Raw genomic sequence first — 72,089 nt, 5'->3', positions numbered from 1 at the left:
CAGTATAGATGCAACCTAGGACTGAGATAATGTAGCTCACCCAAGATCACCCAGTAGGTTTATTTATTTATTATTCGAACTTATATGCCGCCACTCCCCTGGGGCTCGGAGTGGCTTACAAGAACGGCTAAAATCTAACACAATTTTAAAACAATTTAAAAACAGCAATATCAAAAATCAAAGGCCTGTCGAAACAGGTATGTCTTACAAGCCCTGCGGAAAGCTGATGTCCCGCAAGGCACGGACTTCGGGTGGCAAAGTATTCCAGAGTGATGGTGCCACTGCTGTAAAGGCTTTGCATCTGGTTGCTGTTAGATGCAAGGTTTTGACACTGGGAATTTCCAATAGATCTTGGTCCTCAGAACGGAGGGATCTCTGGGGTTGGTAGGGGGTGAGGCGGTCCCTCAGGTACTTCGGCCCCAGACCATGCAAGGCCTTAAAGGTGAGTACCATCACTTTGAAAGTGATCCTGTGCTCAATTGGTAACCAATGCAGCTGTAGTAAGACTAGTGTTATGTGACATCTCATCGGAATTCCCGCAAGAAGCCGAGCAGCTGCATTTTGTTCCCACTTGAGCTTCTGGATCACCGACAGAGGAAGGCCAATGTAGAGGGCCTTACAGTAGTCCAGTCTTGAGACCGTAGCTAGGTCGTCCCTGGACAGGTAGGGGGCCAGCTGTCTAGCCTGCTGCAGATGAAAAAAAGCGGTTCTGCTAACGGCAGAGACCTGGGCCTCCATCGTCAGCAGAGGGTCCAAAAGGAATCCCAGACTCTTTACCAATGATGACGGGCGTAGTGCCTCGCCATCCAGGGTAGGCAGCTGGATATCCCCACTGCCCAGTTGACCCAGCCATAGGATCTCCGTCTTTGCTGGATTTACCCTCAACCTGCTGGCACGCAGTCATCCAGTAACGGTCTCGAGGCACTGATGGAAATAATCGGGTACAGAGTCCGGTCGGCCTTCCATCTTCAGCACCAGCTGAGTGTCATCAGCTTACTGGTAACACTCAAACCCAAAACCTCGAACCAGCTGAGCAAGTGGTCGCATATAGATGTTAAACAACAGAGGGGAGAGAATGGCCCCCTGAGGAACCCCACAAGATAGAGGGGACCTCTCAGAGACCAGGCCTCCCCTCTCCACTCGCTGTCCACAGTTGTGAAGAAAGGAGGACAGCCAATTTAAAGCTGTCCCCCTAACTCCAACAGCAGCAAGGCGGTGGGTCAAAAAATTGTGGTCGACTGTGTCAAATGCTGCTGTGAGATCCAATAACACAACACAGTCTCTGTCCCGTGCCCCGCACGGAAGCTGGACTGGAAGGGATCTAGTCCGGCTGTGTTGTCTAGGAATTGCTGCAACTGCTCCGCTGCTGCCCTCTCAATCACCTTGCCCAGGAACGAGAGATTCAAAACTGGGCGGTAACTGGAGGGAACCGAACAATCTAAGTCTGGTTTCTTCAGCAGGGGAGAGACCACTGCCTCTTTTAAACCCTCTGGAAAAACTCCTTGCTCAAGGGAGCTGTTTATAATTTTCAACAGAGGGTCACGTAATCCCTCCAAGCAGGATTTCACCAACCAAGAGGGACACGGATCGAGGGAGCAAGTGGTTGATCTAGCTGCAGCTATGAGCCTATCGATAGCCCCTGCGTCCAGCGGGATGAACCGGTTGAGGATGGGCCCAGCAAGTGGCCACGGAGTCTCAAGTTCTCTCACTGTATCAATTGTGGTGGGGAGGTCCCAGCGAAGTAGCGAGATCTTGTCTGCAAAATACCTCTGAAAAACCTCGCCTGAAGGGGCCTGATCACCACTTTTTGGGACGGTAGGAACCGTCATTAGAGATCGAATTATTTTGTACAATTTTGCCGGGCGTGAGCTAGCAGACGCTATCAAAGAAGCATAATATACTCGCTTTGCCTCGGTGATAGCATGCTCATAGGACTCCCTAAATGCCTCATAAGCTGATCTCGATGCTCCGTCACGGAGTTCTCACCACACGCCCTCTAGCCGTCTCTTTTCTTGCTTCATCAGTTGAAGTTCCTCAGTGAACCAAGGAGACCGATTTCGGTGGGGTCGGAGAGGGCGTCTAGGGGTGATTTCGTCGAGTGCATTGGATAGTCTGATGTTCCATGTGTCCACCTGCACATCGATCGAGTCGCTGGCAGGCTCCAGATCCCTCAGAGCATTCCGGAACCTACTGGGTTCCATAAGTCTCCTTGGGCGAGCCCAAATTGGCTTGGTGCCCTTGCAGGGTGGGTAGGCATGCTCCAACCGGACTCTCAGGGCGCAGTGATCTGACCATGGAACCTCTATCATGGAGGCTTGGGTCACTTGAATTCCTGTGCTGAAAATCAAATCTAGCATGTGTCCCGCCCAATGCATGGGCCCAGTACTACAAAGCGAGAGTCCTAGTGTCTCCATGGTAGACACTAGGTCCATAGCTGCTAATGAACAAGAGTCTGCATCAGCGTGGACGTTGAAATCCCCCAAGACGATAAGTCTGGGGGACCTCAAGGACCACTCCGACACAGTCTCAAACAGCTGGGATAGGCTGTCTGCTGGTGCGCTAGGTTGCCATAGCCAAGCAAGGATTTGAAACAGTTTTTGTACAATACTCAAGTTAATGCATCACACTGGCTCTTGATAAGGATGGATGAATCTGTCACATTTGCTTTCACTTACATTTGATTCTTTTAATCTCATATTCCTTCCATCCCATTTACAGGGGAATTTGCCCATTTTACTGGATTTGTTTAAACAAGCATATACACTGTAATGCAATTTGGCACTCAATATTGCCAAAACTGTAAGCCGCTCTGAGTCCTCTTTGGGGTGAGATAGAGCGGAGTAGAAATATAGAAAATAAATAAATACACTGAAATAAAATGGATACAGCTATTTCCAACATGGAGAGGATATGTTGTACCTGACAGATACAGTCATTTTGGTGCCATTCCCACTGAAGGTGTCACTTGGAGCAGTCCGCATCCACGGTACCCCCCATCCCAGTGATGCAACTGGTATTTACCGAATATATCTCAAGTGAGGGAAACCATTAACTTGGATACCATGCAGGTATGACTTATTTCTCTAATCATTCTAGTCTAGAGCTTGACATTTGAAACTAGAAACCATCTCTTGAAGCCTTTCAAATAAGGTTGTGTGTATAGCTAACATAAAATAGTAAGAAGAGTTTCATATTTACAAGGCCACAAATCTTGGAGCATGTTTCTTATGCTGACACCTGCTGTATGCATAGCTGGCACTGTTATTATCAGTAACAGTGCATGAAACTAGTCTTCATTTTTCCACAATGCAGCATAAGAAGGGGACAGCAAATATAGGTTTTATTCCATCAGTGTAAGGACTCCTTTGGACTGTTGCATGGTAGCCAGACTGTTGAAGCCCAGCCACCTACTTGACCCCTTTTCACCCAAACACCACACAGATGATCAAGAACAGTAAGTTTATTAAGTAAGTGTTTCCTGGCAGACTACACAACCACCATGTCAGACTACACAGAAAAGCCACTGAAATCCACAAGTACATGGACAATTTCAACAGAAAGGAAGAAACTATGGAAATGAACTAAATCTGGCTACCATTTTTTTTAAAAAAAATCTAAATTCAGGACAGTAAATAAAAAAAACACTTGGAAAACAGGAATTTCATACAGGAAACAATCAGGGCCAGCTAACACCACCCAACAAAGGATTCCTCCAGGCAGGAAGCAGCCAAGCTTTGAAGCTGCAAGGCTATTCAGTGCTACTCAAAGTGACCAATTGTAACATTCACACTTGCCTCCAAAAGACAAGAGCTCTTTCTCCCACCCTGGACATTCCACAGATATATAAACCTCACTTGCCTAGTTTCTGACAGACTTCACAGCCTCTGAGAATGCCTGCCATAGATGTGGGCAAAATGTCAGGAGAGAATGCTTCTGGAACATGGCCATACAACTTGGAAAATTCACAGCACCCCGGTGTTTCTGGCCATGAAAGCCTTCAACAACACACAGGTATCCACATAATTTGACAACATTCAGCGAATATAACAAACATAACAAAACTTTGAACTCTAGGAAATACTCTTAGCTGCTTTTCAGAGGTTCTGAGTTCTCAAAACAAAAAGAAGTTTTGATGTTATTTTAAAACTGTTGCTGAGACATGTAGTGCCAAACACAGTTTCTTGGTTTATTCTTAAATATGCCACTTCCCGTTGCCCTGGGTTCACACATTTGCTGAAGATGTTGTGATATCTAGACAAAAAATAATGTGTAAACAGCTGAACTTGATGACATTAAAGATGAAGTCATTTCTTCGTGCTGTATGTGTTTGTCTAATGGAAAATTTTCAAAATAAATGAGGATCAGGCTGAGGGTGTCATTTAAAGGACCAAATGCCCTATTGGAAATCAGGCTAAAACCTATTACTTGAAGAAGACAATTTTGTTAGAAGCAATTTGTTATTTTAAAGTCTTAGCAAAACAATCACTTTAAAAATGGTTCATTTTAAGACATGGTCATAATTTAAGTAAGGAAGGCTTGCTGTTACTTTATTTTGTTTTGTTTTATAGAAAAAAAACCCCCAGATTTGGCAGTCATGAAAAAATCTATAAAAAAGTCATTTGTCAGGCTCAGGGAGCATCCGTGTGATGTCCTTGAGACCAAACCGCATCACTTCTCATGAACCATTCCCAATGAGGCAGGCAAGTCGCTGCTTTAAAATACAGTGTTTGCGAGGGAAGTAAAAAGCAAACAACAAACCACTGGCCAAAGTTCTTAGCAGCTAGTATATGTATAGGAAATCTTTGAGAATATCTGAAAGAAACATCCTGAATTTAAGGTGGCATATATTGCTTACATTTTAAAATTCTATGCTATTTCATTTACTCAGTTGTTGTAGTTTTCTTTTTAATTGTTTGCAGCTTTTCTGAAAAGAACATTGTGTATTGTAGAATAGATGGTCAATAGATGGCAGCAAGTCATTTATTCTAGTTGTCCTGCTTCTGGGATATAAAGCTATCTTGAACTTCCACTTCTAATTTTAAAACCTGTATCAGACATATAATCCCAGACGCTATAATAATTCATGCCCCTCCCCCCAATATATCAGAGATGGCCATTCCCAAGTATATCAGCCTGGAACAGTGAGCTGACTAATTTCATACAGTATGATTTACAAACCAATTAAGAAAGTCTGCTAGTACGGAGGGCAACTACTCGTTTAATGGGAGTGAATCAATATGAATGACAAACCTCTCAAATTCTCTTAGTCGTCCTGAAACAAATGATGTGTGATGTGGCTTAAAAAGAGTAGTAGCTCATTTAAGTAATTTTTAGATTGTGGCATTCAATAACTTTGTTAGTATCTTCCCAAATGCAAATATTTTGAACCTATGTATGGTATGTGGCAGTGATGACCTTATCACATGGATGACTTGCGCCAAGTCATTTTGCTAGCCTCCATGGCAAAATGGCAGGGATGTGAGGTGAATTGCTGAGAAGCATTGCTGAAGTGGCACAGAACCACGCTGGGGAAGTATTGCTAAAGCAGCACGGATCTGTGCTGGGTCCATGGAAAGGCTCCTGTGTTACGAGGGAAGCGTCATACAATGTTTCCACTCAATTTGTGGGCAGGGCTTCTACTGGAAGTCCAGTGATGTCATGTGAGGGGCAGTATGCCCATCCCAGTGTGCCAGTGTGGTGAGGTCATGAGAATTAGAATCATAGAATCATAGAATCAAAGAGTTGGAAGAGACCTCATGGGTCATCCAGTCCAACCCCCTGCCAAGAAGCAGGAATATTGCATTCAAATCACCCCTGACAGCTGGCCATCCAGCCTCTATTTAAAAGCTTCCAAAGAAGGAGCCTCCACCACACTCCGGGGCAGAGTTTCATTGCTGAACGCCTCTCACAGTCAGGAAGTTCTTCCTCATGTTCAGATGGAATCTCCTTTCTTTTAGTTTAAAGCCATTGTTTTGTGCCCTAGTCTCCAGGGAAGCAGAAAACAAGCTTGCTCCCTCCTCCTTGTGGCTTCCTTTCACATATTTATACATGCCTATCATATCTCCTCTCAGCCTTCTCTTCTTCAGGCTAAACATGCCCAGCTCCTCATAGGGCTTGTTCTCCAGACCCTTGATCATTTTAGTCGCCCTCCTCTGGACACATTCCAGCTTGTCAATATCTCTCTTGAATTGTGGTGTCCAGAATTTGACACAATTTTCCAGGTGTGGTCTAACCAAAGCAGAATAGAGGGGTAGCATTACTTCCCTGGACCTAGACACTATGCTCCTATTGATGCAGGCCAAAATCCCACTGGCTTTTTTAACCGCCACATCACATTGTTGGCTCATGTTTAACTTGTCCATGAGGACTCCAAGATCGTACTGCTCTTGAGCCAGACATTGTCCTCCCATTCTGTATCTTTGCATTTCGTTTTTCCTGCCAAAGTGGAGTATCTTGCATTTGTCACTGTTGAACTTCATTTTGATAGTTTTGGCCCATTTCTCCAATCTGTCAAGATCGTTTTGAATTCTGCTCCTGTCCTTTTTTCTGCCATAATACTGGCTCTTGGAAAGCTATGGCTTCTATTAAATGAAAAAGTGGAGTCATGGCGTTCCATATCACCTTTATGTGCCATTAGAGAATTTACACTAATCTGCTCTACATCAAGTCAAAAATTAATTCAGCTAGTCCAAAGATAGCTAGTCAGTTGCTCTCCAAACATTGCTGGGACTCAGTTCTCACCTGGGCCACTGATAGCAGCAGTACAATATCTGGAGCAGAGATGGGAAGTGTAATAAGTTTGAAAGTCAGTTTTCTGCCCTGGATCTTTTAAAGCAGGCATCCTCAAACTGCAGCCCTCCAGCTGTTTGGACCTCCAACTCCCAGAAGCCCTAACGAGCTTGTCCAATTGTCAGGAATTCTACGAGTTGAAGGCCCAATCAGCTGGACAGCCGTAGTTTGAGGATACCTGCTTTAAAGAATGCAATGGATTTCAAAAACCAGGATGTGGTCAGAAGTCCCACTGTGTTTTTGAAAAATGTTTAATTTTGGGATGTTAAATAGTGTGGGGATTTAACTGCTGGCTTCAAGGAAATTCATTTCACATTACTTTTTCAAACTAGAAAAAGATATTCTATGAAATTTGGATAGTTGAAAGCAAGAGGGGCTATTGCCCCAGGTGTGACCGGCCCTGTTTTGGAGATTGACATGTAGCTGATCTCTGATCTAGTTGAATAATTGTTTATTTTGAGTGGAGTGGCACTCCATGATCTCAGATGAAGGTCACCAACAATCTTGCCTTTTTAACTGGCATTAAACCAGTTAAAAAGAAAGTACTCTACTAATGAGCTATGCTCTTTCTGATTGGTAACAATGTTGAAGATATGGTGGTCAGCAAAACATGGCAATCTTGCAGGCATAACCCAATGTTGTAACAGAAGAATGCAAAGGAATGATGAGGTAACCTAGAGTTTGGAAAAATTCCTTATTCCTACCCAGCTTGATTATTGGCAGTGCTGATGTGGGACTTTTGGTAGCTGCAATTAGAAGATTTCTAAGTTCTGAAACAACCACGCTGATGCTGATATTCCTCCTCTATTCTGATTTCTCCATACTGAAACATGGAGTGATATGATCATATTAGTATATGTCTGCTTCATGAGTTTTATCTACAATATGAAAACAGAGAAGTATTTCAGAAAATATACAAATACTGTTATTATTATTATTATAGATAGATTTGTTTATTGATTAGTCCTCTGACCATATCAACAGTAAAAGACAAAAGACAAGTATACAAAGACACAATAAACACAAAGCTCTCTCCTAACACACTTGTAATAGTTAGCTAAAATACATTTAGGAACTTAAAACCTGATTAAGTTATTAATTTAGTAAAACCAGATTAAATTAAATAACAAAATAATTTTAAATAAGTTCATTGCCATGACAAGGGATCCCATTTTGTAAGAGGAAGACATCTCTCAGGTGAGCAGCTTTTATAATAAATTTGGCTATTTAACTGACTGAGTGTAAATTCTCCCCAGAAAGAAAAAAGGACAGTTTAACAATTGGATCCCAGCTGGATGTTCTAATCAATTATTAAATACTTATTAGGTGAATAGATTTGTTAGTCAAGCTCAAAGGTCACACAATAAAGTGTCTGGAACTCTTAATGATGCAAGATGGTGAATGAACTACCTCCAAAAGAAAACAAAAACAAAAACAAAGAGAGAAGAAAACAAAATTGTGGTTGCTTGTCAAGTCATGCAGTTTGCATCTGGAGATAGCCTTAAGAAAGAAGTTGGGAAGAGCTGCTCTGAAGACATCTCACTTAGCTTGTCAGGTCCTGTGATGGTTTCAGATTGTACTGTTGGCTTTCACAGGCTTACTTGCAATAAGAAATAGAATAAAATAAAATAAAATGCAATGGTAGTTTTCTCACATTTTTGAAAAATAATCCAGCTATTACTGAGAACTGTCTCTATCCTTAACCGAAGCATATAGGTTCCTTCGTAGGCAGAAAACATAAATGTTGAATTACTCAACCATGTTTATATTAAGATAGCTGGAGATAAATTTAGATAGTATATTAGGTAAAAAATAATGGAAGCCATATTGTTACTATGCCATTATGTAATAGCTATGGGGAAAGGTCATATAGATTTTAAAGAAAATGTATGCAGTGTCTTCTCACTCTTTGGTCTTATCTATAACAGTCACTAAATACCAGGCTAATCCAGAGTTACCATGATGGAAACCACACACACTGAGCTAAATCTTCTGTGGTGCTGTGTTGGTATCCAGCCATTCAGCAGGGTCAAGAGTGCTTCAGCCCTGCCTGGCCATCCCCTCATCATCTGTGTCATTGCTGCTATTCATTGCTAGTCACAGAGCTCGCTGCCAGTAATTAGCCACTGTGGTAACATCTGTTGATATCATAATGGGGTGCCCATGTGATCAGCAGCAGGGGGTAGAGTGATCACATGGGCACTTCATTTTGACCTCAGCGCACATGTTCATGTGCTCACATGGAGTTCCCTGGGTGGTGAGGAGTGGTGGCAGCAACATGCAAATGATTCATTCCCTTACCTGTGCTGATCAATACAGGGAAAGGATAAGGGCGACTATGTGCATGTGAACAATTGATCAGGCTGAAATTGATTGGTTGACCCTCTCCTTCTTGCTGGTTATGTGGACATCCCATTCTGACATCAGCAGATGCCAGTCACTTGCCTGGAGTTCTGTAGCCAATAGGTAGTAGCAGCAGCAAAACAGAAATGAATCACCTGCTTTCCCATGGTTGGTCAGGTAATGGTGATAGTGTTGGATTGGACAAGGGACTGGTGGGCAAAAGATCCAATCCAGATCTGGAGTTCCCAGCAAAATTGGACAAATCCAGACAAAACCAGAAAACCAGAAGTCACCAGAACTCGCTGTCCATCGTGGGAGACAGAAAAATTGTGAGTTTGGTTTTTTTTTTTTGCCACTGTAGACTAGTTCGTAGTCTACAAAGCTTATGCAACTGACCACCTAACCACAACAGGGCAAATTGATCCTTTGAAGCATTTTGGGGACAGGGCCTGCTGAGTGCCATTACATAATGCTTGGCATGCTCTGCCCCATTTACCCTTCAAGTGCTGAGGAAGCATTGCAAGATGCTTCCTTGGCAATGACAGAGAGGTAAGTGGGTCTTGGGTAGGTCCAACTGAGCTATACACATTTCTGGGCCCTTTCCCCCATGTGTGTTGCTGCCCTTTCTCCCATCTGTTGAGGACAGGGTGCCAATGTTCCTTGTCCTGTTGTCCCCATTTGATGGGGGAAGGAGGAGGGTGTGTGGGGCACTACCAGATGCCCATGTGCCTACCATTTTGCAGATGACTGTCAGTGAAATGGAACAGGGGCCAGGGACATATGAAGGGGTCCTAAGTGTATTCACTCCACTTCTGTGGAAGGTGGTACAAGATCCCTTTGCTTACTGATATTCCAGACTAACTATGTCTTTGAATTCTATTAAAATGAAGACAGTTATAATTCTATGTTGGAAGCATACTTTTCATTGCACTGAAAGTCTACACAGAATGCAGAATTGCTGTTCTCACTTGCTTAACCTTTATTCATGTCCTATTTGCTAAAAATCTATTTTGCTACTCTGATTTTAATCCTTGAAGAATTAGCTAGCAAAGTCACATGTATTCATTCTGGTACAACCTATGTCCCAGCTCTCCTAGTTATTGGGTATTCCCCTCCCCCTTAGCTAGAACCAATATGTTTTTTTAAAGAGTCCGCATTTCTCCTTTTTACTTTCCCCTGCAGAAAGGTTATGTTTTTGTAGAACTCTTCCTTTAGTTCAAAGGACAAGATAACTGAAGATTTTAAAAGCTTTTAAGTTGCTCTGTTAATGTATTAAAGGAGAAACTACAACAATGATGTATCTGTTACTGGCAGAGGAAAGGTTTCTGTGAGGTTGTGAATACAGTTGCAAAAAGCACGGGGAAGGGGAAAATGGTCAAAATGCTTCATGGTTGCTAACTTTAGCTTTTGCTTTTGTGGGAAGACACCCAATGAAAGGAGTCATTTTCTGCATGTTAAGGAGCTTCCATACTTGACAAAAGTGCACACCAATGTGGGTTTAAAAAACCCACTTTGGCACGCATTTCTGTCCCCATCCCCCCCCCCAACCTGGGCTTTCCTGGGGTTGCGTGTGTGGGTCTAGATGCCTTCTCAGTAACTACTGGGAGGGCACTCAGAAACTCCCCCGAAAGCCTTAAAAGTAAAAAAAACTTACTAGGTTGCCATTACGCTGCTTCAGCAGGCCTCCTGGTGTGTATAAATGGCATGCCAGGAAGCGTTGCGGGGGGGGGGGGGGGGAGGGGGAGCACAATTGCTCCTGCCCCCTGCCTCCTGATGCATCATTTTTACATACCAGAAGGCCCACCAGAGCAGTGTCATGATGGCCTGGTAAGTTTTTAATACTTTTAAGGCTTTGGGGGGGATTTTTGGGGAGGGGTGGGTGCCTCTCATGGAGCCCGAAAAACCAAGAGGGCTGTGGGGACTTACTCAGGAACTAGTCACCACAGGGCAAATACCCCATTAGACCTGGACCTTTCAGGAAGGCTCTGGTCTAATGTATTTATTTAATTTGGAACAAAGCAAAGTTTACTTGCTTTGCTCCAAATTAATTCTCTTTTACTAGAGGTGTTGTCTATAACGATTCGGATAAATCAGATCTCACTCGCTGTCACCAATTATAAAGAATCTAGCAAATCGATCTCAATCGCTGGAGACCAAATTATAAAGATCTATTCAGATCACTAATCAATGCTGCCACCAATAGTTTCTTCGAAAATTGCTTTTGTAATCTTCAAACTTTGAGGCACACTTGAGTCAGGTTTTGATGAACAATAATCAACAAAGTTTATTATTTAGAACGGGTAGAAATGCATCAATATCTTGGCTGTTACAGAAAGTTGTGTCTTAAAAGCATGATGGTTACAAGAATGGTTCTATCTTTGTTACTAAAGAGTTTCTTCTCTCCCTCCAAAACAAAACAAGAATCCCAACAGGACTGTGTCTCTGCCAGAGATTCTTCAGTAGCCCAGATAAACTTATCCTAGTTCTATCCTGCTACTACCCAGCTATTCTCCTAATAGCTGTCAGTTTGCTTTAGCTACCCTGCTGGCAAACTTCTGGCTAAGCCTTTGCCTTTTCTTCTAACCCTTAACACCACTCCACTCCTAAACAACCTTTCTCTTCAAACCCCAAACTCCAACTCTCTATAACTTAAAACACTCCTTTTTCCCCTCTCAGCTTCTCCTAAACTCCGCCCCCTTTTTCTCCACCAATCCCGGCCATTCCCTGCTCTGAACTACACAAAAATGGCCGCCGAGGCTTCGCCATGTTTTAAGCTTCCAGGCTTCTCTAGGCCCTGCATCCTGGCAGCTAAAAGGTAAGGGTTCTTTACATTGTCCTCCTTCAATTTGGTCACATATGTTGCTTCTCTTTTTTTTCTTTAATTTGTTTGATAATCATCTTCTAGGTTTGTTTGCGTTCTTGAAGTAATCTTGTTTTATAAATTTCAATTGTCTTGCCCTGTCTTCTAATTCTAAATAGTCTCTTTGTTTATGTGACATTTCTAATTTTTTGAAATTTATTTATTTTGGGGGTCTCTCTTCAGTTTTGTTTCCTCTTTTTTAATTTCTTCCATTAATTTCTTCCATTTTTATAATTTCATCTTATTTCTTAATGCCTTTGGTGTAGGAAGTTCCCCCTCATAACTACTTTACTTGCTTCCCATACTGTGAATAGATGTGTTTCTTGATTGTCATTTATTTCAAAATATTCCTTAAGTAATTTCCTGTTTTTCTCTATATCTGCTTCCTTTTTCAATAAATCATCATCCAATCTCCATCTTTTACTTATCTCAGTATATTATATTTTTAATTCTAGGGGGCAGTGGTCTGAGTCTAATCTTGGTAATATGTTAATTTCTTTCACGTTTATGGCTAGCAATTTCGATACCCATGCCATATTGATTTTCGTCCAGGATCTATGTCTGGCTGAGAAATAAGTAAAGTCTTTTTTCTCCTTGTTTCTTGTTCTCCAAATATCTTGCAAGCCCAATGCTTTCATCAAATTTGTTATTACTCTTGGTAAAATTCCACCTCCTTTTCTCTTTTACTAGAGGTGTTGTTTGGATGTCTCTGGCAAAAGCCTGGCAGGTCCCACATTTTGGGGCCTGTCTGAAAGGGCCCTTAGTCTAGTCTTGCTGAATAAAACATAGTGTTGATTTTCAGGTAGTTACATTCAGGTAGTATCTGTTGGTAAATTGAGATAAATTACCTTCCTTATCTCAATCTCCTTCAACCTTTCAAGCTTCTGCTTGAAGGCACAAAGTGGTAGAAACACCAGACTCCTTTAATTCAGCTTTCATCCGAAAGTGGCACTTATCTTTATTGGTTTTTACACAATATATACATAAGAGAACCTTCTTATCATGTCCGTTCACATCTCAACATACTGCAAGAAGCACATTCCATTCTGATCAGTCCTTCATTTCCATCCTGCACAGGAACCTCCGAAATTACACTCTAGCTATACTTCACAACTCTATGTATTAACTCATACATTACTGAAACCACACAGTTTAAACTATAAGCAATTTTCATATAATATAAAAACACATACTGACAGTATCTGCTGGAATTTGTCTCCAAAACACCCCACCCAGTGGATAGCGAAACCTTTGGATACTCGTCACATTATATACAGTGGCATAGTAACATGATGTTCCTGATCTAAAATGGCAAAATCAAGGTTTTTTTTAGTATTTTCAAATTGGATGGTTCAATCCATGGATTTAGAATCCATGGGTACAGAGGGCCGACTGCCGCTAGAACTGGAGAGTCCTTACTATCATGGACTTGCCTTGGCTCTGTGACAAATAAATGGACACAGTGCAGTTAAGGCGAGAAGCAATTAACTGTATGGCTACCCGAAAAGCAGCTGAAAATGCTTTTGTTAAGTATTGTCATTTCTTTTTAATACAGAACAGATGTATGAGTGTTGTGCATTACTGTTTCCATCTCTTCCCTCTCTACTCCTCCTTGTCCTTCCCCCAGTACTACTGGATAGATGTTCAGAAACTGCATATAAAGGCATAGATTTGACAAAAAAAAAAAGGAAAAATAAATAAATATTGAGACTGAAGAATCTGGGAATCAACCAAAACCTGCTATAAATTACTGTTGAATGTTCATCAGGATTACAGTATTTCCCTTTATTCATGGATTTTTTTTTCTTACCTACACTAAAATAACTAGTAGGCAGTGATTGGTTGTTAGGGTGATGACAGGTTTTGGACAGAGATATACTTTGAAGTGTTTATTGCAGGTATGGGAATGAATTAATTTGAGACCCATAAGATGAACCCCATACTACTAAAAGTCACTCTGAGAGGATGAATGGTTTTTAAAAAGCAGTAGAGCCTAGTGCTTAAACTCAGAAATCTGTGAAGGAGTTATTATAGCTTTGAGTTTTTGCACTAAGATCAAGAAACTACTTGGCTAATGTTCTATATCACTGCTAACATGCCACAGCTAGTGTGGACACATGAGAACTCTGCCAAAGTCTTCTCCATTGGATGCTTTTATTGTTTAAGATTACATCTATCTTCCCATTTAAATATTCTTCTCTTTAATATCCATTTATTTATTTATTTATTTATTTATTTATTTACAGTTCTTATATTCCGCCCTTCTCACCCCGCAGGGGACTCAGGGCAGATTACAGTCAACACATATATGGCAAACATTCAATGCCAGTTTGACAAACCACGTTTAACACACAAATACACCAAGGCTATTTAACTTTTTTCTGGCCGCTAGGGGAGCTGCTGCTTTCCATCGTCCATCAACGACACCGATGAAGTTCTTCCGCATTCCACATTCCCCGGAGTCTTTTTTCTCTATGGCCTCATAAATTAGTTAAATTTAGCCTCCCACACAAGGTGGTACCTTATTTTCCTACTTGACAGATGCAACTGTCTTTCGGGTTGCAAAGGTCGACAATGGGCTACACAATGGCTGGACACCCACTCCAGCCCGGGCTGGCTTCGAACTCATGATCTTTTGGTCAGAGTGATCTTAATGCAGCTGACACTCAGCCAGCTGCGCCACAATCCCGGTGTTTCATTGTTTTTAACACCTTTATCTAATTGTTTTAATTTGAATTTAGGAATGTTTCAGGCAGTTCTTAGTGCTGCCTGTCAAAAGCCAATATTCAACATTTCCATCTTTTCCTCCTTAACAGTTGTTTTGTAGAAATGAAAAATGATGGAAGAAGCAATGATAAAAGATAGATATAAATGGAAGATGGCTTTGTAGACTTTCCATTATATTCAGTGGATGAGATAGGGCCATTGACACCGTCGACTACGATCTAATGATTCACTGTCTTGCCATGTCCGGAGTTCGTGGTCAGGCCCTCAATTGGTTCAACTCATTTCTCTGGAACCCGAATCAACGCGTGGAGTACATGGATCAAGTCTCCGATAGATCCTCCCTCCTATGTGGGGTCCCCCAAGGTGCAATTCTCTCTCCTCTTCTCTTCAACATCTATGTTAGACCCCTTGCTAGTTTGGCTCGGAGTTTCGGCCTGGACTGCTACCAATATGCAGACGATACCCAACTCCTTCTGCATCTGGAGCCCGGAGCAACGTCAATTCCAGACAATTTCACCCTATGTCTGGAAGCTCTGTCAAACTGGCTACGTGCTAGCAGACTGAAGGTGAACCCGGTGAAGACTGAGATTCTCTGGCATGGCCGCCTGGCAGGTCTGACTCCTCCATTACCCACCTTCGATGGTGCCGCCCTATCTCCATCAACCACTGTTAAGAGCTTAGGTGTCATCCTGGATTCACAGCTGACAATGGAAGCTCAGATCGCTGCTGCCAGCAAACAGGCCTTTTTCCATCTACGACAAGCAAGGCAACTGGCACCCTACCTATCTGACGAGGCTCTGGCAACTGTCATCCATGCCATGGTCACGTCTAGGCTGGACTATTGCAACGCCCTGTACGTGGGCCTTCCAATGTCTACGACCCGAAAGCTTCGTATTGTTCAGAATGCAGCAGCCAGGTTACTCACAAGAATGCCCATGAAATGCCATATAACACCAGTGCTGCAACATTTACATTGGCTTCCAACTGAGTACCATGACCTGTATAAGATGCTAGTTCAAACTGCCCAATTTTTATTTGGCTTTACAGAACACATATATCGTAAACATTCAATGCTGATTACACTATGAGCAATGACAGACAACACTTACAAACAGTTTTTCCATCTTGTTTCTGGCATTTTTGGAGATTGTGCTCGACTTTGGCTATTGGGGGGGGGGGGGGGGGTCCTGTTGCTCTAACTTCCATGCTGTCCATTGAGCTTCCATCAAGCTTCTTCAATAAGGCGCCTTTATAACCTCCCCGCTTTTAAAAAGTGGTACTTATTTTATTTACTTGCATTTCTGCTTTTGACCCTGCTAGTTGGGCAGGTGAGCTGTGGCTAACAGCGGGTGTTCATCCACAACCTGGGCTCAAACTGTTGACTTTTTGATCAGCAGGCTCTTTCTGCAGCACTGTGGTTTAGCCAGCTGTGCTAAACCCAGCTCTGCTATGCTATGTTACATTAAGTGATTGCTCCATTTGCCACCATTTAAGATCTGAAGGTCTGGTTTTCACACTCCATCAATACATTATATTTAAAGAAAGTATGAAATATTTACATATGCCCTTTGCTCCTATAGGTGTTTCTCATTTGTATGCCCTTTCTCTGCTATATTAGACCATAGTTGCAGATGGGAGAAAACAATGCCAAGGAAATCGGACTTGTGGATGAACCCTGCCAGTGGAGATTACCCAATGCATGAGATACTCCAGGTATACCCATTTCCTTCCACTAACCATTCCCAAAACCCCATTCCCTGGATATAAGAGTAATCTCTGATCAGTGGATGTGCTTTTCATGTCCAAGAAGCAGTTGCTGGGTTTCACTTTAGACTGGCTGTGTAGTATGATGGAACAGTAATTTTACTCAAGAGCCCTGTAATTTTACTCAAGAGTTGCTGTTAATTTGCATGGGTACAAATAGCCACTATTTTAGTTCATGGCTAAGTGCTATTTGAAGTTTGGTAGGGGAGATTTACACCTGAATTAACTCTTAGTGTGATTCTTCGGTTCAAATTCTCGCATTGTTGCTTATACTCTATATTGTGTACATGTTTACTATCATTACTGCAGATAATTCCTGCTGATGCAGATTGCAAGTAAGCCATACCACAGTTGTGATCAGAGTTGCTGTGCTTAGCCTTTTGTTGATGAGCCAATTTGGTCTTTGGATGGCATTTTTGAAACCTTAGAGCTTGGTAGAACTATGTAAGTCCTCTAGAAGATATAAAGGGCCCTTCCTCACAGCTATATAACCCAGAATATCAAGGCAAAAAATCCTACAATATCTGCCTTGAACTGGGTTATCTAAGTCCACACAGCTATATATTCCAATTCAAAGGAGATAATGTGGGATTTTATTCCACTGTGTGGAAGGGACTAAAGCAGAATAAACTAGACAAACCATACCTTCAGAATACTGAGTAGCCCATGACAATATTTTTCTTTGTTTTGATTGTGTTCTATGTTTTTCCCCTATCACTTGCTTTTACTGATTGCTTCTCCTATCTGTGGCAAAAATGGCAATTGCTTAAACAAATGAGATTTGCTCACAGCATGGAAAAGTTAATTTTTGTGATTCTTAGTTTCTTCCAAGCAGTATGCCTCCTGGTCTAGCTGGCTAATGGATTTTGGGAGTTCTAGTCTCAACAGTAATATTTCTAAGTATTGGTTTTGCTTACCCCCAAAGCAAACAACATTCTAATTCATATCTTGACTTCAATGCCAGAAAGAAACTTATGCTGTTAGAACCAGTGGATTTTAAAAGATATTGAAACTTTTTTGGACTATACACACTGTCTTGTAAGTTGAACCCCATGTTGCTGAGGTCATTTTTGAATTAATATAATACTTGGTTTGTATTCCACCCTATCTCCCCTAGGGGACTCACTAATTACTCAATAGTGATATGCTTTTGACAAGACTTATTACAATATAAACCAAACCAGATCTTTTCAGAGTTCAGGTTGTCTTCCTTTTTCTGATTAACAGGAGTATTGTATAGGTGTAGGATTTACAGTTACTTCAGCATATGCCCTGCAAACACAGATATCAATGGGGGATAGTGGTTGAAGGAGAAAACAACTTAGCACTGAGAAGTTCAATTACTCTTCTAAAATATCAATAATATAGCTGGTAGAAGGAGGAAACAACAGGCTACTTCCCTATATTGGCTGCATTCTCCAAAAGTCTGTAGAGGCCAGTTTCCAGCAGTAAAAAAGTAATAACTATAAATGGAGCTCAGTGGAAAGACATAGCAATACAGCTCTCTGTTTGAAATTTTACCAAAGCTCTTGTCACCAGACTTCAAAACTAAATTCCACAGTGTTTGCAGTCTATTTTCTTTTAGACTGTTGTTTTTATCATTGGTGGGTACCAGGAGGAGGCTGATGATCTAAGGGTCTGTCTCATGGTAAGGATGTCAGAGTCTTGCATCACTTTTTGACAGAAAGCGGTTGTTACCAGGCCTTCAGCTCTGTTAAAGTTCATCCAAAGTATGTGGCATGTTCCGAAGTCCCAAATGACTCTCCCAAAGGAATCTAGCTGCCGGAGGAAACAAAGTAATTGTATCCTATAAATAAATTGTGAGAACACATTTGCATTATTTTTAACATATCATTTGTTTTGTTTTCTTTAATTTAAACACTTCATCTGAAGTTACTGGAGTGTATCCCCATCATTCATTCAGCTCAGACACAAGCCATTTGCAGTGGCTGATGGTTGCATAGTGTTGAAGGAATAGTTTTAGATTGGACAGACAGAGGGAAAAGATTTTAGGAGCTAAAAGGTCAGAACTGCAAGATCCTTCATCTGGGGGAAGTGTTATAGATATCTGAGAAAGTGCAATACATAACTATCCTTTGGACTGTCTCTATTGGGTGATTTCAGTCTGGATTTATAAATTGTATACTGTTAAGTGTAGAAACTAATTTAGTTTGGCTTGTTTACAAGGACCACTGAGCCAAAGAAAAAGAAACTGCGTGTTAAATTTACATTCATGTCATATAATCCCTTAAGCCAGGTGTATTTATCAATCCATGAACTCAATTATAATATGCAGATGTGTATATACAAGAATTATAAATTTGGATTTGCTGCATGATGTCATGGTGGTGGCTAGACTTACCTGTCCTTTAGTACCTGTCCTTTAGTTGTGTTGAGTCTCATTTAAGAAAGGATAATAAATAATAATAGATTTCTATTATTATTTTTATATTATAAATATAACAATAGATTTCTGAAGAGACTGATGAGCCCTGTGGCCGTTAGGCTGAGAACTGAAAGGTTCAAACGTGCCTCTATACTCTTTTCATTTCTAATTAAGTCATAGAGAGAAGTCAAATGGAGATACACCACATCTTTCTCTTATCGATGTATAATGGAGCCCGTCAGATGATGCAGGATCCAAATTCTTGCTTTTATATGGAAACCCATTGGATGACATTTGGGGAAGTTGTACTCTCGCAGCCTTGGAGGAAGGCAAAGGCAGTTCCCCCTTTGAACAAATCATGCTGTGAAAATCCTGTAATAGGGTTGCCTTAGGGGGACTTGAAGGCACACAACAACAAATCTTATGGAAGTTGTGTTGTCAGTGAAATGTCATAGAAAATTCCTTGAGTGTTCTTCTGAAGGTGTCACTGAGGCAGGAGTTGGTTTCATTAAAAGAAACATTGTTTTCTGTTTGTTGAAGCCAGTTCTATTTCTTTCTAAGGTTATCACACAATTTATGGTGCTCCATCACTTAAGAAAATAAATATACCATGTCAACACAGAGCATCAAATGAAAGTTACTGCTTTTTATGCTACTGCTATATGAAATAATGAATTAATCAGACTGCTATGTTGTATTATTTAGCTCAAGATTAGGAGCTAATTTTGGAAACAGGACAAAATTGTACAAAGATAGAGAGACAGAAAGGGAGGGAAGGGTGGAAGGGTACAGGCAACATGCAGAGATATTTCTCACTTTTGAACTTTGCACAAAATAACCAAAATAAACTTCATATCTGGATGTGGTATACTATCTTGTTCTTTAATTCTATTAACCCAAAAGTAATGGGCTATCAGTTCACTACAAGAGGCAGCACTGGTGGGCCATGAAATTTTGTTGCCTTAGATAGGAGACAAATGATGTGTCTGCCACAACCTCTTCAAGTTCAAGGTTGGTTGAATCCAAAGCCAGACAAATATTTTTGGAATTTTGGAAAATGAGGCAACCCCCCCCCCCCCAAATGACCTTCTATCTATCCTAATACACATAGCTGATTAAGAGCAACATAATTATTCTCTCTCATTTCATGAGTAGGCAATATTTTGAAAATCTATAGCTTGGATAGGACCAGCTTGGATAGGCAGCAGTAGATCTTTAAGGGACTTTTGTGAAGATTTTTTTGTGTGCAATAAACTTTTAAGGTAACTTATTCATTTACTTATTTACAGTATTTATATTCTGTCCTTCTTACCCCAAAGGGGACTCAGGGCAGATCACAATGCACACATACACAGTAAACATTCAATGCTGTTTTTCTAGACATACATACATACAGACAGACAGACAGATAGAGGCATTTTTGGCATTTCCACTTTGGTGCCTGGAGGTTATTGCTCAATTTTGGCCACAAGGGGAGCTGTTGCTTCATTCACTATGATGCCGAGTCATTTGATTGTATTTCCTCCTTGCTTTTTGACCACTGGCATTTTTATAGTATCATAAAATACCTCCCAGCTAAGTGGTTCCTAATTTCTCTACTCACAGCTCAGCTGTTTTCTAATTGCTTAGGTGGACAGTAAGCTAGGCTTAACAGTCGGGTGCTTCGAACCTGTCAACTTCTGGTCGGCAGTGATCTATTGCAGCTGGAGATTAACCAGCCATGCTACAGCCTGAGAAGCTGTTATAAATATATTGAGATATCTGTCAAATTGGTTACTGGAAAGATAATGCTAAACCAAAGCATCCCTTGACCTGTTCTGGCAAAGGTAGCCTTTACTAAGTGTTCCTGGGTAATGGGGTGATGGGAAAAGACTGATGAAGATATGGTATATGAACTTTGACTGTAGATGTGCTGGTAGGATTGTAGATCTCCTGCCACATTCCTTGTGTGGCTGGAAAAATACAGTGTGCTCATTGTATGTTTCTTATTTGAAACTAGTGGTCTCTTCTAACTTTCACATAAGTGGGATGGTGGTGAATTAAGGCTAGACTGAATTTTCCAGGGCACTGAACTCTATCCTCTTGATAGGTTCAGCACCTTGAATCTCTCTCTCTCTCTCAATGTTCAGACAAAAACTAATAGCTGATTGATTGCCCCACAGCAATAAGAAGCTATAGGTTGTTACTGTTTGGAACTCATGTCATCTAGAATAGGGCCGGTACAGACTGAGCATTCCTTAGCTAGAATACACCAAAGTGGTCCATACAAGACATAGATATCTTTCCTTTCTGATGGTTCAATGTACATATATTTTGTTTCATGCACAACAGTATTTAAAATGTTGCATAAAATTATCCTTAGGCTGCATATATAAGGTATATATGAAACATAAAAAAAATTGTGTTTAGATTTGGGTCCCATTTCTAAGATATGTTATTATGTATGCATGTATTTCAAAATCTGAAAAAGTCCAAAATCCAAAACAATTCTGGTCTTAAGCATTTCAGGTAAGGCTTACTCATCTGCAATACCATTAAACAGAGTAAGACTGTGACCTACGGCGACTGATTTTCCTTATCATGAAAGGATAACAATATATAATTAAATTGTATTTTAGTTGCTGTGGCAACGTTGCTTCATTTCTGCCAAGATTTTGGTTTTTAGTTGTATCTACCATAAACAAATTGTACACATGTGCAAAGTACAAGAAACAGGCCAGGAAAGTAAAAAAATCCAGCTTCAGCATAAGGCAGTGATAGCCATTTACTTGTCACTTTTTGAGGGGGAGCGGTGAGAGTGAATGATCCATGGCATTACTGAAGATGAATAGAAGTGGCCACTGCTGAGTTCTCCTGATTTCAGTTCTGAACGGCATGTCCTTGTACACTCCCAGTGCTCCTTCCATTCCAATGAAAAGAGCAGCATGACTTATGATTTAAGCTGGGTGGCCATATTAGTGATGCTTTGATGACTCGGCTTCATACAGTCAGGAGCGCAATGGAGGTTAAGTTGCTTTAGGCTGTGCTTGGCCCAGCTCAACTCTGAATTGCGACTTTGTGCTGCTGACTTGCTTTTATTCCCTTTCCAGCTTGAGAGATGTGCAAAGATAAAAGGATTGCCGATTACATACAGAAAATGAACAGTTTCTCTAGGTGATTTGTGAAAAACATCTGAGTAAAGGAACTCATATAAATCTCATGCAGTTCCCTTTAGGACGCCAGGGGAAATGTTCCAGTTTGCTTCAAAATGACCTACTTTGTGACATACCTGGGCACAACTTCTGCTGATGACAATGCAGCAACTTAACAAAAATAATTCACAGCAGAACTCTTGAGTGAGTAGGAATTTGATACCATGAGACTGACTTCAGAGCAGTTTTTGTTACCCAGTCAGTTGAATGCACAGAGCAAAAAAAAAAAAAAAAAAAAAAAAGAAGATTGCTCAGTGCAGTGGCCTTCAACATTTTCATGTCAAGAACATAACATGCAACACAGTATCTACTTGTTTTGTTTTTTCACTCTGTTTTCATCCTTCTTATTCTGAACATTGAAAAAAGTAATGTTGATACTGGTGGTTAGTTTGCTTTATAAAGCTGTTGTTCTTCCAACTCTTGTTGTATCACTGTGAAACATGGAACATCTACAAACGGCCCTCTAAACATCTGGAATGATTCTATCTGCATTTCCTTTGGAAAATCCTGCAAATCTCATAGGAAGAAGCAAAGACCACCAGCATTGAAGTGATGATACTTTGCCATCAAAGTGGTTCTACTGGCCATGTCAGAATGTCCAATCACCATCTCCCAAAGCAGTTAACTTATTATCAGCTCAAGAATGGAAAATGGAATGTTGGTGGACAGCAAAAGGGATTTAAAGCTGGGCTTAAAACTCACCTAAAAATGTGGAATAAACACCAAGAACTGAGAAGCCCTGGCCCTCAAGCATTCTAACTGGAGGTCAGCTGTTACCAACAGTGCTGTGGATTTTGAAGAGGCATGGATAGAGGACAAAGGGGAGAAACAGGTTGAGGGAAGGTATGTCAAACAAACCCTTGTCATGATTGCCTTCCACCTGGAAATGTATGTCCTTATTGCGAAAGACCATGCAGATCCAGAATAGGTCTCCACAATAACTTACATTCCCACCGTGAATACCCTATCCTTGGAAGATAATCATACCTGCCCACCAGAGATCACCTATGATGATGGTTATCATTACAGATGCACAAATACAGCTTCTCTAGACTGCCTCCAGAACAAATCCACATTATCCCATTACTCAGCAAAATGCTTGTAATCATTATGACACTCACAATACCTTGCAGATTCATTGTATAAATATGAATAACCTCTGTATTACAATCCAATTAAAATTAAGACTCAACACAACTATAGCTGAACAAAATACAATGACTGTAGCGCAGCCATATGGGCAAGACTGGTTATACCCATTTCTGTAATTATCAGAGTCGGTGTAAAACAATCCCTATTGTGAACAGATGCCATTTTCTCAGAACTGGGCCCAGTTTGATGCAGCAAATATGCATGCACCTGCTGACTTATGGAAATGAGTGACTTATGGAACAGGGGGTGGGGGAGCTTTAAAATCAAATTTTCACATATACTCTACTGCTACCATCTACAAATCTAGCCACAACACTGTGCAAACAGAACGTTTTAGTTGGTTTTAATACATGCACATAGGCACAAGAGAAAATCTACAATCTTATATACTCTTACTAGATAGTATGTCCAAATGAAATTAGCAGGTAATGACTTCAAGATAGTTGGTCATGCTACACAGCTTTTCCTAAAATGGGGATTTAATTAAGTATTCCATTCTGGAGCTGAGAGTAACTGCTTTGGGAGACGGTGATCGAGTATTCGGACAACATGGCTGAGAATGTTTGTAGATGGTACAACAACAACAATTTTTATTGATTAGCCAATTGGCCTTATCAAAAACAGACAGTGCCAACATAACATACAACATATGGGGCGAAGCTACCATCTGTGGGATTATGACTGAACGCCTCTAAGTCAGAATCCCCCCTAAAGGGAACGATACGGTTAGTTTTACCCTACTGATGAGGCATCGTTGCGCTAGTAATCCTGCTCAGTATGAGAGGAACTGCAGGTTCAGACATTTGGTGTAGATGGTACATGTTTCACAGGTGTACAACAGAGTTGGAAGGACAATAGCTTTATAAACAAGCGTCTTGGTAGTCCTATGAATGTCCCAACCCTCAAACATTCTCTGCTTCATTTAAGAAAATGCTGCACTTGCAGAGCTCAGACGGTGTTGTATTTCGGCATCGATGTTGGCTTTTGTGGAGAGGTGGCTACCTAGGTAGTTTATTATTTCATATCAAAAGCATTGCATAAATTAATATAAAACTGATAAAAATAGACGGCACGCAGGCAGCTAAATATCTTTTGACCAAAAACAGGCAACAGCAACGGCATTGTGTGTAGCCTCCAACAATTCCTCTTCTGTACATGAGGCAGGGCACAGTGGACAAGCATACAGATGCGGAGTTGTCTCTTCTGCTCCACAATCACATAAGGTTTGGGATTCTTTTAGGTTGTCTTTTGATCTGCCCACTCTGCTTCTGAGTCTATTCAGGGACTTCCAAGTTGCCCATTCTTGGTTTGCCCCTGGAAGAAGACCCTCGTGGGGGGCCATCCAGTTCGGATTTCTTGGTTTAGCTGCCCAGAGGGATACCCTTGCTGTTGCTGGGGGAACGCCAAGAGGGGTGGTATTTCTCATAAAGCTTTTCCTTGATTTGAGTCTGCTGGGAGAAGGCTGGTAGCTATGAAATGGATGGCTTTCACAGTGTTCAACCTTATTTCCCTCACATTTAGCAGCAACTTCCCGTCACACATGGGGGGGGGGGGGGATGCCAGCTACCTTGTAGAGTTTATCAACAGGTGTAGGTTTAAGACATCCTGTGATTATTCTGCATGTTTCTTCAATGTTACATTCACCTGTTTTGCATGGGCAGACTTGTGCTAAATAGGACAGGCATACTCAGCAGTTGAATAAGACAAAGTCAGGGCTGATGTTCTTATTAATTTTGAATCTGCACTCATGTGCTGCCAGTAAGTTTTTGCAGGATATTATATAATCCAGTTCAAAGCAGATAATGTGGATGCTTTGCTTTGATAATCTGGATTAGATGGCAGTGTAGAAGGGGTCCTGATGACTTGTTCCCGACTACAACTTGTCTGTATTACAACTGCAGGGTTGCTCTCCATGGTTCTGAACCAAATGAGGCATCTCTGCCACAAGAGACCTTTATCCCCAATATCCTGTATTAATCTATTCCCTTCTTTGCCTCATGGTGCACCTGCTTGTTTGAACTGTGGCTTGAAGCTGATATTGAAATCAGTGATGAAGGAGAATGAACTGGGGATTGCTAACCTAAATATAATATGTCAGTGTTTTGTCATCGGCACTACCAACTGAAAGTGTTAGTTTTATTTTTAAAAACATTGCTTATTGCAGAAAAATGGTGAAAGCCAGAAGGAGAAGAGTCAGTTTTTATCATAGTTCTCATCCCACATTTTCCCCTCCTGCCCAAAGCTCATGACAAATTGCATCAAGGAATGAAATTTACATGAATAAATTAGCTCTGGGGCCCTATGAATAGTTTCTGTAATATCAGAAAAATTACCACCATAGTAGTTTCTGGAGACAGACTGCTTTCTCTTGTACTTTGCACACTACACCAGCAAATGTAACTTCCCTGTCTTAGGCACCAATGTTATCTTGACTTCTTAAAAAGCCTGACATCAATTATAGTTATAATCTAGTGTTGACTGAAGATTTGTCTTAATTATAAGCTTGCTAAATGAACATGTACAATTTGCAAGTATATAAATCATGCCATCAGTGGCCTCAATCCAGAAAATCAACAAAATTCAACTTTGCATAGGTGAGTAGTTCCACTTACAGAGTTAAGATGACTTGTCAGATGAAAAATAAATTTTCTAATGAGTATGCAAGAAAGACATTATGGTTTTAATTAGTTGTTCTTCTAGAAGAAAATAATTAAAATGTGATTATTACTGTTTGTGTTCAAAAGAACAAAAAGGATTAGATTACAAAAATGCTCATTAATTTTTATCTGCTAGTTAGCTAAAATATGGTGTGGGAAAGGACAAAACATTTTGGAAAAAGACCTAGAACCAGAGTCATTTGTGCATGAGAACAAAAGCATTCATATTGCAGGAAAGGTATAGCTAAGTTTGTTGTTTATTCCCTTGCTTCTAACTCTTCATGACCTCATGGACCAGTTCATGCCAGAGCTTCCTGTAGGCCCACGGCATGCCCTTCCCTTTTAAGGTCAAGCCAGTCACTTCAAGGATACTATCCATCCATCTTGACCTTGGTCGGCCCCTCTTCCTTTTTCCTTCCATTTTCGTCAGCATCATTATCTTCTCCAAGCTTTCCTGTCTTCTCATGATGTGGCCAAAGTACTTCATCTTTGCCTCTTATATCCTTCCCTCCAGTGAGCAGTTGAGTTTATTTCCTGAAGTATGGACTGGTTTGATCTTTTCTCAGTCCAAGGCACTCTCAGAATTTTCCACCAATGCTACAGTTTGAAAGCATCTATCTTTCTTCGCTCAGCCTTCCTTATGGTTCAGCTCTCACATTCATAGGTTACTACGGGGAATGCACTTGCTTTAACTATGTGTACCTTCATTCCAGTGTGGTGTCTTTACTCTTAACTATTTTATTCAGATTGGTCATGGCTCTCCTCACAAGAAGTAAATGTCTTCTGATTTCCTGGCTGCAGTCTGCATCTGCACTAATCTTTGTGCCTAGAAACAAAGTCTGTCACTGCCTCCATGTTTTCTCCCTCTGTTTGCCAGTTTTCAGTCAGTCTGGTTGTCATACTCTTGCTTTTTGGATGTTTAACTGCAACCCAGCTTTTGCACTTTCTTCTTTCACCTTGGTTAGAAGGCTCCTCAGCTCCTCCTCACTTTTAGTCATCAAAGTGGTATCATCTGCATATCTAAGGTTGTTAATGTTTCTTCCAGCAATTTAAACTCCAGCCTTGCATTTGTCAAGTCCCGCATGTCGCATGATGTTTTCTGTTGTTGTTCTTGATGTGTTACTTCAAGTCATTTCCAACATACGGTGACCCTAAGGTGAACCTATCATGGAATTTCTTGGCAAGATTTATTCAGAGGGAATTTGCCTTTGCTTTCATGTGAGGTTGAGAGGATGTGACTTGTCCAAGGACACCCAGCCAAGGACATACAAGTTGGATAAATCAGGTGAGACTATGCAGCCCTGCTGTACTCCTTTCCCAATCTTGATCCATTCTGTTGTTCCATGGTCTGTTCTTACTGTTGCTACTTGGAGGGTGTTGACTGGGTATCCTTGGACAAGTCACATCCTCTCAACCTCACATGAAAGCAAAGGCAAATTCCCTCTGAATAAATCTTGCCAAGAAATTCCATGATAGGTTCACCTTAGGGTCACCGTATGTTGGAAATGACTTGAAGGAACACATCAAGAACAACAACAATCAATAATTGGATTGGGGTTTGGCACAAGGCAAGAAGTTGTTTAATTTCCTTTCCTTTACTGGTTTTGCTCTGATTGAAATTGCCCCTCAATGTTGGTATTAGCTCTGCTGGGGAAAAAGACACCTAGAATACAGGTATGTTTCAGAGTTGCTAATAGGAAGTTCACTGGGGAGAAGGAGTTGATCAGAAAAGTAGTAAGCCACTCTGCACCCCCTCATTATTGTATGGGATGCAAGAATGTTATTAAGAGGAGCAATCAGTCTTCTAGGTAATTACGCTAATGGAGCCTTGAAGTCAAAAGTGAATGACAGTCACTATTTCACCACTGGCCCAAAGCTATAATATATAATGCCTAGAATTACGCTGCAGAAAGCTTAATCACACAGATCCTTGGCCAAAGTACTTCCAATTTTTTAAAAAGGGCACAGTTAATGAAAGATAATGTGATGCATGTTGGCAGCTGGTTTTTACAGATTTTGTCCATGCCATAGAATTAGCTTGTGGAATTCATTGCAACTGGGTGGCCATGCTTTCTCATGAAAATAGCAGAGCCTGTAACACTGTGAACTACAATACTCAGAATATTCCAGCTAACATAGCCACTGGCAAAGCAGTCAGGGGGATTGTGCAAACTGTAATTCAAAAAGCAACTTTCCTCACGTCTAGTAAACAAATAAGGTAAAGGTAAAGGTAAAGGTAAAGGTTTTCACCTAACATTAAGTCCAGTTGTGTCTGACTCTGGGGGTTGGTGCTCATCTCCATTTCTAAGCTGAAGAGCCAGCGTTGTCCGTAGACACCTCCAAGGTCATGTGGCTGGCATGACTGCATGGAATGCAGTTACCTTTTGATCTACTCAAATTGCATGTTTTTGAACTGCTAGGTTGACAGAAACTGTGACTGACAGCGGAAGCTCACGCCTACTCCCTGGATTCGAACCTGCTACCTTTCAGTCAACAAGTTTAGCAGCTCAGTGGTTTAATCCATTGCACCACCAGGGGCTCCTGGTAAACAAATACTATTCCTTATTTGGGGACACAGCGTCAGTCCAGACTTTCTGAAAGATCATATCTCTCTCTAAGGAAGGGCTTTCTCTCAGGCTGTATCTGCATTGTAGAACTAATTCAGTTTGACGCCTCTTTCTATGCCATGACTCAATGTTATAGAATGCTGGAAGTTGTAGTTTGTTTAGCTACTTACACTCTTTAGTAGAGAAGGCTCAAAAACTACAATTTCCACAATTCCATAGCATAAACCCATGGCTATAAAGTGTTAGATGCATCGTCATTCCCACCACCATCACAGCCCATCTGTTGAGGACACAGGGAAGAGACTCTTCAATGGCTGCTCCTAGTTTGTACAATTGGATGCATGGAAGTTGTGCTGGCTTCCTTTCTGCTCTTCTTTTGCTGGTAAACAAATATCTTTTTATTCAAGCAGGCTTTTCATGATTCATTGATGGCAGGCAGCCTTTTTGTGGGGTATATATGGTGTATTTTTAACTTTACTATTATGTATTAAAATGATTTTAAACCTCTCACTCAGGGTATTTATGTACTGGTATCCCTAATTCAGAAGGATCAAGTAACAAGTGATGGGAAGAAAACTGATGACCTGGTCAGAGTAAACAAATCCGGTTTAAAATTAGTCTGGTCTGTGGTAAGACAACTTCCTGTGTCTTAACACTTGAAGATTTACAGTTGCAAAATGTCCTTTCTCTGAACACTAGCTGAGCATTTTTGACACTTTTCAAGCTTACTTACTTCCATATTTCTTTCCTGGGAGTGTGTGTCATGTCACTACATCATTGAAAAATGGCCTGTGCCTATGCCAGGGTGCTTCATGATTTACTATCCTGGTTAATGTGAGATTTTTTTTCTTGAATCTAGGTGATGATATCATGTATCATGCCAATTTGACACTTCTAAAAGGAAAAAGAAGTCTTTTTAGCTTGCGCGTAAATATAGCTGCTTATTCTACCACTTTTTTTTAAAAAAAGCAAAAAGCATTGTTTCATTTACTGCCAAGATCCCTATGTACACTTATAAAATACTATGGCCCCATGTATTCTAGGTGGCTTATTCCTGAATAAACACGTATAGGATTGACCTATAGTTAACAATAATACCCACTGTTCTTGATTCATAAACAAAGTGGCAGTCAATATCATATTAAACTTGAAAACGTGTCACCTTTTACATAAACACTAGGGGATATGTTTTAACTGAGCAGATGTGCTCTGTAGGTACTAATATTAACAGCACTAATTAGATTGGCCTCATTGCTTTTGCAAAGTTAAAATATACAGCTGAGATAAAATCAGTATAAATCAAACAGGACTGAAGCAATTAGAGAGTAAAATATAGTACATGGCAATAAGAAAGTACCTCTTCTAGACTGTGCGTTTAAAATGTTTTTTTGTTTTCGGGATTTGTTTGCTTTTTCATGTGTTCCCACACCATCTGCTCTCATAAGTTTTGTTGCAGCTGGTTGACAGTATCAAATGTCTAAAAATCACAAGTCAAGACTGAGTGAATAAGTATGTCTCATAGTCCCAGAGAAAGTTTTCAAGTTGGATATTATTAGTATAAATGCTATACTGCCTTTGCTGACCCACAATGGGGACAAAGAGACCCAATAGAATGGGGTTGATGAAGGAGCACTTTATTCAACTACGGTATTAAACTATAGTACATCCTCTTTATCCATGGATTTGATAGCCATGGTTTCATGTAACCACATTCCAAAAAAAAAAAAAAAATCCTCTGGAAGTGTTTCTAAGGCTATCAAGATCTCCCAAGGAAATTCTAGGTTATTCATCCAGCCCAAATATATTCAAAATATAAGGTTCACTATTACTCATTTTTTCAGCTATTTACAGTGGGCTCTTACAACATATTCAAATGGGTACAAGGATTATTATTATTATTAATAATAATAATAATAATAATAATAATAATAATTTATTTATATTCTGCTCTATCTCCCCAAAGGGACTCCGGGTTGTACTGATTTTAAATAATTTAAACTCTGTGAGAAGCAATAGGGAACTGAGACATCAACTCACCCAAACCCTTGCCCCAACTTCCCCTGGGCAAACCCTGGAACCCCAAGGAGAACCCAATGCTCCCATATTGTAACAACAAAAGTGAATTCAGAAATTACCTAGCTTCCCTTCTCAAATCCACACTGCTATTAAAAAAGAAGAAAAAATTCCAAAAAGATGTCAGTTCAAAGCCAGGCCTCATATTAATCCTAGGACATTCTTAACATTCAACTCTTCCTTCCCAAAGTAAACACCATTAGAAACCTTGAAGACACTCCTGCCATATTCACAAATCTTCTTTAATCCCCTATGTGATCCTGATCCAATAGCATGACTGCTATGTCCCACAGGCAGCATCACAAATACCAGTGGAAAGGGCCACCATGGCTTTGCCCCATAGATTAAAAATACCATTAACCAAGTAGACCATGTTTTATTGACTTTCTTTTTATAGAAATTTCTCTCCTGGTCATCTAGTTCATCCTGATCTTTTCCATTTCCCTATAGAGAAAGAAAAATAAACTAAACAATCCTCACTAAAATCTTATATTTAGCAGAATGAAGCAAGTGATCACCCAAAGGGAGTGTTTACTCCTTAGATAGTGAATTAAGGCACAGTACCATAAGAACTATTAGTTTTAGGCCCAATGCCACCCAAGTAATACATCTGAATAGAGGGTGGGTCTGCCCCTGGGCAAAATTAAACTAGAGATACCCTTGATAGCAGGACTGACAGACCATGTAAGCTGTGTAGCTGGCCCACAACTACGACTCTGTTGTGCCTGTGTTCCCAAATTGCCCCACCTCCCCAAATTGGGCTAATCACAGATATAGGCAAATCTTCATTCTGACACTCCACTCCCCGCGTCCCCTGGCAAGGTGCTCCATCCCCTTGGATATCTTCAATGGCCTTCTCTGAAAGTGATGTTACTTGTGCAGTTATTTCTTGTTATTTTCAAAAGTAACTTTAAATATTTATTTTCTTAGGGATTTTAATATTCTATGCCATTTTCTTATCAGTCCTAAGTTTTTCCTGGTTGGCACACCCCCACATACTAGAAAATAATGGAAGAGGAACAAGTAGTACAACAAAAACACAGTGAGGGCCCTTCTACACAGCCCTATATCCCAGAATATCAAGGCAGAAAATCCCACATTATCTGAGCGTGGACTCAGATAACTCAATTCAAAGCAGATATTGTAGGATTTTCTGCCTTGATATTCTGGGATACAGGGTTGTGTGGAAGGGCCCTGAGTTACTTTTTTCATCATTGCAATGAGCCACAGAAATGCTTTACTCTTCTAATGCTGAGAAGTAATAGAATGATTTACTTTAAAAAACTAATTACTGGACAAAACAGGATTTTTCATGGCCAGAAATAGTCTCTTTGTTGGTCCTGAATGGCTGCTGCTAAACAAAAGGATGTCATGTGTTACCATTTCTAGTGTTGCTGTCCTCTGAAGCAGTCCCAAGGCAGGGGACAGGATGAGTGGAAATGGAGAGATAATGGTCTCTATTAGAGTCCGACGTAGTTGATTTGCTGTAGTTGTCTGTGGGTAACTGCAACATTTGGAGGTGCTTTTCATTCTTGTGGAATGGAGGACCCCTAGATTCTTTCTATTGTGAATCACTTCTGTTTTCAAGACATAATGAAAAAAGGTCAACAGAATTTAGTAATAGTGTAGTTATTATGATGGTTTACTCGAAGAAAAAGCTGAACAATGGAAGCAAAATAGAAGGCTGGAAAGCTTATTATATGCCTGTGATTGGCCCTGTTTAGATGAGCATATGCACAGTGTATTTGTAGTAATTTTCCTCCATTTTGGCTGAAGCAGGTTTCTTTCTACAAGAAGAACACACTCTTTTATTCTTGGTTTCATTCAGGTAATAGTCAACCCAACTTGTCCTTGGTATTTTGTGATAACCTGCTGAGGAAATGGCTCCAAATAATGACAAATGGGATTTGGTGAAATACTGTTCATGTTAATACGGCCACACAGGCCCTAACAAAAGCTCTGAAATAGGAGCAGCATTCTGCTGATCCCCTGATTTTCCTCAATATGGTTCCTGCAGAGGCACAATAATGAAAAGAAAAATAATAAAGAAGCCATTTAAAGATCTGCGATAGTGCTTGGTATGAATGTTTCTTTAAATGAGTCTGGCCATGAGAATATAATGTATGTCCACACAGCACTTGCATTTCACACGTACAAATGAAAATAGTTCATCAAGATAGTATTTCCAATCTGTTAAAAACATTCTTTCTTCTCAATCCAGCAGTTCAAGTGAAAAACGACAACAGAAATTAAGGATGTAGTTGGAAAAGAGAACCAAGTTGCTTTCACCTCTGGAAAAGAGCTTTCTGATTTGTCATCTTTCTTGCACAGTGTGAAAACGAGTACTTTGCTACTACTTATGTTGAACCCGATTTCCAGATTAATAATTCATTTCACTTATTCTACATACTGGCACATTTTAATATTCTCAAGGGCTAGATTTATTCCGCCTAAAAGTATCTGAACATAATCACAGCATCTTCTTCTCTTGCTAAATGTCATAGTTCTAATAGGAAAGGAGTTTATAGTTGATACCAAGAAAATAAAATAGCACAATGCTCTAGCAAAAATATATTTCATTTCATAAGCACATGTGTGAAATGTGAATGTTATATGTGTACATCATTTTTGAAATGAATTTTTCATTGCTTTGTACTGACAGCCAAACTTACATTTTTGCCATTTTGTATTATAACACCTCTTGATCACATTTCCTTGAATGGAGAGATGGCACAAGGGAGCCTCGTGTTACGACAGCTTCACAAGCTACAAGTTTGTTTCTGTGCACAACCCAGATTACAGTGTTTGGCCTAGAATGCCCTTCATGATTTGGGCCATGTTATTTGGAAGATTGTATTCCTTCAAAAGACCATATCACATTGTAAAATCTTCAGAATAGATTGTGAAGGGAGGTTATCATGAATGTCTTAGGAGATGTTGGTATAAGGTGATCATTAAGCAGGACCAAACTGGTTTTGGCCCAGCTGGATGGTCATGATTCTGCTGCAGGATGAAGGCAGGTGGCATATAGATTTTCAGCTATGTGTATATGTGCCCTATGTGTTCTCTTTCCAAGCTTTCCATTCACATTTGATCTTCCTGCCACTATCAGTCGGCTTTCTGTGACACAGTTCCTCTGCCTCTTATATATAACCTTATCCGTAAATAGTTTCAGATCATTAGAAATTATGCATTCACATTAAACTCAATTGTTAGAGAAATTTCATTTACATATGTCTCTTGTTGCAGCACAATCCAATTACTGGGAAACCACATGCAGTGAGATTTAGCTGCTGTTCCACAAGAGTAACACAATTCTGCCTTCTTCTTCTTATCATGAGAACATCCTGCTTTTAGTGGAAGTAGTTGATCTTTTATAAAAAAGATTATACTCTGAAAGTTAAATGGAGAGGATATCACTTCCTCTTAAGTTCAGTTTAGCATTTTGATAGTGATAAAATGTATTCAAATGACAAAAAATTCTAAATTGTATGCCTTGCCAAGACAGAATAGAAAAGCTGGTACAGAGCCTAAGGATGGTTGATGAGTCACTTTCTATTTTTCTGCAGTGCTATACAAATTGCAGCCAAGTGGCGAGTTTTGCCAAGTGTGAAATTAATCTTTCTTCTTGGTAACATTTTGTTTCAGCAGAGGGCATAAGGAAAAAGGCAATAAAAAGTTCAGATTCATAACAAGTCAGACAGCTTGTCAGAATATTTCTGCTTTATCATTGCAAACAATGCTAACTTCAGACATAAGGTGGAAGTAGGTAATTCAAATTATCTTCTCATTTATTCAGTCACTCAAAGAGATGTGAGATGTCTTTCTTTAAAACATTTTAAAGTAGGGAATCATGTTCATTGGCTTTACTCGCCAAATTTACTTCAGTGGAAAAAAGCTTACAAGGAATGCATTTATTTATAATAAAATTCCATAAAAAGCTCAGCATGTTTCTGCTCTTCTCAACTAGCATAGAGTTGAATATAAGAAGGTACAGCCTATTATAGGCACTTCCATACAGAACCAACAGAAGGAGCCAAGGAAGTTATGCTGTCTTTCTTCCTCTAGTTTTTTATGTATTGCACTTCTCATGAGAAAATAAGAAATGTTTTGATAGACAAAAAAACAAAAACAAAACAAAACAAAACAAAAAACACACACAAAAAAACATACACAAAAAACAAAACCCAAATGAAGGTTGCTAGTTCAGGATAATTCAAGGTCTGTAAGTTTTCAGCACAAAAGCTGGGACCAGGAATGACCTCTGATGATGTCATTAAGTGTAATGCATAAAATATCAATTGAGTGGGGTACATCACTGAACCCCATTCAATTGAACAACTTTTGGCCAGTTTCCAATTTCCCTTTTTTGGACAAAGGCTTGGACTTGCCACTCCAAGTATTCTTGGAGGAAAGTGATTATCTGTATCTGGTGCAGTCTGACTGTAGGCTAGGTCATGGAACTGAAACAGACTTTGTTGCCTTAGTGGATGATCTGTGTAGAGAACGTGACATGATGAGTGTGTCCTTCTTGGACACCTCGCAGGAATGGGTCTTGGAGGTACTGTTTTACAGTGGCTCCAGTCCTTCCTGGAGGGTCATTCTCAGAAGGTGTTGTTGGGGAACACCTGCTTGGCCCCGCAGACTTTTTCCTGTGGGGTCCTGCAGGGCTCAGTATTGTCCCCCATGTTGTTTAATATCTACAAGAAGTCACTGGGAGAGATCATCCAGAGTTTGGGTTTCAATGTCATCTGTATTCAGGTGATGTCCAACATTTTAACTCTTTTTCACCTGCTTCTAAGGAAGCTGTTCAGGTCCTGAACTGGTGCTTGGCAAGTGTGACAGCTTGATGAGGGCGAACAAATTGAAACTGAATTTAGACAAGACAGAGGTACTTCTGGTCAGTCGTAAGGCCAAACAGGGCATAGGGTTACAGCCCGTGATGGAGGGGTTACACTCCCCCTGAAGACACAGGTTTGCGGCTTGGGAGTGATTTTGGACTCATCGCTGAGCCTGGAACCCCAGGTCTCGGTGGCAGCCAGGGGAGCTTTAGCATAATTAAAACTTGTGTAACAGTTGCGCCTGTACATTGGGAAGTCAGATATGTTTGGCATTAATTTTGCCATGAGTATGTTGGAAACCACTTTGAATCCCCCCAAGGGGTGAGAAAAGCAGCATATACATACAGTAAATAAATAAATAAATAAACAAACAAACAAACAAATAAATAAAATCCCAATCCGTTACTCAAAGCTTGTTATTTAGTTGCCCCACTTCCCCCTCCCCCCAAATATTGTCCTGCTTGGAGGTTAGGACAGAAATCTGTGCTAAAGGAGGATTATTCCTAGATAAAAGTGTAATGAAGCTATTATTTCTGTGGGAAATAGGTAAATGTACATTTAATCTCTCCTATTTTCTTTTAGCCAAAAGGTGGATGCAGACCACAGAGGACTATGAAACCTGGTGCTACAATGACATACCACCTTATCACACTGGGTCAAACTGCCCCTTTGCAGCACTTTGGGGACAGGTTCTGCTGAGTGCCATCACATGATGATCTGCAGGTCCCACCCCATTAATGCTCAAAGTACCGAGAAAGCATCGCAAGATGCTTCCTTGGTCACCACACTTGGGTAAGTAGTTTTTGGGTAACTGCAATGGAACTGCCTTCATTTTTAACCTATTTTCCCCTTCTGATGGAGCAAAGAACAATGCACATTGCTGCCCTTTTCCATGTCTGATGTGAACAGGATACCAATGCATCTTGTTTCATTTCCCCAAAGGAGAGAAGGAGGGAGGGTGCGTGGGCACTATGAGGTAGAAGTGGAGGAGAGTGACAAGGGCAGGAACTGAAACTCACTAAGCGCCTCACTGCTGCTCAAAGTCTTGCAAGGCTGCCATGGCCACAGGAGGCTGCTGTCCCACTCTGCTAAGGTTTTGAGCAGCAGCAAGGCACTTGGTGGGTCCCAGTTCCTATCCTTGCCCCCCCCCCCTCCAAACATCCTCCTCCAGTAGGGCCACCTTCTATCTGTCCAGAGGCCAGAAGCAAGAAAAGCAGGAGGGCAGGCAGTGCACGGGGCCTTGTCTCTGGCATCTCTCTGCCTTCTGCAGGGAGACAGAGAGGGGAGTACTGCCTGCTGCTCCTCTCTCCAGTAGAATCATAAATACAGATTTATGAATCACACTTACGATTCATAAATGATTTTTATTGCACAGCACTATTATTTACTAGAGGTGTGTGAAAGAGCTGAAATATGATTAGCAATTCATGTCAGAGATTTCGATTTGTAATCCGAATCTCCGAAGCTTCGTAATTGCTTCATAGGAGTTGTTCCATTAGTGGCACTGGGGAAAAATAGAAAGGCTTGTTTCACTATCATTTTTATGGCTATCAGGATGAAACTTGGCTCACTTGTAGGCAATATTTACAACTTTAAGCCTGCCAAGTTTTGGAATATTTTGGCCATCCACTAGTTTTTAGGAAACTTTTAAAGTTTTTACAAATAATTTTTAAATTTTTTAGTCCAATAGGCCTTTATTGGCATATATAACAAGACAGTATAACATACAGTAAAAATTATAAAAAAAGAAACATCACATTTGCTGCATGTTCAGTTTACAGACTTCATTCAGGAACCTTGCCACTGAAAGGCAATGGTTAAAATCTTGGCAGTTTAAAAGCATAATTACTTTGTCTGGGTCAGTATGGTTTTTCAAAGAATCTAGCTAGATCTTAGTTCCTGGTAAAGTGGGCAGTGCAGAAGAATATGTGGGATGGAATCCAGTTGTCCTTTGCTACAGGGACAAAACCTCTTATCGCTTGGTTGACCATTGAGTCTTTCTCTATGGAACTCCCTCCTCCTCCCCAAGGAGATTAGGCTGGCACCCTCACTAGCCGCATTCCGTAAGGAATTAAAGACGTGGATGTTTCGCCGTGCTTTCGATTGACGACTCCTATGACAAATGGCCTCTATTATGACTTGAATTGTCATTCAATTTGATGTCCTAGATTATATTAACTGATCCTGTTAATTTGCTGTTTCCATTATTTTTTCCTATGCCGTTATACATTGTCATCTACCTTACTAAACCCCATGTAAGCCGCCCCGAGTCCCTTCGGGGAGATGGAGGAGGGGTAGAAAAATAAAGTTCTTCTTCTTCATCATCATCATCATCATCATCATCATCATCATCATCATCATCTTCTTCTTCTTCTTCTATGGAGTGGAGATGGCATAATATTAAATCTCACCAGCATGTTGGCTCTCCTGTATGAGGGGTTAGTGAGCATTGCAATATAAAAGACTGGGTTTCCCTGTATGAATGGGATTGCCATGTTCATAGGTGAACAGAATTTATTGGCCAAGCTCACTAGTTGTTTATAATCCCTTTCTAGCAATCTCTACTTTTTTAAAAATAAAAAGAGGTATCCCTTTGAATTTCTACACAGTGAGACAAGTAAGCAGGGCATCAATCCTGCAAAGTTTCAGAATTGATTTTAAATATTTTTTTCAATCTAAGCACCTCCCCAGCCTTTATATACCTGCCTGTCTCTCAGATCCTTCTGTTATCAACTTAGTGTATTGTTGTTGTGTGATTGCCTATTCCTCCCCCCCCCCCAATATGAAAAACAATACAAAAAGCTCTATCTTAGCTCTGTGACTGTCTGTTGGTTGTGATCTATTTGGCTTTTGAACTTTTGTTTCTGATAAAAAATGTGTAAAGCTTGTCACTTCATGAAATTGCTTATATTTGTTGTGTGGTAAGAAAAGTAACATACATTCTGTTATGTTCGTGCAAAACCTCTCACCCATATTTAGCATGTGATACACTATCCTATCATGATCTTCTTATATTTCTCTTTACCATCTTTTTGTCAATCTCTTTCATACTTGCAGAGAAGGTAGAATCAAACTTTTGGAAACTTTGAGATATTTGGGTTTATGAGGGTACTCTCTAGTGCCATCCATTGGTATTCACCATCTCTTTAAAATGCCTATCATTATCTTTTCATCAAAAACTATAAGGTGAGAATTAGGCAACTAAGAAAAATGTAAACTCTGCATAGTGAACCATGAAAACTGATGCTCAATGTTGCTGGCTCTGTGATGAGCCTATATTGATCATATTGAAAGTATGTCTATTAACCAGTAGGTGCCAGACATCATGCTGTTAAGTCATCGAGGAAAACCCAGTGGTATGTAGGGATCAATGCATTCTTCTCATCCATCCCAAACAGTAATCTATTAAGCGACAAAATCCTATTTCCATGCAAGTCTTCTATCTTGTCTTTGCATTACCGGAATGCCATCAAACCTTTATCTTGTGTGATCTTTGTTTCATGCAATACTAGATCCCTTTCTTTGGATTATAAACAATTGCCATCTGAAATATGTGAGCTGATATTAACTGCTGATTAATTTGAGCAGTTAACAAAATGATAATGAGAGATTAAATCCTTGTAATATGGCATGAAAATGCTGATGCCCTGGACAGTTGCTGTGGTAAAGGTGAATTCCACATAATGGATGATTAAGAAAAGGACAAAGATAATGAAACAATGTGTAATATACACAATGTCTATTATACCAGTTGCAGTGTAACAGCATTTGGAATACTATGCCCAGTTTCTTTTAGCCAAATTGTTGAAATTTATGGTATTACTTTTCATAAGAAGAGTTTTCATCTATGCAGATAATAGGTATTTTTGAGAGCTCTTCCAGATGTAACTAAAACACGAGCAGAAGCAGAACCCAAAACCCAGGCTTTACTTGTGGGGGTGGTTACATACTATCCTGATTGAAATCCTCATGCATCATTTCCTCCATCAGGAGGATGTGAGGAGCGGCTCCATGGATGCCAGGGACCCTTTTCAGTAAGTTGTAGGGGAAAAATTTGGGGCTTGGGAGAGGGATGGGCACCCTTTCACACCTTTGGGCTCCAGGAGCCCAAAGTGTAAGATGACAGTGAGGATTGACCCCCTGGAAACGTGTGATACATCCCAAGAGTAAATCCACACAGGCCCAATACCTCATTAGACCCGGGGCTAGATCTGGATCTAATGAGGATCCAATGAGGTTTTTAATTAATGCAGAGTAAACTAAGAAACCCAGTTTATTCAGCATTGATTCATTTTTACCGGAGGTGTCGTTTGGATGCCTCCGGTAAAAGCAAGACATGTCTTGAATTAAAGGCTTGTCTGGAAGGGCTCTTAGTTCATATATTGTATGGTTATTGTGTGGCTGTTGTTTCTTCTTTTAATAAAATCTATTGTACTGATACCAATGCAGGGACTTGAGACAACTTCTGTAAGGTTCCAAGGTAGTTTTTTCAGCAACAACCTTACTTGCTCAAACTTCAACAGAATGGCTTGCTTGGTAGCTTTTCAAGAATTACATCTCATTTTTCCATTTTCTAATACTAGAAATCCTGGAACATAAGCTACAGTCCTGGAAAAGCTACTTGTACAACAAATAAGTACCTGAAATATATTTGTCTCACATGTTCCAACTTTGGGTAGTTCTACACAGGAACATAGTGCGGGTGGAACTGGCATGAAAAATGCTGGTTTCGAACTGCATTATGGTTAGACAGGGCCCTCCCAGTCCAGCTGTGCCAAAGCTGGTTTGGCACAGCTGAGAATGGGCCTGGTTTTCACCCTCTCTGTCACCAACCAATTTCCCCTCTTAGGAAAAAAAAAAGGAATATATCAGATCTCTACTTTCTGATCCTTTGCCATGTGACCAGCAAGTGGACTTGGGAGGAATGAGTTGCCCTTCCCAAGCAAGGCAGTTGGTCACATAGACCAAGTAGTAGAGAGGCAGGGAATCAAGTACATATGCCCCCCCCCTTTTTGGAGAGGAAATGGGAGGGGGGCAAAGAGCAGAATTGACAGCCACCTCACCTCCCCAGGCTTCCTGAGCCCAGGGAGCATGGGGTGGCTGTTGGGACATCCATCCCCTATTCTGCATGGGAATTGGGGGTGGGTGTTGCAGGATTAGGAATTTCCCTGTGTTTTTAAAATCCAGGATACAATTGCATTAGGTGGCTTACTCCAGGTTAACTCAGCTGCACACCACCTTAAATGACTCTGTAGAATTTTCCTGTGTCTCCTAGTTTTTCAATCCCTCATGATAAAACAATACTGACCATACTCTAATGTTGCTTGGGCACACTGAGCCCTAGTTTACATCTGTGACATGTTGCAATGTATGTTACTTTACTACATATACAGGTGTTCTATGTATAGTCTCGGCTAATGGTTACAAATCCTAGCTATTCACCAAAAACTATATGCTGTATATGCAATGAGATAAATATATCCCAGATATTTATTTATTTATTGTTCCCAGTTGCCATTGGTAGAGGAAATTAAATGAAGTGGGAAGAACCTTGGCTAGCTAATCTGTTTTAATTTCAGGAAATACACATTTTCAGAATGAAAGAATCAAGGAAGCAGGAACTGGAAAAAACTTCTGTCTTCTTTGCCCATCAAGGTTCAGGCATGGGAAGTAAAGCTAATTGCCTGCTTCAAGCGCTGAGTCCCAAGTGCTGGGAACTGCTGGCATCCAGCCCTGAATTCTACTTTAGCAGCTTGTCATTTCCAACTTTGCTACCTGAAAGTAGTTGAAAGGCTGTCTTCCAGCATCCTCACACAAACCTGAATATTTATGGTAACTGAACCCTTAATGATGGGATAATGGTGCTTTATCGGCAGTGAAATGACAAGGTCACTTTTAATTAAGCAAAGATCAACCTCACTCTGTGTTGCAAACTCTGATTAGGTTATTTCAGATTAATATACATTTTCGGAGACTTGACTGAAGTTAGTAGTGTTAAACACCAGCTGTGCTGGCAGATAAGCGTGGGATATAAGAAGTAGATAGTATTCACATTGAAATTAGCACTTGGCACAATATAATTCTCTGATTGCAAACTATGTGAAGTTGCCTGTGCTAATTGGTTGATTTTATTTGAAGCAGATGTTGTTAGCTTTCCCACTAATGATCTGGAGAGAAATTCTTTTGAAAGACATGCCATGTTAGGTTCTCTGCAGTATAATAAGCTAATTACAACTTTAAGTACTTGCAGTAATTAGCACAATGTGTATAAAGTGTTCCCGATCTTTTCACCCTGCTGCATTATTGTTAGGGCATCTTAAAAAACAACAACAACAAAATGCTGGCTGGATTTCATTTCCTCAGGATAGTTGCCTGTTTTCTGTCTGTACTAAAAAGATTCTAAAATGAACCTTTATTCTTCTTTTAAATCATGCCCAAGAAACATCTTAACTTTCCTGACACATTCATCTCCTGATTAACATAATTAATTTTATTTTCCTTCTCTTATATCCTTTAAAGTATACTTTTGTTATTTTTTTAAAACAACAACACAATTTTCCCTCTAATTAGCATGTGCAGGCAACATATCATTCGTGTTTCATTGATTTAGGCTTCAATCCTATGTTCTGTCACTTGGGAAAAAGTTTCATGAAGCTCAATTGGAAACAATGCATTTGTTTCACAGTAAATGCAAGAAGAATTGTTTCCAAAAGTCTGTTTTGACTTTATCCATCTTCAAGATATCCTCCCAACAGTTCTTCTTGTCTGTTTTCAAGATATATTTTGGTAAATAATCAAAACTGGAAATCTAGAACATTATGGTAGTGAGAAGATTTTATACTGCATAATGTCTACAACCTCATCACACTGGAGGATGGATCCAGTTTAAATCCCGTTTCTGCCTTCTGTAGAATTTGGGGTTTGTAGTTCAGTGAGGTCCAGGACCCATCTGGCTGAGCAGTTTAAAGGTCCTCTCTAAACTACAAGTCATAGAATTCAGCAGGAGGTAGAAACTGGATTTAAAGTGAACACATGCTCTAGTGTAGTGGTTCTCAATCTGTGAGTCGCAGCCCTTTGGGGGTTGAACAACCCTTTCAAAGGGGTTGCCTAAGACCACTGGAAAACAAATATTTTCAATGGTCTTAGGAACCAAAACACTGCTCCTCTATCTTTCTCCAGGTCTCTTACAAGTCGGTATGGAGCAAAGGGGCATGGAGCAAGACCCTCTGGGGATCCCTCTGGATTGCAAGCTTGATACCCCACCTGATCCCGGGAGAGATGGTAAGGCATGAGATGAAGTGTGGTTATCTGCCAGGAGCTAGGGGAGTGTGGGGGGAAGGGGCCCCAGAGGCATAAGAGCTGGGCCAAAAATGTTTATGCAATTTTATATAAGAAATAGATATAGTCTATAGACAAAGGATACAAGTTACACAGAAAATCATGAAAATAGGTACAATTTATTGAAGGGTTAAATATGATAGAATCTTTGGGGGGGGGGGGTTGAAGCTGGCACTGGTCCGGTCCCAATGCCTCAAAGTTGTGAAAGTCCAAAAAAGGGGTTTCTTTTTTTAAAAAAGAAGCAAAAATCATATATTTATTTTTGGTCCCTTGGTGAACTATAAATCTTCGGGGCGGGGGGGGGGGGGTTGTCACAGCTTGATAATACTAGTACATTTGACTTTGGGCTGCCTTTGAAAACTGTTTGGATACAGTAACTAGTTTACGATGTGGTAATAAGTTTATAGAAAGATGCTGTACAAAAATGCCTTTTTCTTGCAGTTTGGGGGAGAATACCCAAGTCAGCAGCTCTAACGGGAAGATGGCGGTCACATGGACACGAGGTGGCTGGCCCAGTTTGGGTGAACAATGGTTTTTTAATAGCCTCTTTGGGTTCTGGGGCCTGGGACTGGAAAGAAGCCTGTCTCTGGGGCTGCCATGAGGTTTTGCTCTCCCTTTTTGGGTTCTGGGGCTTTTTGGATGGGAGGGTGCACCCTAGGTTTGTGTTCCAAAATATGACTTTCTGGGGTGATTATATTGCCTTTGGGGTCAGATCTTTTTGCCCAAGGGGAAACAGTAGAGGTGTCTCACAAATAGACACCGGCTCCCAGCTAAGACCCCAACCAGGTTGATCCCCCTTTCTAGCATATTTTCCAGGTTTAATTCTAAATACCTAACAGGTCAAATAAAGTGGCTTTTACTTCATCCAGCTTCATATGTCTGATCTTATTATTTCAGGGCTGGTCATCAAATGCCTTGAGGCCAAGTAACAACACAATATGGTTGAGATAGCAGAAGTTACTACTGAGGAATCACAGGCAAACTAGGTGAAACTGCTGAGTTAATTGAGTGTAAACTTCTTTCCCATTCTGAACTCATTTGCAGCACTTAAAGTATGCTGAGGATGAAGGAGAAAAGTGGGTGGAAGAGAGAGAAACTAGGACTTGTAAAAAGTAGCTGAACTTTTGGGACTGTTCCTGCCAAACTGGGACAGTTGGGGGGTATTTATTATTTTTAAAATGCATTAATAACCTTTTTGTTATAACCAACATAAAAATACAAATGCCAATCCAGATTTAGAGTTTAAAAATATCTGGTGCCAGGGTGATCTGCGATAAGTGCAAAAAGAAAACTTAAAAGGAAATTTTCACAATGATTGATGAAGCCCCTAAATTTTTGTTTGCCACCTGTTGCTGGAGCTCCTTCATTTTGTCTTTCTGTAGATGGAACAAAAAATAATGTGTTATAGCACTCGAATATTCCAGGAGTAAGGCAATTATACTAATGGATATATTAGACCAGAGCTTCTTAAACATTTTTCACACATGACCTCTTTTGGCCTGGGAAATTTTGATGCAACCCCACATATATAAGTGTATAACATAGATATAAAGATCAAAATTTACTGCTAAAAAGTGAGCAGTTGGAAGGCTTGCTAAACAGGCTAATTTTCCTTTTTATGAAGTACAGCTGAAAATTTTTCTACAGCCTACTCTAAACACTGCACATCAGATTTGAGTAAATGTTTAAAACAACTACTAGGTAATCTTCAGCAAACTTTTACTGTTGCCATTTTTTTGGGATACCAAAATTGAGCTAAGGGGACAGGAACCACAACTGAAGAAGAAATGTGCTAGCTCAAACTATTTCTTATCCAAATGCAAAAAAGGAGAAAACTCATTAGTGGATAATCCTTAAACTTCAAAAGTTTCCAGTTTACTCAGGACTAACCAAGGAGGTTGCGGAAGGTAATCAGTACCTATTCCTGGGCATGGGAGTCATTGCCCTCCTTTGAAGTCAGACTGTGATTTGCCCAAGATCACCAAGGGGTTTCAGGGACTAAACTGGGGTTCAAAACCCAGTCTCTTAGATCTAAACCGAATTAAGAGAAATGTTGAATTTCTTACTGTTGACTATTGTGGAATAAATTTGGTTTACACAAGCAAACAAGAAAATTTGTGGGATACATTTGGTTTACATGAGAAAACAAGAAAACAAGCCATTTATACATGAATGTGTTTAACACCAAACATTTCAGAGGAAATGCACCGGAAGCCTGACAGTGGATGACTGGTCTTATCTAATGAGTCTGTTTCTAGAGTGTTAATCCCTGCAGTACAGCTTCTAGATTGAGAGAAACCCTGTTCCCACAATCCTCCTTTGCAGGGGGACAATACTCTGCCCTGAGAAAGCTCACTATGGAAGCATTACCTCATCCAAGTGCCCTCAGTGGCGGAACATACTCCAAGGTCAGGACACGGTTTCCTAGCAACTAATGAGAACTGATTAATCCTTTTGTGGGTGTGACACATACCACACTGATTTGTGTGATTCTGGGCTAGGTTCTACTATTTGTGTGGTGGCAGGCAAAGCAAGTAACAATTACTCGCTGAAAGACGCGCCATACATATGCATAGCGATGGCCTTGTTAGTTGTATAAATAATCATGGGGGGGGGGGGGGGAGTGTGACTTTCCATTTATAACGTTAACCTGAGGCTGTGCATTTATAAGCGATGCTTCTTCACTTTATGGTGAATGCTCATTAGATGATTTCTGAGTTAAAAATCATTGAACCTGGTAGCTATGAGTAAATTACCCGAAAAGTAATGCTTTGCTTTCTATGGCAGATAGCATGATGGCTTCACATTTTGCATATAGGACATAAAGTCAGCAGGGTGGTTAATGGCTCTGAAGATAGGTATACTAAAAATGGTGGATAGGGCTTTCATATTTTTTTGTTTTTTATTTTCTGTATTAGGAACAGTGACAGACATAGGTGAGGGAACATTGTAAGTAATAATCCTTCAATTGTATTCTTGGACTAGGAGATGATATATCAATACTATCAATGCAAACATACTCGTACACACATAAATACTCAAATCCCACCCATACTAATGGGGACAATTGAGATTGCCTCTTGAAGAAACCGTATGGGCACAAGCATATTTTGTGAGTAATCTGCCTAAAGAAGGGAAAAAGTTTGGACAGCAGGATTATGCCTTAGTTTCAAAAAGTTCTCTAGAGGGTAAAATATATCTATAATGGAAGAGATTGCTGTCATCTCTACAGGTTTCAGAGCTGCAGCATCGCCTTCTGTCAATGTCTAATGAACTGTGTAGTTCCATATGATTTACTATTCCTGATGCTCCACTAGGAATGATCAATAATACATTCTATATCATTTCTTTTACTTCCAAATGTGCACAGCAGGGTAGAGTAGGCTTTATTAGATTGCAGATTGGGAGAGGAGAAGAGAATAAAATCATCTTCTCTCTCCTCTAAAGCTGAACTGTTAGGATCATTGCAGCATTTGGTGGTTATTTAAGAAATGCTTCGCTTTTTTCTTCCCATCTTTCTTTTTAAATATTCAGTTTGTTATGTAGTAGCTTTCATACAGGAAACAGCCCCTCCCCCAAATACTACTCAGAATATGCATAAATGGAAAAGAACGGCAGGGTAAATATTAAAATTGAGATCGTTTTACAGGTTGATTTAGTGAATAGAAAGTCCCCCAAACAAACTCCCCGAGGCTTTGGAAATGGCAAGGAACAGAGAAGTTTGGCCGAGGCCCAGACTTAGCACAATGTTGCCCTGCTTTGCCTCTCCCTATTCTTCTGAGACTCGGCATGAAGCATTCTGTTGTTAGGCTTTAATTTTACATTTCCCCTTGCAATTCAGGAAGATGAATGAAATACAGAGCAGTTCCCTCCAGAAGAAATGAGCACATGTTGCGCTGGGGACAAGAATTGGAGGGGAGAGGTATTAATATTGCGATATAAAATATCTTTTAAAAGACACCCCCCCCCCCAACAAACAATCACACGTGCAGTGCCTCTCTCTGGTGTGATCAGATGCTTTTTGTAGCTTTTAAAAAAGTTGGCTTAATGCAATTTGATAAAATTGGGCATGTGAAGTATTGCTTTTATTAGCGATTGTACAGAGATTTATTTTCTTGTTTTGCCATTCCCTCATCTCTTCTTAGCATCCTTCTGAGGTACAATACAACAACTGCATGTCATTTTCTGAATGGTGGCTCATGAATTAATTCCAAATGGCTAAAAATTCTTCACTGGACAGATGAAATGATTACCCTGTGGAAGCCTTGCCTTTGTCTACATCATCATATAATGCAATTTGAAACTGCATTATATGGTTAGTGTAGACCAGTGTTTCTCAACCTTCCTGATGCCACAACCCCTTAATACAGTTCCTCATGTTGTGATGGCCCCCAACTATAACATTATTTTTGTTGCTACTTCATAACTGTAATTTTGCTACTGTTATGAATCATAATGTAAATATCTGATATGCAGGATGTATTTTCATTCACTAGACGAAATTTGGCACAAATACCAGATATGTCCACATTTGAATACTGCTGGGGTTGGTGGGGGGGGGGGGGGGTTATTGATTTTGTCATTTGGAGTTGTAGTTGCTGGTCTGTATAGTTAATCTGCAATCAAAGAGCATTCTGAATCCCACCATTGATGAAACTGAACCAAAGATGGTATACAGATCTCCCATGACCAACAGAAAATACTGTGTTTTCTGATGGTCTTTGGTGACTCCACTGACACCCCTCTTGCAATCCAGCCAACCAGGTTGAGAAACTTTGGTGTAGACTCATGTAATGCTGTATTATATAAGTCAACTATATTATATAAGTCTACACTGAACATGTAATGTAGTTTTAAAATGCATTATATGGAAGTGTAGATGGGGCCTTTTAAAATCCATTGCTTAAAAGTTATTATTGGCAGCCTGAAAATATCTGTTACTAAGGATCTTATCACATTGGAACATATTCCAATGTGAAATAGATTACAATGGATTACTGATGGAATGGGGCAAATGTCATATGATAGGACCCATTTGGAATCATATTCAATTAGTCACAGAAACATATTCTGTTTCTGTGACTAATTGAATATGATTCCAAATGGGTCCTATCATATGACATTTGCCCCATTCCATCAGTAATCCATTGTAATCCATCTGCAAAACACCATGACCCAAAGTTATGGAATCCTGGAATGTGTAGTTTGGCAAGGCACCAGCACTCTTCGATAGAGAAAGTCAAATACCTTATAAAACCCTTAACTTCCATGATTTCATAGCATTGAGCAATGTCAGTTAAAGTGGTGTCAGACTACATTAATTCTACAGTGTAGATGAATCCTGAGAGACTTCTCAGATCCTATGTGCTCGAAGTAGCAATACCTTAATATGGATATTTCAACTATGTAAACAATTCAGTTTTACAATTTTTTCTTTTCTTTCTTGTTTTTCTAAAGAGAGATGAATAATTTTGCTTTTCAGGACCAATTTCTGATCAAAGATATATAGGAAATGATGAGTAAATACTACTTTGAAAGAATTATTTATTCTGATCATATAGACTTCCGGTTAAGATGGCGGCACGCTAACAGCAACCTTCCACCCTGGGTAGGACGAAAACCCTCAATCCGGGCTAAATCGTAGCCATCCACCCTCATCCTGTTTTCCCTTTACCGGGTCTCCGACCAGCGACACCCCGGGACCCCGAAGGGGGCCTTGGGGGGCTGACTGGAGAGAGATATCCAGGGAAATAGAAGGAAGAGGGGAGAAGAGGAGGTAGAGCGGAGGCCATTATTACTACCATCTCGGCCTGAGCTCGGCTGAGCTCGCTCCCTCCCAATCTGCTTGCTCGGTTTTTTCGGGACTTACCCAAGTTGTCACCGAACCGTGGCCACTGAGAGAGACCGAGACGAGCCGTGTGGTGAGCAGCGGGCTTCTCTTTGGGCCTGATTTGAAATGTGGGCCTATTCCACCCCGAAATAGGCCGCAGAGTTGGCGAGCCGGAAAACGGAGCCGCCGCAGATCCAGCCAGTCACCGACCGCGTGGTTGCGACTGCTGTCTTGCAGCCTCTCTGCCCGGTGGCTGTAGCAGGCGAGCCGCTGGGTTCTTCCATCTGCTGCCCGGCGGCCGGGCGAAGTTCCCTGCTTGGCGATTCCTCCGTGAAGACGATCCTCCGTGATTCTCGTGCTTCCAGTGGACGTCGCCTCTGCACCTTCTGCTGGGAGCGGCCTGGTTCCTCCGCGTCTTGGTGCCAACTGATGCCGCCTCCGCGTTTCCATCCTGGCGGAGGCCGTGAGCAGCCAGGCTCTCCCCCCCCCCCCCGCGTATCCACCGCTGCTTGAGCGAACCTAACCGGGTTCCCACGTGCCTACTACCGTCGGAGTGATCCTGGCTTGGGAGAGTCGATCCCCTGAAAGGGCCTGACCATCTGGAGCCCAGCGGTCCCCCTCAAGACTCCTTATCTGGCTGTTTCCATCCTAGGACTACTAGGCCATTGCTGGGTGGCAGGAATCCTTACATAACTGCTGCTACGAGATTTACCATCGGCTGCCATTATTGCATTGTATTGTCATCGTTCATGCTATTGCCTCTAATTCCGGAAAGAAATACCAACTAAGTCATTATCAGACTCTGTATCCATTGTAACAATCCTACTAACATTCTTTAAAAATCCCATAGCCCTTGCAATCTGTGGGCTCCCATAAGATCTATACCCTTGTGAATCAAGACAGAACTGCTGACTGAACGAACAATTGCGCTGTTTTTGCACTATTACTACATCTGTTAGCCAACGCTGCTAAGTCTCATAATTACCAGCACTTTAACCATTGTTTACCACCTGCACCTTAACTCCTTGCACTTTAAACTCCATGCACTTTAATCCCTTAACCCTCTATTACAGCAGTTAGCTTATCAATTACGTGATAATTTCTAGTGCACTTTAACGGCTTTAGCACCTAGCACTTTAATATCTGCTGGCACTTTACGTTAGGGACTAGAATCAACGTAGTACCAACGCTCTCACTCATGTCGTCTCCCACCCTTTGGTACTTACTGATAGTGTTGCTGGTGGAGTGGGAGGGAGACAGGGAGTGGAGCGGGTGGGAAGACCTCAAAAACAACATTGCAGGAGTGGAAAAGGAGTGGGGGGGGGAGTGGGGGGGAGGAGGGGAAAGCAAGAGAACAAACAACCTGGAATGAATCATGGAAAGAACCTATGAGGGAGAAGTGCAATATGGTAGAAGGAGGGTGTTCCGATGGCCGAGGGGTCCCCATAGAAATTATAACGGGGAGGGGGAGATGCAGGAAAGGGAGACCACCAATTCAGCCTAGTGATAGAAGAAATCTGACAAATCGAATTCGGCCTAGAGTTAGAAGAAGAAATTTAACAACTTGTAATCAGTCTCCTGACAAGGTAGGTTGTTGTACCCAGGATGGCGGTCCCTCCGGGTTGAAAATGGTGCTGTTGAACGCCAGATCTGTCAACGTTAAAACATCTTTCATCCAAGATATAATTTTGGATAAATGGGCAGATCTGGCGTGCATCACAGAGACCTGGTTGGACGAAGCTGGAGGGGTAAATTTGACCCAGCTTTGTCCACCAGGTTTCTCTGTGCAGCACCAGTCGAAACCCGGAGGGCGGGGAGGCGGAGTTGCAGTGGTCTATAAAAATACAATCCCTCTGACCAGAGGCCCCATCCCACAGTCAACTAATTTTGAATGTGTCCACCTGAGGGTGGGTGACCGGGACAGAATAGGGATTCTGTTAGTGTACTGCCCACCTCGCTGCACTACGGTCTCCCTACCTGAGGTAGCAGGGGTGGTCTCGAGCTTGGCATTGGAGAACCAACGGCTTCTTGTGCTGGGGGACTTCAATGTACACGCCGAGACTACCCTAGTAGGAGCAGCTCAGGACTTCATGTCTTCCATGGCAACCATGGGGCTGTCCCAACGGGTATCTGGCCCCACCCACTGTGCTGGACACACATTGGATTTGGTTTTCTGTCAGGGATGGGAGCTAGGTGGCGGTGTTGAGGAGCTGTCCATCTCTCCGTTGCCATGGACCGACCACCATCTGGTCAGATTTAGACTTACTGTACCTCCTAACCTCTGCAGAGGTGGGGGACCCATTAAGTTGGTCCGCCCCAAGAGGCTTATGGATCCGAATGGATTCCTGACGGCTCTTGGGGAATTTCCCGCCGCCTCGGTTGGTGATTCTGTTGATGCCCTGGTCTCTCTCTGGAACAGGGAGATGACTAGGGCAATAGACACGATCGCTCCGGAACGTCCCCTCTCAAGTAACCGAGCTAAACCAGCTCCTTGGTTTAATGAGGAGTTGGCAGTGATGAAGCGAAAGAAGAGGGAACTAGAGAGCGTGTGGCGTTCAGATCCGAGCGAGCCAAACTGAACCCGGTTGTGTCCTTTTTAAGGGCATATGCCGCGGCAATAAAGGCCGCGAAGAAATCTTTCTTCGCGGCCACTATTGCGTCTGCAAAGAACCGATCGGCTGAGTTGTTTCGAGTTGTCAGAGGCCTTTTAAATCCCATCCCCCAAGACGGGAGCCCTGACAACCCGGCAGCCCACTGTGATGCTTTTGCTCGGTTCTTTGCAGACAAAGTCGCTTTGATCCGTTCTGGTCTGGACACCATATTAACGGCAGTAGATGAGGATGTAGCTGGAGCATCTGCTTGTCCAGTTTTATTGGATTCATTTCAATTGGTGAAGCCCGAGGATGTGGACAAGATACTTGGAGGAATGAGGCCTACCACATGCATCCTGGACCCCTGTCCATCCTGGCTCGTAAAGGAAGCCAGAGGGGGATTGGCCGAGTGGGTGAAGGTGGTGGTTAATGCCTCCCTTCGGGAAGGCATTATTCCAGCGAGCTTAAAACAAGCTATAATAAAACCGCTGTTGAAAAAACCATCACTGGACCCCACTCAATTTGACAACTATCGGCCAGTTTCCAATCTCCCCTTTTTGGGCAAAGTCTTGGAACGTGTGGTGGCCTCACAACTCCAGGTATTCTTGGTAGACACGGATTATCTAGATCCGGCACAGTCTGGCTTTAGGCCGGGACATGGTACCGAGACAGCCTTGGTCGCCTTAGTGGATGATCTGCGTCGGGAGCTCGACAGGGGGAGTGTGTCCCTGTTGGTGCTGCTGGACCTCTCAGCGGCCTTCAATACCGTCGACCACAGTATCCTTCTGGGATGCCTCGCGGGGATGGGTCTCGGAGGTACTGTTCTGCAGTGGCTCCGGTCATTCCTAGAGGGCCGATCTCAGAAGGTGTTACTGGGGGACACCTGTTCAACCCCACAACCGTTGTCTTGTGGGGTTCCTCAGGGCTCAATACTGTCCCCCATGTTGTTCAACATCTACATGAAGCCGCTGGGTGAGATCATCCGGAGTGTCGGAGTACGGTGTCATATGTACGCAGATGATGTCCAACTCTGTCACTCCTTTCCACCTGCTACTAAGGAGGCTGTCGAGGTCCTGAACTGGTGCTTGGCCGCTGTGACGGTCTGGATGAGGGCGAACAAATTGAAATTGAATCCAGACAAGACAGAGGTACTCCTGGTCAGTCGCAAGGCCGAACAGGGTATAGGGTTACAGCCTGTGTTGGATGGGGTCGCACTCCCCTTGAAGACACAGGTTTGCAGCTTGGGTGTGACCCTGGACTCATCGCTGAGCCTGGAACCCCAGGTTTCGGCGGTGACCAGGGGAGCATTCGCACAGTTAAAACTCGTGCGCCAGCTGTGACCGTACCTTGGGAAGTCTGACTTGGCCACGGTAGTCCACGCTCTGGTTACATCCCGCTTAGACTACTGCAACGCTCTCTACGTGGGGTTGCCCTTGAAGACTGCTCGGAAGCTTAAAATGGTCCAACGTTTGGCAGCCAGGTGGCTAACAGGAGCGGCACTCAGGGAGCACACCACTCCTCTGTTGCGCCAGCTCCACTGGCTGCCAATCTGCTACTGGGCACAATTCAAGGTGCTGGCTTTAGCCTATAAAGCCCTAAACGGTTCTGGCCCTACCTACCTCTCCGAACGCATCTCCTCCTATGAACCGACCAGGACATTAAGATCATCTGGGGAGGCCCTGCGATGCGGGCGGGACGAGAGACAGGGCCTTCTCGGTGGTGGCCCCTCGGCTAGGGAACGCCCTACCTGTGGACATCAGACAGGCCCCTTCACTGCTGGCATTCCGGAGGAAGGTCAAGATTTGGCTTTACGAACAAGCGTTTGGCTAAATAATGCAATGAAATACAGTAATATGGTACAATTGATCACAGGAATTGGTATAAAGGATTATGATTACGGATTCTGATTCTGATTTGTTTGCTGAGGCGTATATCTAGGATTATGATTGTTTTGACCTGATGTTTTGTATAATGTATAATGTGTTTTAACTGCCTTCTTGTTGTTGTTGTGTTGACCTTTACTATGTAAACCGCCTTGAGTCGCCATTTCGGCTGAGAAAGGTGGTATAGAAGTAAAGCAAATAAATAAATAAATAAAATATGTGTAGAATCGATAAGGCAAAGAAACTCTTAAGATACTACATTCATGTCTACTCCCAAATAAATCCCACTGAAATCAGTGGGTCTTACTTCCTTTTAAAGTTTTTATGGGACTTTGAAAGGCCTAAATCTTGAATTGGGTGAATTGCCCATGCTGAAAATTGGATTTCTTGCATTATAAATGCTTTTCTAAAGCAAAATAGTTTAGGAAGCTATTTGGGATTAGTGAAATATGAAGATGTTTCTATGATGGAGTGTGCTCCTGTTTTTGCTGATTTTTCCTTGTTCTGCTCTATTTTTGATTGATGTGACAGTCTGCTGTCACTATAGCTCAGATAAACTTTTTAAAAACTTTTCATTGTTGTTTTAAAATTTTCATCAGCTATTTTAGGTACTATAAGTAAAGGTGGGATATTTGTGTTTCAGAATAATCAACTGTGGCAGATAGCATAGAAAAAAAAGAAAAAAAATACTTTTTATCTTCTTTTGCTTTATGCACAGTAACTCCAAAGCCTTGAAAAGTAACTGACCACATTGACTGAAGTGTGTCTAGAATATGTAATGTGAAAAAACAACAAGATTTCTAAGCTTTGATGCTTTGCCTTGAAATGATTTAACACCAGCTGCTTTGTTTCTATTTCTTCTGCCATACTTCATTATTTATATATTTCAGATGGTGAACTTGCTGGTCAATAGAACACGGATTTTCTCATCCTCAACAAAAAATGGGCATCTCAAAAATCTAGACATCCTACTGAGATAAATGACAATTGCTGGAAGACTCTCTGTACTTCAGGACTTCTGAGAAAATTGGTAGATTTTCATTCTCCAAAAGAGAACAGAAAGCAATAGAACCCATGACAGCCTGGGACAAGGATGAAGCAGAAATTAATTTAAGCTGGATCGACACCGCCAAATAGTGCAGTTTGGATTGCATTGAATTGCATTATGTGAGTCTATACTGACCATATAATGGAGTTCAAACTGCATTATATGGCAGTGTAGATCCAGTCATAGTCTGTATTTTAATGTTCCTTTATTGTATTTTAGCTTCTCAGATCCTATGTGCTCGAAGTAGCAATACCTTAATATTTGCACTTTCCTGAATTTTTTTAGTCCAGAAATAAAAATGTACCCCCCCATACTTTTATGTACTTCAAAGAGGGAAACATCAATCCAAGTATGGACATAGTTTCATGTAACTTTACAAAAAATAACTTCACAAATGGATGTGGTAAAGGAATGGAACAGAATTGCACTTAATGTTGGAAAAATGAGAAACTGAGGAAAACTAAGTTTGAAAGACTTGACCTTTCCTTGTCCATAAAACATGTAGAAACAGTTCCTGTCTTCCTTTTGTATTGTTTTTGTTCCTCATCACATCTAAGCCATATAATGTGTGGTATTATATTTTATAGTCTCATGAAACAACAGTGTAGATGCCATGGGTCCAATATCATCACTTTTCTCCCCCCCCCCCTTATTATTTTTGCCTGATAGTGTGAATGTGGTACAAACACGGAGAACTGAGAAGCTCTGACACTCAAGCATTCTAACTGAAAGTCAGCTGTTACCAACAGTGCTATGGATTTTAAAGAGGCCCAAATAGAGGGTGAAAGGGAGAAATGTGCATAGAGAAAACCCTTGTTGTGATCACCTTCCATCTGGAAATCATTGTGAAAGACAGTGCAGATCCAGAATAGATATCCACAGACATGGACCCACCGCCAAGACTCTACCTTTTGGGGTGATAGCAAAAGCTCGTCATGCAAATGGTTTAGCATCGCTTTCACTAAAGGACTAGAACTGGAGTATCAGCATAAAGGAAGGAAAGGAAAGACACCTGGTGAATGGTTGTGTAGGAGAGAACTTTTCTAGCTTAGGAAGTACCAAAACAAAAGGAAAAAAGAGAATGGGAAAAACATATCATGGGACCCAATGATAAATGAGTTTCTGCAAAATGAAGGCAGCTACAAGAAGTATAAGGAGGGAAATAGAGGGGGCATATTCAGCGAGAGAGAAGCAGATAGCTTTAGATGTGAAGATTAGAACCCTGAAATCAATACAAAAGCACACTGTGAGGCAGAGTGGGACTTAAGAAGAGAGGTGACATATGAATAACAATGGGAAAGCAAGACAAGTATAGCAAAACAGTTGTGTATTGATTAATGGGGAAATACAGCAAGTAGGAATGCCAGCAGGGAAGCTGCCGTAGCCTAGATGAGAGATAATAAGGGTATGGACAATTATTTTAACAGTAGGTATAGAAAGGAAAGGGCAAATCATGGAGATGTTGAAAAATAAGTGGTAAGAGGACCTGATTGGACATAAGAGAAGATGGAGAAGGATGAGTCAAAATGATTTCAATTTTACATGCTTCAGTAGTCTAGAGAATGACAATTATCTCCATCAGCAACAGATAACTGTATGTGACTCAGAGATGTTGGAAGAAGTATAGGTTGAAGACCACTTATGTTGCAAGGTGACTGTGGACCATTCAAGAAGAAATGTCATCTGAGCAGAAAGAAAGTGTTTGGGAACAAAGCTAATGACAAGAATTTTTAAAACAGGATATAAAAACACTTAGCACAGAAGTGAAAGGCATCACCCAAAGATACCACACTCCTAGTTATGCAAAAGTATTATTTTCATGTTTTCTCTCTCAAGGACTTTTAAACTATGTCGAAAAACTAAGCAAAAATCAAATCGTTCTAAGCAGACAGATGGTTTTGCACACAATCTTACAAGATTTTACACAATGCTACTTACTATAGAAAGAGTTGGCAGTGTCTTACTTTTTTTGCTAATGATAACACATATCTTTATTATTCATAATCTTTATTCATTATCTTTATTAAAGGAAGAAAGTGGATTGCCTCTTTTCTAAAGACATCTCTTGGCCAACTGTATGGAAATTGACTCAACATTTTGAATATTTCTACATTTGCTCAGTGAAAATAATAAAGAATATCCCAAATTATTTTACCAGATCCAATGTGACATTTGGAACTCTCTATTTTTGTGATACTAGTTAATCACATATCCTTAAAACAGTTAGTACATGAGTCAGGGAAATTGCATTAACATTTGGTACAATTGGAAAAAAAATAAATGTAAAAGGTCCAGATAATTACAATTTTACAGCATCTTCTGGAACTCTGAGGGGAAAAGGGTTATTCTCATATTTTGCTAAAGGCAGTTAGAATTCTGTTGAGATGGGAAGGGAATATACTGAGTTTGTGTTGAATGAATCTGAGGGATTTGGTGCATCACTATTATTTTCAAGTTACCAAACAAAAGGTGACAACACTTTGTATGTTCTATTGTTCATTTTCTTCAGTGATTCTGTATGATTAATCTAAAAACAAATTTCTCATTGTCACAGCATGTGGCAGAGAAACTATCAATTAGTAGTAAACCTCACAGTTTTCCCAGATTTTCCTAGGGACGTGAAGGGTGCTGGTGAACTTTGATTGGTTTACATTTTAATATAAATTTACCCAGTTAATATGATATCACTAATTAATGTGCCTCCCAGTCAACTCTCACTTACAGCGACCCAGTCCTAAGATTTTATTGGCAAGTTTATTTTTAGAAGGGGTTGCCATTGTTTTCCTCTGATGATCTGAGTGAGTTTGACTTCCCTAAGGTCACCTTGTGGGTTTCTAAAGCTGAGCAGAGATAGCTGACCAGAGATTCAAGCCCTGGTTCCCAGGAGTCCTAGGGCAACTCCACACTGACCATTTATCCACTTTCTCTCGGGGCTGATCCAGAATGGCAAATGCCAGATTGTGTCCTGTTTTGCCCCAGAAACAGCCTTACAACAAGAGTTAAAGTGACTATAAAAAGCTTTACTTCAACAAAATGATATTAATGTAACAAACAGCAGCAAGGGAACAGAAAGTAAACCCCAAAAGCAAAGCAAAAAGTCTTACATCAGACATGAAACAAGAGTCTTTAGCAAAAAGTTTTTGCAATGCACTTTGTAGAAGCTGGAGCTGCAAGCAAGGAAACAGGAGCACAGAAGTACTAAGTAGAATGGTTGTTGCCAGAATTGACCACTTGTTTTACTGTTGATCCATAGCCCCCAGCTCCTAGCATAGGTGTTTCTAGGATGAGGTCTGATTGATCAGCGTCCTTCCAGCAATTCTAGCTTACCTTCTCCTTTCTCATTTCGCCCTTTGGTGTTCCTGAAAAATAGAAACTTGCAGTATGTTTTGCTCGCCCTCTTCTTCCTCCTCAACACTTGTACCAAACCCCCAAATTCCTACATCTTCAATCTACTGTTCTATTTCCTCCTTAGAAGAAGAGGAGTACACAATAGTTTTTCTCTAGGAAGAGGTGGGAGGGAGTTCTGACCATCCTTTGACCATCCAGACTTTGAAGAGGTGGGAGGGAGTTCTGACCATCCAGCAGCACTGAGCCTGGTTTGGCACTATAAAAAGGCAATGCTTACCACCCCTCTTTCCTTGTTGTGGCAGCTAGTAGATGCCGAGTAATGAGGGAAGGAAGGGGGGAGGAGGAATCACCCCCTCCTCTCTCCCTCCCTTCTCTGATCACATTGTTGCTCTATCCAATGTCCCTCCAGGCAACAAAAAACCAGCACTACCCATGTTGTGCTCACTGGCTGCCACAACAAGGAGACTGGGACTGGACGATGGGGGTCATCCCATGTCCCTGGGCTGTCCGGGCCCAGAGAACACAGGGTGGCTATGTAAACAGCTGTAGTTGGTTTTTGTGTGTGTGTCAGGAGTGACTTGAGAAACTGTAAGTCGCTTCTGGTGTGAGAGAATTGGCCATCTGCAAGGACATTCCCCAGGGGAATCCTTGTGGGAGGCTTCTCTCATGTTCCTGCATGCGAGAGCTGGAGCTGACAGAGGGAGCTCATTTGAGATCTCCCTGGATTCGAACCTCAAACCTATTGATCTTTAGTCCTGCCAGCACAAGGATTTAATCCACTGCACCACCGGGGGCTCCATTTGCTGTAGTTGGTTATGTCGTGTAATGAGGCTGCCATTCTGGTTCACTCCTGATTCTGAGGGAGAATTTAGAGCAACCCATGGCTGTGGTTAACATGGTTCAAGGCTATATTAACCAGCTTTGGCCTGAATTAACCTGGATCAGTTCCATGCCCCATTTAGCTGCCAGCTTAATTCCCCTTTGTATTAAGTGACCATTGTAGATGTATCCCTACTCCAACTCTCAAACCACTACACCACCAGCTCTCCAATTCACATTCCTTGTACTGATATGTAAATAAGAACACATTTTTATCTTGGTTTTAGCATGTTTCTGAATCTTGTATTGCTGTAATATGTGAAAACTCAGTACAAAAATGCATATATTAATGGAAAGTGTTTGTAAAAATGTATGTATTAGGCATACCTGAATATATATGTATTGGGGAAAATGGGTACCTGAGTTTTCATGCACACAAAACTGATTTGATTTTGCATGTCACCTTCCAAACTTATGCAAAAATGAGATGGAATAATGCTATACTTGAAAAAAAAGATAATGTTATAGATAGTGAAAGCCAGATTCATCCAAACTCTGCTGAGTTTCATGAAAGGAAGCAAACTCACCTTATGGTCAATTTACACACTGTTCTGCACTAATTTTATTTTTTTATTGACTAATATTCCATGTTGTTCAGCATAATGTTGTTCCAACTGATGCAAAGAGATTCCCTCTCCTTCCTCTTGTGACACACCCTTAATCTGCTACAGAGCACCACATCCCTCCTGAACAAACGGGAGACGTAGTATCCTGGAATAGAATGGGGAACTAATTCTCTCCCTGCTGTGCAGATGGAAACCTTGTGGTGGAGGGCACTAATTGGAGTTTGCCCATTATTATTTGTTTTTAATAAGATTTTTTTTGTGGAGGGGGATGCCTACTTTTGAAACACAAACACATATCAAACTATGCATGGTTAAGCATTACTATAAAAATAAAAGAAGCATTCTTTCTTTAACTATAAGGGAACACCTTTATAAGATTGTATCTGCACATGTAAGCAGCCTAAAACATAAATGAACTATGCTTTACTTTTCCTATACATTTTTTAATTTTATGAATCAACTAAATTGTGTTTCCCAAATATAGCAAGGTGCCAAAGTCAACATTTGAACCACTGTTTCAAAGCATTCAAAACGTTTGTTTCTTGTGCACGTATTTATTTGCCTGTAGCACTGGAACATCAGTAATATATCAACTGGCAGTAGCAGCAACTGGACACAGGTGCGGATACTATGTGCAGAGACACTTGTGTTCTAAGTGAGAGCTTTTAGGTGTTTTTGAGGCTGCATATAGGACTGCTTTCGGCACAGTTATTTTTTCCTGAGGTGGAGGTGTCATGTTTAAATCGATTCTTTAGAAGAGATGAAATATAGAACTCTGCATAATTTCACTTCAGTGTTATTAATCTTCCCACTGTCATTTCTCCAACTTGGCAGTGCATTGTTAGGGGTTCAGCAAGGTACCCAGATAACAGGACCTGAGGAATATAAGAGATGAATCAGGAAGTTCTAATTTTAATCTTTGGGATTTTTTACTTGATGCAACTTTCCCTTTTCAGAAACAATATACCTTGTGTATTTTCAAATCACCCATTGATTTATGCTAAGCTCATGAATTTCATAGAGTTTTCTTAAGTAAGGCTAGATTATAGTTTTTAATTCATTCTAATTTGTTCATATATATCAATGCATGCCAAACTGGAATTAATACAAATTGATTCCACAGTAGTAGAGTGGGAACACTGGCACGACACTACAAAGCTACTTTTAAAAAATCCTTTTCCAAAGTGTGCTGAATTGAAGCCTTCACCTTTTCTATGCACTTAATGGACATCTTACAGCGCGATGCTAAGGGAGACTACAAACAAGCTTAATAGTACAAATCTATTTTTACATTATTTTAAAATTTTATGAGGATATTCCTTATGTTGACTTTTGACATGATGGTTGGTTTAGTGTTCTTCTTGAGCTTTACTCTCTCTCTCTCTCTTTTTTGAATAATAATAACAGTTCACGATCTGGTCTTGCTTTTGCAGAGAGAATGCATCTTCTCACTTTTTGTTTCCAATTATATTACCTATTTGATTCCTGTATTGGCCATGAGATGATGTCAGTGTATACAGTTGCCTCCATATTTACTTAAGAATATGTTTGCAATGAACAAATGTAACTATTGTGTTGTTGAAGGCTTTCATGGCTGGAATCGCTGGATTGTTGTGAGTTTTTCCAGGCTGTATGGCCATGTTCCAGAAGTATTCTCTCCTGACGTTTTGCCCCCATCTATGCAGGCATCCTCAAAGGTTGTAAGATCTGTTTGAAACTAGACAAGTGAGGTTTATATATTTGTGGAATATAAGTAAAATAATAATAATAATAATAATATCTTCTGACTGCTTTTACTACATCTCTCCTTGTTGTGACTGCCACCAGATTTCTTCTTAGATTTTCACTTCCTGAGAATTATTATTGGTATTATTGTTATTGTTATTGTGGTTGTTGTTGTTGTTGTTGTAATTGTTATTGTGATTAATTAAAACACTGTGAAGTTATCTGGCTCAAAATGCCCATCCCTGTCAACTTTAACTTTCTGATGCCAAGTATTGCAATTTTTAACATTCCATTTCTCATTTTACTAGATATAGCATCCCCTGATTAATGGTTTTCACATTCCACATTCCTTTAATATGAGTTATATGGGTAATGTGTGTTATGCAGCTTCAGACCTATGTGTGTTTGTGTGTATACATTATTTATTTACAAATATATCTTGTTGTTGTTGCCGTTGTTTCTTGCCATCAAGTATTTTCCAATTTATGGCAACCTTATTAAGTGAGTGAGTGTGTGTGTGTGTGAGAGAGAGATTTGCCTGTGCCTTCCCCTGAAAGAGTGGGATTTATAAAGGTTACAGCTTGGATTTCCTTGGCTGGGTGGTCCAAATGGCAAACCACTACACCACTTGTTTTTAAATATGCCTATATTTATTTATAAAATACTTATCTATTTGCATACATATAGAAGAACATATAAATATATAATATTTATTTATGCCAATAATAGTTCAAAGTATAAAGGAAAATATCCAGCAAAGTCGCTGGAGCTTGAGCACCTCAATAATGCCATAAGTGAAACCGTGAAGGGACACCCAAGACAGGACAGTCATGGAAGAGACGTCAGATCAAACGCGATCCCTGGAGAAGGTAATGGTAACCCACCCCAGTATTCTTGCCAAGAAAACTAAATGGATCAGTACAACCAGAGATATGTCGGTATGCCATCAGAAGATGAGACTCCCAGGTTGGAAGATGGTCAAAATGCTACTGGGGAGGAGCAGACGATAAGATCAACTAGCCCCACATGACACAGCTAGCTCAGAGCCAAAAGGAAGGCTAGTGCCTGACAGTGCTGGACGTGAATGACGAATCCGATGCTCTAAAGATCAACACACCATAGCAACCTGAAATGTTAGATCTATGAGCCAGGTCAAACTGGATGTTATTATTGGTAAGATGTCAAGACTAAAGATAGACATTCTGGGGATCAGTGAACTGAAATGATCTGGAATGGGCCACTTCACATCAGATGACCACCAGATCTACTACTGTGGACAAGAGGAACACCGAAGAAATGGAGTAGCCTTCATAATTAATAAGAAAGTCGCTAAATCGGTGCTTGGATACAATCCAAAAAATGACAGAATTATCTCAATTCGAGTTGAAGGCAAGCCATTTAACACCACAGTGATCCAAATATATGCCCAACCACAACTGCTGAAGAAGCAGAAGTAGAGCAGTTCTATGAGGACCTGCAGAACCTACTAGATAATACACCAAAAAGAGACATTATTTTCATTAAAGGAGACTGGAATGCTAAGGTGGGTAGTCAAATGACAAATGGGATCACAGGCAAGAATGGTCTTGGGCAACAAAATGAAGTGGGATGTAGGCTGGTAGAATTTTGCCAGGAAAACTCACTGTGTATAACAAACACTTTCTTTCAACAACCCAAAAGATGGCTTTATACATGGACTTCACCAGATGGTCAACAACGAAATCAGATTGACTACATCCTTTGCAGCCAAAGTTGGCAGACATCCATCCAGTCGGTGAAAACAAGACCTGGGGCTGACTGTAGTTCAGATCACGAACTTCTTATTGCACAATTTAAAATCAGGCTAAAGAGATCAGGGAAAACGAACAGGCCAGTTAGATATGATCTCACTAACATTCCTAGAGAATATGCAGTGGAGGTGAAGGACAGATTTAAGGGACTAGATTTAATAAATAGAGTACCAGAACAACTATGGACAGAAGTCTGTAAAATTGTTCAGGAAGCGGCAACAAAGTATGTCCCAAAGAAAAAGAAAACTAAGAAGGCAAGATGGTTGTTTGCTGAGACACTGGAAGTAGCCCAAGAAAGAAGGAAAGCAAATGGAAACAGTGATGCCCAATTAAATGCACAATTCCAGAGGTTATCCAGAAGAGATAAGGAACTATTTTTAAACAAGCAATGAATGGAAGTGGAAGAAGACAGCAGAATAAGAAGAACAAGAGACCTCTTCCAGAAAATTAGAAACATTAGAGGAAAATTCCAGGCAAAAATCGAAACAAAGATGGCAGGGACCTAACAGAAGCTGAAGAGATCAAGAGAAGGTGGCGAGATTATACAGAAGATCTGTATAGGAAGGATAATAATATCGATGATAGTTTTGATGGTATGATGAGTGAATTAGAACCAGACATCCTAAGGAGTAAGTTTGAATGGGCCTTAAGAAGCATTGCTAATAACAAGGCAGAAGGAGATGATGGGATCCCAGCTGAACTGTTTAAAATCTTGAAAGATGATGCTGTCAAGGTGATGCATGCCATATGCCAGCAAATATGGAAAACACAAGAATGGCCATCACACTGGAAAAAATCAACTTATATCCCCATACCAAAAAAGGGAAATGCTTACCCATGGATGTGAGAGCTGGACCATATGGAAGGCTGAGTGAAGGAAGATAGACGCTTTAGAACTGTGGTGTTGGAGGAAAGTTCTGAAAGTGCTTTGGACTGCAAGAAGATCCAACCAGTCCATACTCCAGGAAATAAAGTCCGACTGCTCATTGGAGGGAAGAATATGAGAGGCAAATATGAAGTACTTTGGTCACATCATGAAAAGACAGGAAAGCTTAGAGTAGACAATAATGTTGGGGAAAATGGAAGAAAAAAGAAAAAGGAGCCAACCAAGGGCAAAATGGATGGATAGTATCCTTGAAGTGACTTGCTTGACTCTGAAGGGGCTGGGGGTGGTGACAGCCAACAGGGAGATCTGGCGTGGGCTGGTCCATGAGGTCACGAAGAGTTGGAAGTGACTGAAGGAACAAACAACAAAATAAAGGGAAATGCTTATGAACTGGACTCCTGGTTGGTAAGAGGAAATATAGTCCAAGAATGAACAGTTTGCACCTAATGTTCATGGAATATAGTATAATGGGTATAATCAACTATATTGGTATGATCTCTCATGTGAGTTAGTAATATTCTGTTCACATCCAGAATCAGAAGCAGTGTTTACAACCATGGTAATATAAAGGAAAGTAACCAATTTTTAACATATATCTGTTTCTCTTATTTTAAAATTATGGCACAGAACTCTACCTTTTGTTTGCAGAAGCTGATAATTACATTTAAGGGCCTTGGTAGAATAAGATTACCCAAGCAATGAACTTTAAACTCTGACAGAAGGAAGAAAGAGAGATAGGGAGAGATGAGAATTTTACTATAGTGACTTTCATATTCCCAGATGTCAGTTTCTGAGTGCAGTCATATTGGAATAAACAGTCTGAGGTTGGCTAAAGTCCAACATTTTCTCTATTTTGGTATAGGTGTATATATATAATACTTCATTGCCTTTTATATGCTTCAAACCTGATTTGTGTGCATTGAGTATTCCATTACAGTGCATTAATGTAAGAGCTGCTTATGAAAATATAAATGCATACTTATTAAGTACAGGTTTAAGAAACTCTGCTACATGTTATAGAAATGAAACTTATCAGCAACAATGAGATAATCAATGTTTTAATCAAAGAATTCCATATGGCAGACATGCTGGCAGATTCCAGTTTCTCTATGTACATGTGTGCTTTCAAGTCACTTGTCAACTTTTTGGCAAGTCCATGAATTTCATAGTGTTTCCTTAAGCAAGGAATACTCAGAGGTGGATTTGTTAGTTGCTCCCTTTGGAATATGTGTTCAGTTAATGAGAATGCATTGAACCCTAGTTTTGGATGCCTTGGGGTGTACCTTTAAAGCCTGCTTTGAAATCAGAAGTCGATTCACCATCTCAGTAACACTGGAGTCACCAGCTGCTACTGGGCATGATTCCACTACCAATTTTGCCTCCATAGAATCACCCACAGATGGAGAGGCAAGGAAAGCTTGCATGGGCTATTTTCCTTTACCATCCCCATGTTGGAGAAAGGGTGGAAGTGGCAGAGGTGGGGTTGATTGTCCCCATTTTTGTGCTGCAGTTTAGAGATGCATCGCAGGGCCTTTGTGCTTGACAGTCAATACTGACTAGCGTAGATGGCTTTGGCAAGGGGAGGAGCACTGAGAACTTCTCGTTGACCAACATTTTCATGCCTGAACAAATAAAAGCTAATTCATTTGAAGAATATAACACCATGCCATTCCTGGAATGATTTCCTTTGCCACAATTCCATGTTCAAGCAGAAGTACTTGAATAGTGATTACTGGGTGTATTAGTATAATTCACACACTCATTTTGTGCTTTAGAATATCAAAATGTTGTTTGACTAAGCAACCTTGTTCCCTATTGTTGTTATTGTAAGGGGGAGGAAGACAGTACATTACAGAATTTTCATAATAAAAAGGCTACACTTGATTTCTGAGTGTCATTTTTACACGTATTAATAAAACCTAAAGGCATGCTTGTTCCCGACTATTTTTATGCTAGCATGCCATAGCTTCCCACACTTATAATGAACAAGCATGTTGGGAGTGAAAGCACTATTGGATTTAGTCATATTAAACAGCAAAAAGAAGAAAGGGGAATAATTTCTTTTATAAAAAGCAGTTAGCGTTTTGTTTGCATAATTCCTTGGGGAGCAAAAGAGAAGAAAAGGGTAGGGAAACTATATATAATAAGAGGTAAAAAGCATAGCATAATAGGCTTTCAAAAAACCCCTCCATGTTTGCAGATGCAATTTTGTAGCTATGTTAAATTATAGATGCAAATGCTTGCATTTAAAATGCCAGAAGGCTTTTTGTAATTTCTTGATGGGGGAGGGGAGGACGGGTGGGCTGGAGTTAAGTGTAGTCATTTGCAAAAATGAAGATCCTGTAAAAAATTGTCAGTTTGGTAATGCAAACAGTGTGCCCAATGTGCATGGTTGAACAGAGGGGGCAAGAAAATATTGTAATTTGGATGATGGAATCAGTTGTGTTGTTTTCTTCCAGCCTCCTCAATATATACATTAGTAATTGCTGACCTCCTATTTTCTATCTCCAACAAAGGGATCTATGAAAAATGCATTTCTCTGGCTGAGATCCAAGCAACTGTAACAGGATTGTAGAAGCCCCACATTATTTGTGTGTGTGTATATATATGTGTGTGTGTGTATACAGGTTAGCAGTGGTGGCTAGTGGGTCCAGTGCAACTAAGTTGATGGACACATTCTGGGTTTTACACGCAATTTTATAGGAGCTATCTAAATCTTTTGTCCATCATAGATACAGCATCTTAGATAGCCAAAAAGGTTCAGGACCTTGGATAGCTTCTCTTGGAGAGAACAGAGAGCAGATTCAGTTCCCCAGTCAATCAGAGAAATGGCTGGATATGGCACAATTTTTAAACTTGACCAAGGGAGCATCTACACTACAGAATTAATGCAGTTTGACACCCCTATGCCACAAAGCATAGTTTTATAAAGTCCTTAGCCTTAGAATAATAGAGTTGGAAGAGACTACATGGGTCATCTAGTCTAACCCTGTGCCATACAGGAAAAGGGCAAAGTACCAATCAGCCTCTGTTTAAAAGCCTCCAAAGATGGGGTCTCCACCACACTTTGAGACAGAGAGTTGCACTGTTTAACAGCTCTTACCATAAGGAAATTCTTCCTAATGCTCAGGTGGAATCTCCTTTCCTGTCGTTTGAACCCATTGAGCCAAGTCCTAATCTCCAGGGCAGCAGCAAATAAGCCTGCTCCCTCTTCCTAATGACAACATTTCAAATATTTAAACATGATGATCATGTCTCCTCTCAACCTTCTCTTCTGCAGGCTAAACATACCCAGTTATTTGAGTAGCTCCTTGCAGGGCATGATCTCCAGATCTTCGATCATTTTAGTTGTCTTCCTCTGGATACATTTCAGCTTGTCAATATCCCTCTTGAATTGTGGTGCCCAGAACTAGACATAACATTCTAGGTGAGGTCTGACCAAAGCATTACTTCCCTTGACCTAGACATTGTATTACTTATTTATTACTGTACAAGGCATTGAATATTTGCCTTTTTATGTCTGTGAGCTACCCAGAATCCCCACGGGGAGATGGGGTGGGGTTTAAATAAAGTTTTGTAGTTTTTGTTGTATACTCCTTTTGATGTACCTCAAAATTCCATTGGCTTTTTAAGCTGCTGGGCGACACTGTTAGCTCGTGTTCAACTTGTTATATGCTAAGACTCCAAGATTTTTTCACATGTATTGTTGTTGGCATCACCAATCCTGTATCTGTGCATTTTGTTTTGTTTTCTAAGCGAAGTATCTACATATCTCCTTGTTGAAATTAATTTTGTTAGTTTTGGCCCAGCTGTCTAATCTGTTGAGTTCATTTTGAATTCTGACCCTTTCTTCTGGAGTATTAGCTACAAAATGGTTGTTAAAAGCATCGCAGTGAGCTACTGAAGATTCTAGCAATGGATTCAGAGGGAAGGGTACCTGGGTTAAACCTGTCACAATTCAGCTCATCTGAACATGAATCTGCAGATGCAATGCATGCAGAGAAGAAAGCAAAGATACCTTGTCTTGTCACATAAAAGTAGATTTTTTCCACCATCTGCTCTCTAGTTGTCATCCTTCCTGTTTCATTTTGGAACCATTGGCAACCATCTTTGAGAGTTCTTGGAGAACGGGAGAAGTTCCAGCAGATTGGAGGAGGGCCAATGTGGTCCCAATCTTCAAGAAGGGAAAAAAGGATGACCCAAACAACTATCGTCCGGTCAGCCTCACGTCGATACCAGGCAAGATTCTGGAAAAGATTATTAAGAAAGTGGTCTGCAAACACTTACAAATAAATGCGGTCATCGCTAATAGTCAACATAGATTTATCAAAAACAAGTCATGCCAGACTAATCTGATCTCTTTTTTTCGATAGAGTTACAAGCTGGGTAGATGCGGGGAATGCCGTGGATGTAGAGTACCTGGATTTTAGTAAGGACTTTGACAAGGTCCCCCACGACCTTCTGGCAAACAAACTAGTCCAATGTGGGCTAGGCAAAACTACGGTGAGGTGGATCTGTAATTGGTTAAATGGACGAACCCAGAGGGTGCTCACCAATGCTTCCTCTTCATCTTGGAAAGAAGTGACGAGTGGAGTGCTGCAGGGTTCCATCCTGGGCCCGGTCCTGTTCAACATCTTTATTAATGACTTAGATGAAGGGTTAGATGGCAGGATCATCAAGTTTGCAGACGACACCAAATTGGGAGGAATATCCCATAGTCCAGAGGACAGGAGCAGAATTCAAAATGATCTTGACAGATTAGAGAGATGGGCCAAAACTAACAAAATGAAGTTCAACAGGGACAAATGCAAGATACTCCACTTGGGCAGAAAAAACGAAATGCAAAGATACAGAATGGGGGACGAGGCCTGGCTCGAGAGCAGTATTTGTGAAAAAGATCTTGGAGTCCTTGTGGACAACAAGTTAAACATGAGCCAACAATGTGATGTGGCAGCAAAAAAAGCCAATGAGATTTTGGCCTGCATCAATAGGAGCATCGTGTCTAGATCTAGGGAAGTAATGCTACCCCTCTATTCCGCTTTGGTTAGACCACACCTGGAAAATTGTGTCCAATTCTCTGCACCACAATTCAAGGGAGATATTGACAAGCTGGAATGTGTCGAGAGGAGGGCGACTAAAATGATCAAGGGTCTGGAGAACAAAGCCCTATGAGGAGCGGCTTAAGGAGCTGGGCATGTTTAGCCTGAAGAAGAGAAGGCTGAGAGGAGATATGATAGCCATGTATAAATATGTGAGAGGAAGCCACAGGGAGGAGGGAGCAAGCTTGTTTTCCTTGGAGACTAGGACACGGAACAATGGCTTCAAAATACAAGAGAGGAGATTCCATCTGAACATGAGGAAGAACTTCCTGACTGTGAGAGCCGTTCAGCAGTGGAACTCTCTGCCCCATAGTGTGGTGGGGGCTCCTTCTTTGGAAGCTTTTAAACAGAGGCCGAATGGCCATCTGTCAGGGGTGATTTGAATGTAATATTCCTGCTTCTTGGCAGGGGATTGGACTGGATGGCCCATGAGGTCTCTTCCAACTCTTTGATTCTATGATTCTATGATTTCCCTTTATTCCAGGTTACCCTATTTGTAAAAGGTCAGAGAGAACATTTGGGAATGGTAGTTTCAGAAACCCTGGCTAGATTTTGATTCCATTTAGTGACCAGGGATTCAACAGGATTGTTGATAAATCCAATCATAGGACTATCTAAGGCAGGCATGGGAAAACTTCAGCCCCCCAGGTGTTTTGGACTTCAATTTCCACAATTCTAACAACTGGTCAGTTGGCTGGGTGGACCATTTTAATAGGTTTATCACCTCTGCACGGGTAGGTTGTAGCTGTGATACTAGTCCTGACCAGAAAATGATCTGTTCATGACAACTCAGAGGTATTGATCACCTCTGCTCATACACCCATATATTCCGAACTGAAAATCGCATCAAGAGTATGACCTGTTGAGTGCGTTGGTCCAGAAACCAATTGGGATAGGCCCATATTATCATGGGTACCATGAAGGCCCAAGCTGCAACTGACAAACTGCCCACCAGTTGTATGTTGAAGTCACCCAGAAGAAAAAATCTGAAAAATCTGGAACGATTCCATCATCATTGCCCCAGAAAAATCCTGCAAATCTCTTGGGAATACAGGCGGACAAATGTCAGCATGCTGGAAGTAGCAAAAACCACTAGCATTGAAGCGATGTTCTTACGCCACCAACTCTGCTGGACTGGCCACATTGCCCAAATGTGTGATCACTGTCTCCCAAAGCAGGTACTCTACACCCAACTCAAGAATGGGAAATGTAATGTTTGTGGACAGGAAAAGAGATTTGAAGATGGGCTTAAACCCAATCTTAAAAACTGTGGCATAGACACAGAGAACTAGGAAGCCCTGGCCCTTGAGCTCTCTAACTGGAGGTCAGCTGTGACCAGCAGTGTTGCAGAATTAAAAAGGGGCACAAGTGGAGGGTGAAAGAGAAAAAAGCGCCAAGAGGAAGGTACATCATGTCAACCCTGACAGAGATCACCTTCCACCTGGAAACTGATGTCCTCACTGCGGGAGAAGATGCTGATTAAGAATAGGGCTCCACCTACAGACCCACCGCTGAGACACTGCATTTGGAGGACCATCATCCTTGGGCTATGAGGGATAGAATCATAGAATCAAAGAGTTGGAAGAGACCTCATGGGCCATCCAGTCCAACCCCCTGCCAAGAAGCAGGAATATTGTATTCAAATCACTTAAGTAAGTAAGTAAGTAAGTAAGTAAGTAACATCAAGACAACAATTCAATCGTTGTTTGAGCCTTCTTTTTCTGTCATTTTTGAAGATGGGGACAACCTTCATCTTTCTTCAGTATCTTGGGAACCTTTCTTTCTTCCAATTATCTTCAAAGTTAATTGACAGTGCCTCTGAAATTAGAACTGTGAGTTCCTTTAGTAATTTTGGATTTACTTCATCTGGCCCTGCAGATCTGAATTCTTTTAGGGTAGCTAGATATTTATTTTCTAACTATTCTGGGCTGCAGACCCCTTACTGCATAAATTCTTCTGTTTTCACTAATTAGAGTGCTATTTTAATTTGGGCAGAAGACTGAGGCATTACAATGCCTGGCTTTCTTCCTGTGCCCTTTTAGAATGATATCATCTTTTCTAAATAATGTCCCTACAACTTCATTGTTCTTACTCTTGTTCCAATCATAGTCACCCCTTTTTATTATTTTAACCTCTTGAGTAATTAGCTCTTTTGAATTTTCTCTTACATGTATTGGCTATTTATTTCTTGTTTGGTGACTTCTCTGTTTCCCCATTTCTCATAGACATTTATTTAAAATCTCATCTCATTTGAAATTTCTTTGAACATCCACCCTAGATTTTTTGAACACCTTTAAAATATGGAAATGATGATAATATCACTTTTGTTGTGGCTTCAATTCCATTGCAAGTTTGAAAGTAGAAACATAGTGGTGTGTTATAATGTTGTCATTCTTTCATTGTTCTTAAGTGTGGCACTATTTTGCTTAATTGTCATTTCATAATAGAGCATGTAATTGTGTTAAATTTGCTATTCTGGACCTCGTTTTTCCTTCTGACTTTGATGTTCAGTTTCTTTTCTAAAATAAGAAACATTTCCTCATAGTTATGTACTCGCAACAAAAATATGATACAATTTTGTTGCCTGTGGAACTTAGAAAGATACTGGAAAATCTCTCTGAAAAAATATGAGGTATTTAGAAAAAATAAAGAAACATTTCCTTATTAGGTTAGAAATATTATTCGTTTTTATGCTGTAAAGCAATTCTTCTTGTTCAGTTGAGAGTGCACAAGCATTATGATTTATTTGTACAAAAATAATTGCATGCACAGCTCTCTAAACAAAAACAAAAGTAATTAATTGCAAATTACATGGTATTGGCAACTGGTGTAGAGACATGGTCTGATTTGTTTCATTTATAACAGCACGATGTCCCACAGTGCCCTCTTCTGAAATAACTATGGGATTTGGTAGAACATTTTTGAAACAGCTGGAAGTTGGAGGATCGCCTTAGCACAGTCAACAAGATCTCTTTCACACAATGCACTTGTATTGCATTTCTTTGAATATCTCTGTAGTAACTGTTCTTTTTGCAAATGTTCTCTTTCTTCGCATTCTCAAGAACTGAAAGTGCTTGAATTTCCAGGGAGAACACCCCTACTACTACTGTGTAACTAGACTGGCACACAATCAATGGATGCTGATGGTTTCTATATCATGGGTGAGATAAATTCCCTTGGGAATTATATTTCAGATTTCAAAAAAGCTATCCAATGTGTTGAATCCTATTCATTTCAGATTTTGCAAAAAACCTAGCATGAATTCACTACATCATTTGCATGGAAGCCTACAGGTGCCAATCATACACTTCAATCCATTAAATCAATCAATCAATTTATACCCCACATTTTCCCCATCAATTCAAGGCAGCTAACACATAATGATGAGCAACTGTACTCATGAATTGATTCCACTAAAATAAAAATTTATCCACATGTTATATGTGCAAAAAGTCCCACTTACCTCACAGTCTCTAAGACTGGGAGAGAATATTTTATAAACCCCCAGAGTGTCTCCTCTGCTTATCACAGAGTGGAAATCTGCCAATAAACTAGAGGGAACTTGGTATAAGATAACTTCCTATGTTATGAGCATTATGTTTGTGATACAGTCTCTTCAATGGACCATTCATGTCTGTCATCATTTTTATTGCAGCCAACAAGTGATGGATGAACACATAAAACCCAGAAATATTTTCAAAGGCTGTCCAAGAGATTTGACTCTATTGTAACTCAGTAACAAGCTTATAGATAATA

General features: G+C 40.7%; 1 long non-coding RNA gene across 1 annotated transcript; it reads left to right on the top strand.

Annotated features, from left to right (window-relative positions):
• Positions 1–11,903: 11,903 nt before the first annotated feature.
• Positions 11,904–43,552, top strand: LOC137096630 (uncharacterized). Its single transcript, XR_010909561.1, has 5 exons — positions 11,904–11,947; positions 16,338–16,432; positions 35,933–36,142; positions 42,530–42,631; positions 43,130–43,552. It is a non-coding gene; the product is annotated as an uncharacterized lncRNA (long non-coding RNA).
• The last annotated feature ends 28,537 nt before the right edge of the window (positions 43,553–72,089 follow it).

The sequence above is a fragment of the Anolis sagrei genome, chromosome 3, assembly GCF_037176765.1.
Source record: "Anolis sagrei isolate rAnoSag1 chromosome 3, rAnoSag1.mat, whole genome shotgun sequence".
Taxonomy (NCBI): domain Eukaryota; kingdom Metazoa; phylum Chordata; class Lepidosauria; order Squamata; family Dactyloidae; genus Anolis; species Anolis sagrei.
The sequence above is the reverse complement of the archived record's forward strand: the minus strand, read 5'-3'. Positions and strand labels throughout refer to the sequence as shown.